Source organism: Lampris incognitus, chromosome 11, assembly GCF_029633865.1.
Source record: "Lampris incognitus isolate fLamInc1 chromosome 11, fLamInc1.hap2, whole genome shotgun sequence".
In the NCBI taxonomy this organism is placed as follows: domain Eukaryota; kingdom Metazoa; phylum Chordata; class Actinopteri; order Lampriformes; family Lampridae; genus Lampris; species Lampris incognitus.
Genome location: NC_079221.1, coordinates 59,480,997 through 59,549,569, shown reverse-complemented (window position 1 = coordinate 59,549,569; position 68,573 = coordinate 59,480,997). Strand labels below are relative to the sequence as shown.

Genomic DNA, 68,573 nt, shown 5'->3' with positions numbered 1-68,573 from the left:
GCCCGACTCTGTCTGTTATTTATATGCACCTACACCTGCAACATGGTGTCAGAAGCTGTATTGGAACCCAACGTGAGTCTTACGTTGCCTGTTGCTTGAACAGCGTGCGTTTATTTTTTTACTAAGCGTAGCTAGAAGTTTCAGTTAGCCTGCTAGCATTAGCATCGAGCCAAGACGATGGCTTCCAATATTCCGCCGCCGGAGCCCATGAAGATTACTGGGGATCTTCACAGCAACGGGGCTAGCTTTCCATCAGAGTTTGAGGATTATGTGCTTGCGACCGGGATCGACAAGGCAGAGAAGCCGGTGCAGGCAGCGACGCTCCGGAGGCTAATGGGGAAGAAAGCCTCCATGTTTACCTGCACAACCTGGGACTCACAGCGGAAGAGCAGAAAGACGCCGGAGCGATACTCGACAAACTGGGGGAATACTTCACACCTACCAAAAACGTCATCATTGAGAGGTATGTTTTTGGCAACCTTAAACAAGAGGAAGGAGAACCTGTGGATGCTTTTGTCACGAGACTGAGAGAAAAGGCTGCCACATGTGAATATGGAGCTATAAGAGACGAGCTTATAAGGGACAGGCTTGTTCTGGGAACAACTGATGAGGGCGCCAGACGATGCATGCTAAGAGAAAAGGAGCTTAAGTTGGAGGGAGCTATTGACATTTGCCGTGCAGCGGAGGTGTTGGACAATAAGTTAAAATCCATGTCACTTAGCAGCTCTGTGACTGCGGAGAGCATCAATGTAGCACATGGACGGCGACCAGGACGGAGACCTACCAGCAGGCCATCCGAGCCCACCAACACATCTGCACAGCCACACAGAGGCACAGGTGAATGCAAGTACTGTGGCACACCGCACAGACGGGGGCGAGACCTGTGCCCCGCATTTGGAAAGTCATGTCGCTTGTGTGGCACCGCTAATCACTTTGCCAAAGTATGCATGAAAAGAGGCCAGCAAGCACGTCAGTTGAACGCTGTGGATGACCCGCCGCTAGGGGACCCGGAGGACAGCGACCGCGATGAGAGGGATGTGTACACGGCTGAGAGCGTGGGGGCTGTGAACACTCAAAGGAAGAAGTGGTTTGTAAACCTGCCACTGCACAGAGGGGTCCAGAGGTGCCAGCTTGACTCTGGAGCCACCTGCAACGTGATGAGCTTGAAAGACAAGATGAGACTGGCGCCTAGAGTGCCTCTTCAGAAGAGTCTCACCAGGCTGAGACTCTACAACAGTGAGTGGATGAGCTCAATGGGCGTGTACAGCACACAGTGTGTCATCAGGGGCAAGACGCACAGACTGGACTTTGAGGTCGTGCGTACCAGCCAGAAGCCCTTGCTTTCAGGGGAGACATGCGAGAGACTTGGCTTGATACGCTTCACCATTCCCGAAGAGCTGAATAAAGTGGAGCGCTGCAAGACAGGTGAGCTAACCAAAGGCTGTCTCATTAACACTTACAATGATGTGTTCACCAGCCCAGTCGAGTCACTGCCGGGTGATGTTCACTTCGAGTTGGATAGCACTGTGGCCCCTGTCCAGTGCGCACCAAGAAATGTCCCGGTGGCCCTCAAGGCAGCTGTTAAGGCGCAGCTGGACCAATATGAAAAGGATGGACTCTTAACCACAGTCACTCAGCCCACAGACTGGATTAGCAATCTGGTCATAGTGAAGAAGCCAGACAAATTGAGGCTTTGCATCGACCCCAAGCCACTTAACCGAGCCCTGAAAAGGTCCCATTACCTCATGCCCACTTTAGATGACGTGCTGTACAAGCTGCCTAAGGCACGTGTCTTCCCCCTGGTGGATGCGCGCGACGCATTCTTGCAGTGTCGCCTTGATGAGGAGAGCAGCCTGATGACAACGTTCTGGACGCCGTGGGGTAGAAAGCGATGGCTGAAGCTCCCTTTCGGCGTGTCAGTCGCACCAGAGCTGTACCAGAGGAAACAACATGAGCTGCTGGCCGGTTTGAAAGGAATCGAGCCCATAGCCGATGACATCCTCATAGTCGGCTGTGGGGACACGGAGGAGGAGGCCGTTCGCAACCACGACGCAAACCTCATTGCTCTGATGGACAGATGCAGGGAAGTGAAGCTGAGGCTGAGCATAAAAAAGCTACAGTTTCGTGTGAGGGAGGTCCGCTTCCACGGCCACATACTGTCGGCGGAGGGCCTCAAAGCTGATCCCGAGAAGGTCCTGGACATGCCAAACCCCACGGATGCAAAAGGCGTTCAGCGGTGTGTCGGCTTCATTAACTGTTTATCGAGGTTCATGCCCCACTTGTCAGAGGTGTGTGAACCGCTGAGAAGGTTGCTGGACAAAGGTGTGCCATGGCACTGGTTGCCCAAACATGATGCTGCTATGAAGGAAATCAAGACGCTGGTCACGGCGGTGCCAGTACTACGTTACTATGATGTCAGCAAGCCAGTCACCATACAGAGCGACTCCAGTCAGACCGGTTTGGGCTGCTGCCTGCTTCAGGGGGGACAGCCGGTCACGTTCGCCTCCCGCGCGCTGAACCAGACGGAGCAAAACTATGCACAGATTGAGAAGGAGTGCCTGAGCATCGTATTCGCTTGTCAACGCTTCCACTACTACCTATATGGGAGGGTGATGTGACTGCAGAGACCGACCACCACCCGCTGGTGTCAATCTTCACCAAGCCCCTTCTCAGTGCACCAAAGCGCCTTCAAAGCATGCTCCTCACACTTCAGAACTACTGCCTCACGGTGATGTACAAGCCAGGCCCTGAAATGTACATCAGTGACACGCTCAGCAGAGCCACCACCCCGCCACAGAGAACGGACACTCAGTACAGACGTGAAATGGTCTGCAGCATGCAGCAGGTGCAGTACGACACGGCAGCCATTCAGCAAGCAGACTATCTAAACGTCACCAGCCAACGCCTCGCACAGATTCGAAAACACACAGAGGAGGATGTTTGTCTTCAAACACTCAAGTCGGTCGTGCTGGAGGGATGGCCAGAACACAAAGAGGAGAGCCCCATAGCCGTCAGAGAATACTGGGCCATCAGAGATGAAATAAGCCCACAGGACGGTGTGCTTTTTAGGAGCCAGCGTGTCATCATTCCGAAAGCTATGCGTCCTGAGATGCTGAGACGGATCCACTACAACCACGTGGGGGGGTGAGGCTTGTTATAGACAGGCCCGGGATACTCTCTACTGGCCAAATATGCAGGGGGAAATCAAAGACTATGTGCAGCAGTGCTCAGTGTGTAACGAGTATGCACACGAGCAACAGAAAGAGACTATGATGTCACACCCGCTCCCCACACGTCCCTGGCAGCTTGTGAGCATGGACTTGTTCAGCTACGCAAGGCAGGACTTCCTGCTCATGGTGGATCACTATTCAGACTTCTGGGAGATTGATCTACTCCCAGACCTGTCGGCAGAAACGACCATCCGAAGGTGCAAGGCGCAGTTTGTACGGTACGGTATCCCTGACCGGGTCATTTCCGACTGCGGAGGTCGGTTTGATTGTGGAGAATTTCGGGCGTTTGCGAGGGAGTGGGGCTTCGAACATGTCATGTCCTCCCCGAGACACCCAAAAGCTAACGGCAAAGCAGAGTCTGCAGTGAAGATTGTGAAAGGCCTATGCAGAAAAGCAGACCGGGCCGACGAAGACCCCTGGAAGGCTTTTCTACGCTGGAGAAACACGCCCACTGAGGACATGCGCGGCAGCCCAGCACAACGGCTGATGTCACGGAGGCTGAGAACTCTTCTCCCTGTGGCCGACCAGCTGCTAGCACCTCAGATCATCACTGGGGTCACAGACAAGCTGAGGGTGAAGCATCAGGCAGCGAAGTTGACATATGACAGAACTGCGAGGGATCTGCCAGAGCTAAACGTCGGCCAGCCTGTCAGGATGAAACCACTCCCAGGTGACAGGACAGGCCGATGGAGGAGAGGAGTATGCCTGCAGCAGGTGGGACCGCGGTCCTATCTCGTCAACGTGGAGGGAACCACGTACCGTCGCAACAGGGTTGATCTCTGACCAGCAGAGGGCGCCCCTCCACAGCCGTCAGCCCACACAGAACGGCCACCGGAGCAGTGCGCAGCTGAAGGGGGCCATGTGGGCGGGGGCAGCATGGAGGAAGTCGTCAGCAGCCCTGTAATGTCTCCAAGGTCGTCAGCCCCGAGGTCGCCGCCATCTCCCCCACAGGCTGTGACCACACCATGCCGTGAGTTACAGGGCCGGGCCTTCTCCCGGAGCGGGAGGCAGATTAAGCCTCCAGAAAGACTTGACCTCTAGGTCATACACTGTACTGAGATTGACACACACACACTCACACGCACACACACACACACACACACTGGACTGTGGACATTAAAAAAAAAAACGAAACAAAAACTGTGATGTTCACTTCTAATGTTCTTATTCAGTGGTCTTGTGGATGTTCTGATGCTACCATTTTGTCATTATTGTTCTGCAGAGGTTTTGGTTGATATGGACTTGCTGTTCCTTCTTGATGCACTATTTCCATTGCACTATTTAATATTGGGATATGAGCACTAATGTTCTAATGGCTAATACTATCCATTATGTTATTTGGTAGTGTATTCTATGAAAGGAAGGGAGATGTTGTAGGGCAGGGGTGCCCACAATTTTTTGACTCGTGAGCTACTTTTAAAATGACCAGGTCAAAATGATCTACTCATATTAAAAATAATAATAATAAAAATACCCATTACATGTTTTACATATAGTATATGAACATTTATATACAGTGTGTGTATTTATATACATGTTGTGTTACATATACAGTATTGCAATGGATTTGCATTTATATTGAACCTTAATAATCATACCAAGCACTTGCTACTACACTATGTTGAAATTGCATCACTGCATGAACCTTTACAGCTGTGGTAAATAGATTTGTGATCTCTACCTCTCTACTCTGAGGATGACCTGCACTGGAGGGAGTCAGACAGGGTTGCATAGTTCGGACAGTAGCTGCTGGTAGCCAGCCTCAAGCAGGCCTCCAAATGATCATCTGTCATGGTGGAACGGTATTTGGACTTGATAATCTTCATGTGAGAAAAGGCTGACTCACACAAATAAGTAGAGCCGAATAATGCCGTCAAGGAGGTTGGGCATTTCCTCATGTTTGGGTACTTGTCCTCTGTAAGTAAGTTCCAAAACTCTCCATGCGCCCTGGACTTAAGCTGAATGTCAGCCTGTACCGTCAGCATCTCATCCTCCACTGCAGACGAGTTCAGGTGAAACAGTGTTGCCCTTTTTGAGGCGAGGGAATCCACCTCTGTATCTTCCCCAAATGGGTAGCACATAAATGTAGCGATTGGCTCGAGCAAAGCAAAGTCTTGAAACCGTTTGTCAAAGTCTGACCGGACATTTTCAATCTGCTCTGTGTAGCGTGCACTGTCAAGTTGCGCACACGCCCTCCCTTGCTTCTCCAGCTCTGCTGCGAGGTTTCCAAGTTTCCCAAATCACGGCGCTGCAACTTTGAGGACAGAAGTTGCATTTTCCATTTGAAAGCGTTAACTGAGCTGATCATGTTTACCACGCTGTTGTCTTTTCCTTGCAGCTCTAAATTAAGCTCGTTCAACATGTTGGTTAAATCAGTTAAAAAGGCCAAGTCTAGCAGCCACTGATTGTCATTAAGTTGCTTGTGTTCCGCATGTTTAGTGATAAGGAGAAACTCCTTAATCTCCGGACGGAGCTCTCGACATCTCTGCAAGAATCTCCCTTTACTAAGCCATCTCACGTCAGTGTGTAGCAAGAGGTCAGAGTAGTTACAGTCGGCCTCTTCCAAATGTGTACCAAACAACCGTCTTTGAAGAGACCTCGCTCGAATAGAACAGGCGGGTTTGGTTGCCACATCCATGATCTCTTTCATGTTTAGCATTTTTGCGCATAATGCTTGTTGGTGTATTATGCAATGGGAATTAAGGAAGTCCGGGAAAGCATCGTCCTCCCTGCGCTTGGCAATAAGTCCATTGGAGCGGCCCACCATAGCAGGCGCACCGTCCGTGGTGATTGACACCAGTTTACACACTGGGAGCTGGGTTTTATCCACAAAGTTTTTGAAGATCTGAAAAATGTCCTCTCCCCACGTGTGTTCCTTCATGGGTAGTATTGTTAACAGCTCCTCTTTTGCGGTCATATCTTGAAACACCATCCGAATGAAAATGCACAATTGGGCCGTATCCCTGATGTCCGTAGACTCGTCCAATTGTAGTGAGAAACACTCGCAGTCCACGATGTCCCTCCAAAGCTGCTGTGTCAAATCACCGCCCATCACTTCACAGTGCCTTGTGACGGAATCTCTTGATAACTGGAGAGCTTTGATTGAAGATATTATTTCTGATTTGTTTTTAAAGTCCCGAAACAACGAATCTGCTGCCTGAAGGAAGGCCTCTTTCATCATCTCTCCATCTTGGAAGGCCTTCTTATGCTTAATGATGGAGTGACTCACTCGTAAAGATGCTTCGGTGGCTGCCTTTGCCTTTGAATGCGGCTGCGTGAAAAGTGACTGCTGGGCGATTAACTGCGATTTTAGTTCCCTCACCTTTCTCTTTCTCAGCTCGCTTTTCGGAGGGAAGTCACTGTCGTAGCTTTTATGAACAGTTCGAAAGTGCCTCTCCCCATTTCCTTTCTTTGGGATAGCAATGCTAGACGGACAGATGAGACAAACGCATTTGGAATAAGACATGGTGAAAAAAAAGTCCGCCTCCCATTCCACATGGGAATGGTACTGTAAAATGACACGCTGGTCGCCGGATCGCGGGTCTGACCCCTTAGTCGAGCGGTTAGCGATGTCTCCTGCGGTGCGGGCGATACAGGTTCGCTTCTCGGCCGCGGCATTTCCTGTGGTTGCGTTGTCTCCCGAATTCGCAATAGTGCGTTTCTTGCTAGGTCCGGCTCCCCCACTCATTTTTGTTTTGTTTCACTTTTTTGTAGAGTTTTTTTTAGAGACTTGAACTAGCTAGTTCGATGCAGTTCTGCGTTAGCTCACGTTGTGGGCATGTGAACTTCAAGGTACGTTAGAGAAGGGCTCTGGTTGTTATGGTAACCTAATGTAACAAAGTTTTAGGTTCCGCTCTAGAATCTTTGGTTTTAGGCAACAGCAGACTGGCCGTCCTTTACGTCAATCAAAAGGCAAATGCCAAATGGGGGACAGATGATAGGCTAATGTCTTGAAAAAAAAAGTTTTTCGAATGTCATGGAGATCTACCAGCGCTGCCTTCGCGATCTACTGGTCGATCGCGATCGACGTAGTGGGCACCCCTGTAGGGTGATGTTATGCAGCCAACAGCTCCCCCTGGGGGCACTGATTGATGTATACTTGCCCTGTGTAACATGCCTCAGTTGCGTTATGGGCACAGCCGGTGAATACATGTTACTAAGCGACACAGCCCGACTCTGTCTGTTATTTATATGCACCTACACTTGCAACAAGAGGGACCTGATTTTTTTCCTTCATTGACTAATTGACAACAATTTGTACACGTGTCAACAAGTCATACATGTTGTAAAAACATGTTTGCAACATGGACGAATACAGTGCAAACAAACATGCCAGGGGATTAGGCCAAATAAAACATAAATGATAATAAAAAGGAAAAGAAAAGAAAAACATTTAAGTCACAACAGCTAAGATCACAATTCATTTACATCCATATTTTACGGCTAACACATGCCATTACAGTTTTTGGGCCTTTTTATTGGTATTAGGATTAATAGTTTTTATATACTGTTCAAAACCTTTATAAAAACAATAAAAAAGGGTCTTTGGTTTCTAAACTTGCACTTATGTGTATAGAATTTAGCTAGAATAATCAATGCATTTATGATATATGCTCTTTCCTCAAATTTATTGTCATAGGCAAAGAATCCGAAAATAATATACTCATAGAACAATGCAAATCCATGTATAAGGAGTCACTAACTAATTTTGAAACGTCTTTCCATAGAGTCCTGGAATATTGACAATGCCAAAAAAAGATGGGGCACCGTTTCTGGATGAGCTGAGGAAAAACAACAATTTATATTGATATCGGCCTTACATTTCTTGAGAAAACGCTTTGCAGGGTAAAATGTATGTACAATTTTAAAGGAATCTCTGGCTTCCAAGCTATTACAAACGCATCTTTGTAGAAACGCTGAATGAGTGCGACGGAAGTCATGTGACTTTGCTCGTCTTCCGCAGCAGTAGATGGCGGTAGTATACCTTAGAGCTGAATAGCAATCGCCGTTGAGCCACATGGTGAAGCGAAAAAAAGAACAAGAAGAAGACGACAGGAAGAAGGAAGACATGTGTCCCTTGAAAAGAACAGGGCATTGTATGGTTTCCGCACCACCGATTTATACGCTATACTACTATAACGTTTCCTTTGCTCTGTTTTGTGTCTGCGTCTGGAAATGCCGATGTCCTGTTGGGCCAGAGAGGTCATCGTAACATCCAGTGAAGTCACGGAGTAAACTAGCAGCTAGCGTGCGCTCGCTCTTCCTCGCGTCACTTCCGACACAGTTTAAAACTTGCAGCCTGCCCGCCCTGCTCTGGGTCAGATATGAGAGAATACTTCATAGCTATATAGCTGTCACAGGACATCTCACAGAGGTTTATTTCTTACATCATTTAAAACTGCGGTTTGCCATCTGGCTTCACAGAGGGGGGTTTCTGCCTGGGTTGGTATCTGGTGTGGCTACAGCAATGGACTTTCAAGGTAAGATTCTTTTCCCTCAGTAAACATGTTTGCTCTTCATCTGATACGTTTTAAGAGTTGCCATTTATCTAACCCCCCTATCTAAATGAGTATTTGCTGGCTGTGAACTTACTCGCCTTTGTTAGCGACATAATATTGACCATAAAACCATTTTTGGCCACGAATGTTAATTGTCATCCAAAGGTACACTTGAACGCTAGTAGACTGGCATTGCTTCTAGCCGGTTCCTGAAATCAGGGTCAAACGATTTTCTGGAAGCTTCCAAAGTATATTTACTATGTAAGCTTCCTAAGCATATATACCACGCAAGATTCCCAAGCATATATAATAATAAATTAGTCTTATATAGCACTTTTCTAACACTCAAAGTGGCTTTACAATAAACGGGGTGAAACAAGAACAGATAAACACAACACAGACATACAGGGGTGGATGGGAAGGGGGGCAGACATACAGGGGTGGTGGGTGGGAAGGGGGGCAGACATACAGGGGGGTGGATGGGAAGGGGGGCAGACATACAGGGGTGGTGGGTGGGAAGGGGGGATACGAGAGGGAGAAGCAGCAGCCACACACGTCGCCAGCAGGACTCTCCCACTTAAACACACACAAAAGGGCAAGAAAAACACAAAACAACAGCACTGTGGACGTTGATGTTATGTAGGGATTTACTACCATAGCCTATTCCTCTCCCGAGGCATCCACTAGGTGGCACTATTTAACCCATAGCTGGGGGTGGTTTGTGGGCATCAGGGAATATCCACACACCGGTGGGCCTGCATACCGCACGTCTAGGGGTCAGACCTCCTCTGACTCCCTTGTACTTCAGCCAGGGTCCAAGGTGTACCCAGTTACCGTGTGTCGCCACGGGGAGGCACTACATAGGGTTTGCCGATAGAGAGGCTATGTACTGGCAGGGAGAGACTTACATGATCGGCTCTCCTGTTCACATTTCTGCTAGCCAGCGGTGAAGGTTGAGAGTGAGACGTTACAGGCACACAACACTACACCAACACACTAGACGCTTCACAACAACCCCACTTCTTACACAAGAATGTCAGATACATGTACTACATAAGTTTCCTAAACACACACTTCATAAGATACCTAAACATTTGTACTACGTAAGATTCCTAAGCATATATGCTACGTAAGATTCCTAAGCATATATACTACGTAAGATTCCCATGCATATATACTATGTAAGATACCTAAACATTTATACAGCGTAAGATTCCTAAGCATATATACTACATAAGATTCCTAAGCATATATACTACGTAAGATTCATAAGCATATATACTACGTAAGATTCCAAAGCATATGTACTATGTAAGATACCTAAGCATTTATACAATGTATGATACCTAAGCATATATGCTATGTAAGATTTGTTCTCAGGCCAGGAAAACTACCACCTCTAATCAACACAATTTCAATATAAAACTGATGAGTCGGAGTCTGTGTTCAGTGCTTTTTCCAACTTTTTCTTTTCTTCATGAATTTTAGTGACAGTATTAGCTGAATAATTTGGAAGACCCAATGTGACCAAAATAAATAAGTAAATGATAAGATAAATGAACAGGTATTTAAATAAATATCCAATGGATATTATTTTAAAACTCTTATTTGATCAATGTAGCATTTGATTATTATTGTACATTTAACCTTTTATTAATTCACAATTTTTTTTTAACTTATTTTCCATTTATATGTATTTTTCAGCAAATCCTGTTGTATAAGTGCAAAAAACAAACAAAAACGGAGGATTAACCAGATATTCTTTAAGTAACTTGAGTATTGCAGTGCGCGCGCGCGCGTGCGCGCGCGCGTGTGTGTGTGTGTGTGTGTGTGTGTGTGTGTGACAGTTAGCTATTAAAGCCAAACTATAATTGCAAGTATTAATGAGTATGAGTATGGCTTATCCAACTTCCAAGAGTAGTTTCTCCTCAGTTAAACAATAACTGTCTTTCCTCCCCTTGTAGCAGGTGCAGAACCGATGACTCTAGGCTCCCCCACATCTCCTAAGCCAGGGTCTGGAGCCCAGTTCCTGCCAGGATTTCTGATGGGAGATCTTCCAGCTCCTGCCAGCCCTCAGCCCCGTTCTTTCAGCCTCTCCACTCCAGGTCAAGATCACAGAACCACACTTGTGGCAGCAGGTATGGACCCTAGCGTTTGGACACAGCTGGGGAAGCTGATATGTTAAGTCAGACTTATTTATAAAGCATATTAAAAAACAACCAGTATTGACAAAAGTGCTGATTAACATAAACAATAAAAGTATGGACAGAAAGAACAGTGCACGTTATTATGACAAACCCCCTTCACACATGACAAGTAGAATACAGGGTGGGAAAAATGATCAACCCAGTCACATTAATGGTTGCCATTGGCAACCATTCTGAGAAATTAGCAAACAGTTCTTGGCCTTTGATTATCATCAGTGGCAACCACTTGTTAACATATAGAAAATAGGGGCAGCACAACGTCTCATCTCATCTTCAGACACTTTTCCGGGGTCGGGTTGCGGTGGCAGCAAGCTAAGTAGGGCCCTCCATACGTCCCTCTCCCTAGCAATGCCCTCCAGCTCCTCCTGGGGGATCCCAAGGCGTTCCCAGGCCAGATTGGACATGTAGTCCTTCCAGCGAGTTCTGGGTCTACCCCGGGGTCTCCTCCCAGTTGGCCGTGCCCGGTTAGCCTCCAAAGGAAGGTGCCCAGGAGGCATCCTAATCAGATGCCCGAACCATCTCAACAGGCTCCTTTCGATGTGAAGGATGTCCGAGCTCCTCACCCTATCTTTTAAGGCTGAGCCCAGACACCTTACTGAGGAAACTCATTTCAGCCGCTTGTATCCACAATCTCACCCTTTCGGTTACTACCCAAAGCTCATGACCATAGGTGAGGATTGGAACGAAGATTGACTGGTAAATTGAGAGCTTGCCTTCCGGCTCAGCTCCTTCTTCGCTACAACGGTCCGGTACAATGTCCACATTACTGCTGATGCTGCACCAATCCGCCTGTCAATCTCCCGCTCCATCCTACCCTCGTGAACAAGACCCCGAGATACTTGAACTCCTTCACTTGAGGCAACAACTCATCCCCAACTCGGAGGGAGCAATCCACCATTTTCCGGTAGAGAACCATGGCCTCAGACTTGGAGGTGCTGACTCTCAACCCAGCCATTTCACATTCGGCTGCAAACCGCCCCAGGGCGCACCGGAGGTCGCGTTCTGATGAAGCCAACAAAACCACATCATTTGCGAAGAACAGGGATGCAATTCTGAGGTTCCTTAAACGGACACACTCCTCACCTCGGCTGTGCCTTGAGATCCTGTCCATGAATATCACAAACAGAATCAGAGACAAGGGACAACCTTGGCAGAGTCCGACACCCACCAAAAACGTGCAGCCCCAACATTTTTTTTCCAAATCTCTTTATTAGTTTTGCACAGATATTAATAACATACACAACTGACAGTAGCATTAACAGAGTTCGGTGGTTATCTATTGCAAGCCCCACTCCAGCCCGATCCCACCCCCTTGTCAACCCCACTCCTATCCACACAAGTTCTTGGAAGGTCCCCCACAACCATTTCAGGGAAGCAGCTCAGAGGGGAGCACATAATATTTAATAATTTTCTCCAAGTTTGAGCTGAAATGCCTATTTAGAATGAAACTCGGTCTGGAGATATGATCTGAGACAAAATCTTCTCTAATCTGGCTGCTAGAATTTTAGATAGTATCTTATATAATGACGAATTGGTCCATTTCCTCACAGTTTTAACCACAGGCTTTGCAGATTTTAGTTTCCTGTAGGTTGGGATAAGTTGAATCCAACAGGGATCAGAGAGTCCCAGGGCTGCACGGTTGACAGAGCAATAGGCCTCCTGTAATATTGTGTAGCAATGATCCAGAGTGTTTTTTGTCCCGGAGTTAAGACAGGCACTGGGTGGTAGTGAAGAGTTGTCGGATGGCTGGGCAATCGTTGCAGAAATAGTGAGGGAGACAGCTAGGAAGGTACCTGGTGTGTCATCAGCACAGAGGAAGGAAGACAAGGAGACTTGGTGGTGGAATGAGGAAGTACAGCAAAGTATACAGAGGAAGCAAAGGAAAAGGCGTATGGTGAGTTGTATGACAGGTTAGACATTAAGGAAGACGAAAAGGACTTGTACCGATTGGCTAGACAGAGGGACCAAGCTGGGAAGGATGTGCAGCAAGTTAGGGCGATCAAGGATAGAGATGGAAGTGTGCTGACAAGCGAGGAGAGTGTGCTCAGAAGGTGGAAGGAGTACTTTGAGGGGCTGATGAATGAAGAAAATGAGGGAGAGAGAGGTTGGATGATGTAGGGATAGTGAATCAGGAAGTGCAGTGGATTAGCAAGGAGGAAGTGAGGGCAGCTATGAAAAGGATGAAGAGTGGAAAGGCAGTTGGTCCTGATGACATACCTGTGGAGGTATGGAGATGTTTAGGAGAGATGACAGTGGGGTTTTTAACTCCATTGTTTAACACAATCTTGGAAAGTGAGAGGATGCCTGAGGAGTGGAGAAGACGCATACTGGTACCGATTTTCAAGAACAAGGGCGATGTGCAGAACTGTAGCAACTAGAGAGATATCAAGTTGATCAGCCACAGCATGAAGATTTGGGAAAGAGTAATAGAAGCTAGGTTAAGAGGAGGATAGGTGATGATCAGCGAGCAGCAGTATGGTTTCATGCCACGAAAGAGCACCACAGATGTGATGTTTGCTTTGAGAATGTTGATTGAGAAGTATAGAGAAGGCCAGAAAGAGTTGCATTGTGTCTTTGTAGATTTAGAGAAAGCATATGACAGGGTGCTGAGAGAGGAGGTGTGGTATTGTATGAGGAATTCAGGAGTTGCAGAGAAGTATGTAGGAGTGGTGCAGGATATGTATGAGGGAAGTGTGACAATGGTGAGGTGCGCGGTTGGAATGACAGATGGGTTAGGGCTGGAGGTAGGATTACATCAAGGATCGGCTCTGAGCCGTTTCTTGTTTGCAATGGTGATGGACAGGTTGACGGACAAGATCAGGCAGGCAGGAGTCTCCATGGTAGATGATGTTCATGGATGACATTGTGATCCGTAGCGAGAGTAGGGTGCAGGTTGAGGGGAGCCTGGAGAGGTGGAGGTATGCACTGGAGAGAAGAGCAGTGAAGGTCAGTAGGAGCAAGACGGACTACCTTTGCATGAATGAGAGGGAGGACAGTGGAATGGTCAGGATGCAAGGAGTGGAGGTGACAAAAGCGTATGAGTTTAAATACTTGGGGTCAACTGTCATAAGCAATGGGGGAGTGCAGGAGAGAGGTGAAGAAGAGAGTGCAGGCAGGATGGAGTGGGTGGAGAAGAGTGTCAGGAGAGTACCAGCAAGAGTTAAAGGGAAGGTTTACAAGATGGTTGTGAGACCAGCTATGTTTTATGGTTTGGAGACAGTGGCACTGATGAAAAGACAGGAGGCAGAGCTGGAGTTGGCAGAGTTGAAGATAAGATTTTCACTGGGAGTGACAAAGAAGAACAGGATTAGGAGTGATTATATTAGAGGGACCGCTCAAGTTGGACAGTTTGGAGACAAAGCATGAGAGACAAGATTGAGATGGTTTGGACATGTGTGGCGGAGAGATGCTGGGTATATTGGGAGAAGGATGCTGAATATGGAGCTGCCAGGGAAGAGGAAAAGAGGAAGGCCAAAGAGGAGGTTTGTGGATGTGGTGAGGGAAGACATGCAGGTGGCTGGTGTGACAAAGGGAGATGCAGAAGACAGGAAGAAATGGAAACGGATGATCTGCTGTGGCGACCCCTAACGGGAGCAGCTGAAAGTAGTAGTAGAGATTTTGGCAGTTCATTGCTAAGGTTTGCTCTGTTAAAATCCCCAAGGACAATGAGTAGGGAGTCTGAGTATTTGCGCTTCATGTTCGTAATTTGATCAGCCAGGTGTTTTAATGCCTCTTTAACAGAGGCCTGGGGTGGGATATAGACACCGACCAGAATCATCTTCTTCTTTCGGCTTGTTCCCTGTTTCCCAGGGGTCGCCACAGCAGACTCGACAGTTTCCATCGGTACCCTGTGAGGGCACAGCACTGATGGCGGTCTTGTTAATCCGCATAATAATCTGACAAAATTTTACGTTGGATGCCCTTCCTGACACAACCACTAACCCTATGGATGGGGGCACAGGTAAAGGCCTGGATGCCATCCCAGTATTCATGTATTTGTGCCCATGCCTGTTGCCAAGTATAGACACTGACCAGAATAAATGATGAAAATTCCTGCGATGCGTCCGTGATGGTGTAGCGGTCTAAGCATTGGCTTTGTGTCGATGCAGTTACCCACTGGGGACCGGGGTTCGCGCCCCGGTCTTGTCAAATCCGACTATGGCCAGACTCGATGAAGCGGCAATAATTGGCAGTGCTGTCTTTGGGAAGGCGGCGGAGTCAGCTGGTGTTAGTCACATGAATGCTGTGTGTGTGGGGAAAAAGCAGTGGTTCTGCCTGGATTCGCCTCGTCACGAAAGTGGGGAGGCGTCTCCTTCGAGACTGCCAGCCGGAGAGATGCAGTTGGCGAATGCATGCAGTTCGAGGGTGGGTGTTTGAACTAAAATAGGGGTCGATTGGCCACTAAATTGGGAGAAAAAGGGAAAAATCAGAAATAAATTTATAAAAGAAAAAAATTCTGCGATCAATAGAGTGGTTTACAGTCAATGAAAGAGGTCTCTAAGTGAGGGCTGCATGATTTTTCAACACTGTGACATCTGTACACCAACTTTCATTTATGTATTACTTAACATTACATTATAGTAATTTAGCCGACGCTTTTATCCAAAGCGACTTACAATAAGTGCATTTAACGTAGGAAATCAGGAGAACTACTAGTCATCAGAGGTCATAAGTGCATCTAAACAAGCATCTAAGAGCAAAACCAGTTCTAAAGTAAAAGCGCAAGAAAGATATTTTTTTTATAAATGAGTGAATACAATAAGTGCTAAGAACAAGTAACAGGGTAGTAGTTCTTAAAGAGGTGAGTTTTCAACCTTCACCGAAAGATGGGCAGCGACTCCGCTGTCCTGACATCAGTGGGGAGTTCATTCCACCACTGTGGGGCCAGGACAGAAAAGAGCCATGACCGGATCGATCGGCAGCAAGGGCCTCTGAGCGACGGCGCAACCAGGCGTCCCGAGGAGACAGAGCGAAGTGGTTGGGTGGGGGTGTAGGGCTTGACCATGGCGTGGAGATAGGAAGGAGCTGCTCCTTTCACTGCCCTGTAGGATAGCACCAGAGTCTTAAGCTGGATGCGAGCAGCTACTGGGAGCCAGTGTATGGACATGAGAAGTGGAGTTGTGTGGGAGAACTTAGGGCGGTTGAAAACCAGACGAGCTGCAGCTTTCTGAACATGCTCCAGAGGTCTGATGGCCGACGCCGGGGCACCAGCAAGGAGGGAGCTGCCGTAGTCCAGCCGGGATATGACCAGAACCTGGATGAGCACCTGTGCCATCTCGTCGGTGAGGAATGGGCGAATCCTCCTGATGTTATAGAGGAAAAATCTGCAGGAGCAAGCAACCGATGCAACGTTTGCAGGAAACGGCAGTTGGTCGTCCAGGATCACACCCAGATTCCTCACAGTCTGAGTTGGGGTCACCACCGTGTTGTCAGTGGTGATGGCCAGGTCTCGCTGTGGGCAATCTTTCCCCGGGGAGGAACATTAGCTCTGTCTTGTCCAGATTGAGCTTGAGGTGGTGTGTCGCCATCCACTCCGAGATGTCAGTCAAGCACGCAGCAGTCATGCGAGCGAATAACAGAACCCAGGGATGTCGTGTACAGGGAGAAAAGGAGAGGACCCAGAACCGAACCCTGTGGACCGCCTGTAGTCAGTCTGTGAGGCTCCGACACAGATCCCCTCCATGTCACCTGGTAGGAGTGACCCATCAAGTAGGTTGCAAACATTGAGAGTGCAGAGCCTGTGACACCCAGCCCCTCGAGGGTAGAGAGGAGGATCTGGTGGTTCACTGTGTCGAACGCAGCTGACAGGTCCAGGAGTATCAGGTCAGAGGAGAAAGTTTGCTCTCACAGAGTGCAACGATTCTTTCACTGCAAGGAGGGCCGTCTCTGTCGAGTGACCCACCCTGAACCCAGACTGGTTGGGGTCCTGGAGGTTGTCCTGGTGGAGATACAAAGAAAGTAGGTTAAAGACAGCACATTTGAAAGTTTTGGATAGAAAGGGTAGAAGGGAAACCGGTCTGTAGTTTTTGACGTCAGAGGGGTTAAGTGATGGTTTCTTGAGAAGGGGGGTGACTCTAGCAGTCTTGAAGGCAGATGGAAAGCATCCTGCCTGGAGGAAGGTGTTGATGAGGTGGGTTAGATAGGGAAGGAGTTCAGGGGCTATAGACTGAAGAAGAGGGGAGGGGACCGGGTCAAGGGAGCATGTGGTGGGGCGACTGGATGTGATGAGGTTTAGAACCTCGTCGGGGGAGAGGGGAGCGAGGTGGGATAGGGTGGGATGTGGAGAGGTGAGGGAGGGTGCAGAGGGTGGGATAGTGCAAGCAGCACTAACCGCGTGGTGAGAAAAGGAGGATCTGATGTCATCTACCTTCTTGTCAAAGAAGTTAGCGAAGTCATCAGGGAGAAGGGAGGAAGTAGGAGGAGGAGGTGGGGGTTGAAGAAGTGTAGAGAAGGTTTCAAAGAGTTTCTGAGGATTAGAGACAGGATAAGATTTTAGGGCGATAGAAGGCAGCCTTAGCAGCAGAAAGGGAGGATGAGGAAATGGAAAGAAGAGATTGGAAGTTGAGAAGGTCCTCTGGGAGTTTGCCTTTTCTCCATTTGCGCTCTGCCTCTCTCAGGCTCCGTCTGTCAGTATGTACTGAGTCGGTCAGCCAAGGGGCAGGTGGAGTTGGACATGCAGGCCTGGAGGTGAGGGGACAGGGATTGTCCAGAGAAGAGGAGAGGGTAGAGAGAAGAAGATCAGTAGCAGCGTCAGGGGGTAGGAGAGAGAAAGATTCAGGTGTAGGGAGGATAGAGGTAACAGAGGAAGAAAGATCAGTGGTGGAGAGAGAGCGGAGGTGTCTACGGGTGGAAACCATGTGGGTAGGGGAAGGGGCTGGGGGGGGGGTGAAGAGAGAGAGAGTAGGACATGAAATAGTGGTCAGAGAGCTGGAGGGGAGTAACAGAGAGATTGGAAATAGGACAGTGTCTAGTAAAGATAAGGTCTAGCTGGTTGCTGGCCTTGTGGGTAGGAGGAGAGGGTGAGAGGTGAAGGTCAAAGGAGGAGAGGAAAGACAGAAGAGGATCTAGCTTGTTAGTGTGGATGTTGAAGCCACTGAGAAGGATACGTGCAGAGTCATCAACAGGGAAGTGCGAGACAAGTGTATCAAGCTCCTTTAGAAACTCACCAAGGGGGCCTGGTGGGCGGTACACAACCATGATGGTGAGTTTGACTGGATCAGAGACAGTTACAGCATGAAATTCAAAAGAGGGCAGAGAAAATTGTGGAATGGAAACAAGAGAGTATTTACATTTCAGGGACATTAGCAGGCCAGTACCACCACCTGCCTCCCAGCTCTGGGAGTGTGAGAAAAAGAGTACACATCAGACAGAGCTGTGGGTGTGGTAGTGTTTTCTGGCATGATCCAGGTCTCAATTAGAGCAAGAAAGTTGAGGGAGAGCAAGGATGCGTAGCTTGAGATAAATTCAGCTTTCGGCACCGCAGACTGACAATTCCAGAGCCCTCCTGTCACCACTTGCTCAACGTGAGAGGAGAGAGTGGGATAGATGATATTGGTAGGGTCACAGCACCTAGGAGTGACCCAACGTCTATGCCAGCCCCGGGAAGAGGAAAGGACAGGTATGCGAAGGAAACACATAGTCTATACTAGGTACATAAAATACGTATAGATGACTGACCAGATCTAAAAAGAGCAGTCCATGCTTGACGAAGTCTTTGCTTGAAGAAGTCGCGCTTGCCTTTGTTCACTCTAGCCTTCATTCAACCTAGACCTGTTTAACCTCGGCTTGTTTGCCTGATGCTTGGAAGCTGATGCAGCAGCAGTGATTTAAGGAACACTGATTGCTAATTGTCTGCCAGGAGTGCAGACCACACCCTGGTCACTTAACACCCAATTGGCCAAAGAGGTACACTGAAAATAGGCTTATTGCCCAGAAACTGGACACTTATGTAAAACTCTATCAAACCTCACACAATATTATTAAAGCTGCAAACAGCAAGTTACCAAGGAATACATTTATAAGCTAAAAGGATAACTAAGTCAAAACAGCTAGGCAACAAGAAATATTTAAGGGCACACTAGGTGAAAAACAGCTACAGCTAGAATAAGTAAATAAGACAAGTAAGTAAATAGAATAAGACAGCTACAGCTAGAATAAGATCCCACTAGGAACCAGCAGCAGATGTATAAAGAAAAGGACTAATACCCAAGCAGCTGGAATAAGACTAATAGCAACTTGTTAAGCAAGAAAGATGATACTTAATCTATTCTAGATGAACCAGCAATTCAGAATCACTGCAGAAGTTAAAATGCACACTGGATTGAAACTGAATCAGGCCAGACTTATAAATCCCTGTGATGTTCTGGCCACACCCTGGCCACTTAACACCCAATTGCCCAAAGAGGTACACCGAATATAGGCCTATTGCCAAGAAACTAGTCACTTATGTAAAACTCTATCAAACCTCACACCATACTATTAAAACTGCAAAAAGCAAGTTACCAATGAATATATTTATAAGCTAAAAGGATAACTAAGTCTAAACAGCTAGGCAACAAGAAATATTTAAGGACACACTAGGTGAAAAACAGCTACAGCTAGAACAAGTAAATAAGACAAGTAAGTGAATACTAGAATAAGACAGCTAGAACTAGAGTAAGATCCCGCTAAGAACCAGCACTAGATGTATAGAGAAAGGGACTAATACTCAAGCAGCTGGAATAAGACTAATAGCAACTATGTAGAAGCATATTACAATGTTGAAGCATATTACATCACATTACAATGTTACAGTTTCATTTAGCAGATGCTTTTATCCAAACTGATGTATATCTGAGAGGTAATACAAAAATGCAAGGATCTAGTCAGGAGACAAAAACAAAAGTGCCAAAAAATAGGTTCAAGACCGATAGGACATAGGTGTCAACAGGCAGAGCACAAAGGTAATGCAAAGGGTGCATAGAAGCGTTTTTTGTTTTTGTTTGTATTAATACCATCAGGTGTGGAGGTGTTTGTGAAAGAGCTGGGTCTTTAGCTTCCTCTTAAAGATGGAGAGGGACTCAGCAGATCAAATGGAGTTTGGTAACTTGTTCCACCACTTGGGAACTACAGAAGAGATGAGTCTGGCTAGTGACTTAGGGCCCCGTTGTGGCGGAAGTGCCAGGCACCTTTCATTGGCTTAGTGTAGTGAGTGGGACTGAGTGTAGACCTTGATGAGGGAGTTCAAGTAGGCGGGAGTCGTTTTAGTTGCTGTTTTGTAAGCGAGCATTAAGGTGTTGAATTTGATGCGTGCAGCAACTGGATGTTAGTGGAGATAAATGAACAATGGAGTGATGTGCTGTTTTGGGTTGGTTGAAAATCAGACGCTCTGCCGCGTTCTGGATTATTTGCAGAGGCTTGAAAGTGCATGCAGGGAGACCTGCCAGTAAGTAATTGTAGTAGTCAATGCGTGATATTACAAGAGTCTGTACCAGGAGTTGTGCTGCATGCTCAGGTAGGGTCTAATTTTCCTGAGGTTGTATAGGGCAAATTGGCATGACCAAGCAATCGAGGCCACGTGAACCTTAATGGTTAGTTGGTCATCAATCATGACACCCAGGTTTCGTGTAGACTTTGTGGGCATGACTTGGGTTGATCCGAGCTGGATATTGATCTGTTGTTGTATGATTGGACTGGCTGGGATGATAAGGAGCTCAGTCATAGATAGGTTAAGCTGAAGGTGGCGTTCTTTCATCCATACAGAGATATCAGTAAGGCATGACAATATACGTGCCGAGAATGTGAGGTCATCTGGCAGGAATGATAGGAAGAGCTGGGTATCATCAGCATAGCATAGTATGAGACACGACAGGAGTGGTTGATTGCACCAAGTGAGGTGGGTTATTTATATCGAGAAGAGAAGAGGACCAAGCCCCGAGGCACCTCTTTGGATAAGCTGTGCAGTTTGTACACTTTTCTCCTCCAAGACAGTCTAAAAGATCTCCCTGAGAGGTAGGACATGAACCATCGGAGGGCAGATTCAAAGATACCAAGCTCATGGGGTGTGGAGAGAAGGATTTGGTGGTTAACCGTGTAAAAGGCAGCTGACAGATCTATCAGCAGTAAACCTGAGGACTGACCAGCAGCTCTAGCCAAACACAGTGATTCCATTGCCGACAGGAGTGCAGTCTTGGTAGAGGGACCCCGCTTAAAGCCATGTTGGTTCAGAACGTACAGATTGTTCTCAAAAAGGAATTCAAAGACTTGGTTAAAGACCGTGCACTTAAGTATTTTTGATAGAAAGAGTAGGAGTGAAATCGGTCTTTAATTTTCAACCTGGGCTGGGTTGCGTGTAGGTTTTTTGAGCAGCAGGGTGACTCGGGCTTGCTTAAATGCAGTGGGGAACACACCTGTTGTAAGCGAGCAGTTGATGATATGTGTGACTGCGTGATTAAGTGTGGAGGAAATGGTCTATAGGAGGTTGGATGGCATCGGGTTCAGTGGACAGGTAGTGGGACGAGAGTCCAGCAGAAGATTGGAGACTTCCTCCTTGGTCCCGTGGGGAGAATAAGGTGAGTGAGGCTCTGTTAGTTGGCAGCAGCAGACACCATTGGTCATGCTCAAGGAACTGGTTGCTGATTGCAGAAACCTTATCAGTAAAGTATGAGGTGAACATGTCGAGTGAGCAGAGTGGAGGTCAGAATATGAGGTGAATGGAGGAGTTAAAAGCAGAAATTTTTTTTCAAGCGTCAGTGGTGCCACAGATCTTGTTCTGATAATAAGTGATCTTAGCTGGATTAGAATAATGCTAGGAGGCACTGATAATCGCTATGGTCAGTGGACTCTCTGTTTTTATGCCATTTTATCTCTGCTGCTCTGAGCCCTGCCCTTTGCTCTCTGATGATCTCAGTGAGCCATGGACTGGGGGGGGGGGTTACGAGCAGGTTTGGATGCTAGAGGGCAGAGACTGTTAAGAGAGGAGGCTAGTGAGGAACAGAGTGTGTCTGTACCCTCGTTGACAGGGAGTGAAGAGAATTCATTATAAGGAGGCATGGAAGTCAAGTCCTCATATGAAAGCTGGGTCGGTGTAAGAGACCGGATGTTTTTGTGGAAGGAGACCATTTGTGGAGGAACGCGAGGATGTTCCAATAAGGAGGCCATGAATTGAATAAAGAAGTGGTCTGACAGATGTAGGGGGGTGACAGTCAGATTTGCTGTGGAGTAGTTCTGAGTCAAAATCAGATCAAGAGTATTGCCCACTTTGTGTGTGGGAGGGGTGGGGACCTGTTTGAGGTCAAAAGAGGACAGAAGAGACAGGTAGTCAGTTAGGTGGGTTTTGTCAGTATGGATATTCATGTCTACCATGACAATCAGTGGTGTGTCATCAGTAGGAATGGCTGAGAGTAACATGTCTAGTTCGACTACAAAGTTCCCCAGTTGACACCCTGGTGGGCAGTATATAACAACCACAAATAGCTTACTACGAGCAGTAACCATGATTGCATGATATTCAAAGGAGGAGTTGTTGCTTAGCGGAGAAAGCTTAATGAATTTCCAGTCTGTGGAAACGAGGACACCCTACCGCCTCCACGCCCAACAGAAATCAAAATCACAAACAATTTGTCATCTCATTCATGTACTGTCATCCACAAAGAGACGGAATTTTGTTTCTCCCAGCCCACAGCAATGCAACACAAAAGACAAAAAAACACAAATCCAAAAGAAAATGACACCACCAAAACGGAGAGAACAAAGCAAAAAAAAAAAACAAAAAAAAAACTCAACAACACAGTCCATTAAGTAAATTTGCAACACAGTCCAAAAATGTCACTGTCCAGAGAACAAACACCAGCCAGGATGACTGTCGGAACTGCTGGTCTGCATGGGCTAGCAGTTAGCTTAGCCTGCCCGACTTCCACATCCAGTCAGACCACCCTTGGTGTTTCCTCTTCGGGCGCAGCTCCAGGTGGGGGGCCGTGGTCCCTGGGCCCACCGGATGCAGCAGACCAGGCTCCCTCAGGTGATATAACGCTAGCTCTCCCAGCCAGACATCTTTGATACACCTCCCCCGTACCCCACACGACGACGAAAATGGAGACGTAGACAAAAACACTGCACAGTTGACACTAGGCGAAGCCGCCGCCAGACCAGAAAAGGGTGTGTGTGAGAAAGCAGAGTCAACAGACAGTGCGGTCGGTGTGGCAGTGTTTTCTGGATGTATCCAGGTTTCGATCAGGGCTAGTACTTGAATTTCCGACAGATTAGCAAGTGCTTGGATAAATTCTGTTTTATTTACAGCCGATTGGCAGTTCCATAAGCCAAAAGTAAAGGAGGGGTGAGTAGAGGAGACTTTCCTGAGTGAAGAGAGGTTCTCAGGGTTGCATTGTATGCGACAGATGTGATTTTTTTGATAACTTTGAATGACAGGGATGTCTTTGTAGCACATGGTGGATGAGGCAGGCAACGAGAGTAAATAATAGAAAAGGGAATTATCAGTCAGTTTCCTTGCTCGGTGGACTCGCACCCAATTCGGTCTTAGCACACAAGGGCTGACGCTTCTGCTGACGCAACAGCGCAGCTGTGTGTTTAAATACCAGGAAGTACCACAGCTGAACCCGCCCCCATCCTATTTCACAACAAAGGAAGCAATAGAGGGTGCAACCCATGTCAGCTGACCCACCTATTGAAGCTGAGAATGAAACTAGCAAGTGCTCAGCCCAACAAGGGAAGCAATAGAGGATGCGACCCATGTCAGCTGACCCACCTATTGAAGCTGAGAAAGAAACTAGCAAGTGCTCACCCCAACAAGGGAAGCAATAGAGGGTGCGACCTATGTCAGCTGACCCACCTATTGAAGCTGAGAATGAAACTAGCAAGTGTTCAGCCCAACAAAGGATGCCATAGAGGGCCCGATCCACGTCAGCTGACCCACCTATTGAAGCTCAGAGTGAAACTAGCAAGTGTTTCAGCCCAACAAATCCTGATAACGGCTTAAATCCGAATCAGAACTCAAAACAAGCTTCAAACCACTTACCAACTGACTGCGATCTCATATTTTCAAGATCAGTGCTTGTTCTACTGGGCTTATTTCAGTCTCATAAGCTTTTAGTGAAAATCCTGCCCCCATCTGATTTTCACAACAAAGGAAGCAATAGAAGGCGTGACGCACACCAGCTGACCCACCTATTGAAGCTCAGAGAGTGAAACTAGCAAGTTCTCAGCCCAATAAAGCCTAATAACAACCTACATCCGAATCAAAACTCATAACAAGTTTTAAATCACTTTCCAACCGACTGCAATCTGCTGTGTTCAAGGTCAGAGCTTGTTCATATGCCTCCACCCCATTTTTTCCCCGATAACTCTGTTTTGCGGTCCGCTTGGAGGAGTTAGAACTGCGTTAGATGAAGTGTACTGTCTGATGTGCTTACTAAGCCAGGATTCAGTGAGGCACAGGTTGGCAGATCTAGAAAAGCGTTTATTTTCCATTTAGGAGTAGGATTTTGTCCATCTTGTTGGCCAGAGAATGGGCATTTGGCAGGTAAATTCATGGAATTGCGGTTTGGAATCCCCACTGTCGCAGTTTAACGAGCACGCCAGCTCGCTTACCCCATCGGCATCTCCGCCGGAGTCTGCACAGAGCTGCACAAGGTAAAAACTCAGCAACACTTTTGTTAAAATGTTCAGTTAAAGTCTGTAAAAAAAGTGTGTTCAGTTTGTCCAGAGGACAGTTGGAGGCTTAAAAATACTTCCCTGCAGTATCTGATCAGTGAGTGGTCGCTGTAAACTAAACAAACAGAAAAAGTACAAAAGCGCGCAGAGCCACATGGCTGTTGTAACTCTATTTAATGGTCACAGCAATTTGCATATGAAACCGATCATTGTTTTTACAGTCGTTATGCCACTGTTCTGTTTATAAGGGTGGGGATACCTGCAATCAGTTGAGAATGAAGAAGTCACTTAGATCAGTGATGATATTTCTCTGAATAAACAGTGTGTCCTGATTCAATAATTTAACTTTCTGTGATGAGAGGCCTTGGTATCTCGCCCTGCTGTGGTTTTGCAGTCAGCAACCTGTGGGCTCAGTCCAGTTCAGGGGGTGGGGGGTGGGTAGGGTTTTTTTTTTTTTGCCCAAAAGCTGTGGTAGTAGGTCAGAGAAGAAGGTGGTTGGCTGTGGGCCTTCAATCAACTCTGGGAGTCCTATGATGGGGTTGTTGCTACGACAGCTTCGGGCCTCGAGGTCTGTGGCGTTTGTCTTTAGCTTAACATTGCTAGTGGCTAGCTCTGTGCACATAGCTTCCAAAGTAAACAGGCGTTCAATGGTCGAGTCTGCATTAGACTCCAAAGAAGTAATTCGCTGCCCATGGTTGGACACAGTCGCTTGCACCAGATCAATTTTACACTTGAGGGCGGAGATGACTGTCTTGAATTCTGAAAGAGCCACCTTGTGTTTCTCTAGCAAGCTGGCTAATGCAGCCATGCTAATGCCACTGACGGCTGCATCATCCTTAGGCATTGAGTCTTTCTTAGTCTGCTTTGTGGGTTTAGATGTCATTTGTTTGTGAGGCCTTGAGTTATTGTTTTGTGATGAGGTTGCAAAAAGTTAGGAAAATAATTATGGGGTTTAAATTTTAAAAGTGGGAACTTGAGGTAAACACGTCTACTCCTCAGCTGCCATACATTTTTAACATTTGTTGCACTGGTGATATTTAACCCCCCCCCCCATCTCCCCAATTATAACCGGCCAATTACCCCACTCTTCTGAGCCGTCCTGATCTCTGCTCCACCCCATCTGCTGATCCGGGGAGGGCTGCAGACTACCATGTGTCTCCTCCCATACATATGGAGTTGCCAGCCGCTTCTTTTCACCTGACAGTGAGGAGTTTCACCAGGGGGACGTAGAGTGTGGGAGAATCACGCCCTCCCCCCCAAACAGGTACCCCGACTGACCAGAGGCGGCGACCAGGACACATACCCACATCTGGCTTCCCATCCGCAGACACAGCCAATTGTGTCTGTAGGGATGCCCAACCAAGCCGGAGGTAACACGGGGATTTGAACCGGCGATCCCCGTGTTAGTAGGCAATGGAATAGACCGCCACGCCACCCGGACACCCCAAGTGATATTTCAGTATTGTTGTTACAGTTGGAACCGTCTGAAGTGAACCAAATGAGTCAGATGTGTGGCAACGCTGCACGTGCGTTGGTGCATTTACTCACGTGCGCACAGCCATTTTTTAGAGACACTGGAGAAGCAACTTGAGTTGTTTGTAGGGTTCCAGACTAACTTTTTACATTGGCTGCATTGGGCACCTAACTTTTTCATTTAGGTGCACCAGCACATAATTTAGGTACACCCAAAATTTGTCATCGGGGACAGGGGAGACGGCTGGAACGGTTACCTCTGCCGATTATGTCGGGTCTGTGCTTGGTCTTTCAGGGTCGGAGACAGCTGTAACAGGCACCCCACCATTTTTCTTGATGAAAAAATAATCTGTAGTTCCCTTCATTTTGAATTACCGGTACGTTTTAAGGTTGTGATGTCATTCAAGGAGGAGTACAGGGCGCAGTCTCACACATGTCTTTTTTTTGTTTCCCACCCACATTCTGTGACTCTGCCTCTGATTGGCTAATACTCGCTGCCTTCATTATTTAGGTTTAGTCATGAGGAGTGAGATGGTTAGGGTAAGAATATCAGGGTCAGAGCCAACCATAGGCAGAGCAGGATGTAGTAGGACGTCTTCGCAGAATACTGGTGGGGAAAAAACAACACTACACACACACACACACACACACACACACACAGACACACACAGACCTGCTAAATTTCAGGTGGACTAGTGCGACTAAATAAAAGTTTTAGTTTTAGTTGCACTTGACAGATTTTTGGTTGCACGTTGCAGCTTGGAGCCCTGGTTTGACTGTGGGGTGAAAACTTAAGCTAACCCGTCAACATCACAAACAAATTTGCAAATTGATTCAACCGGCAAAGAGCCAGATGAACCTGAACAAACAACAAAAATGAAATGTGTGAAGTCTTGGGAGGCAAAGTATGCTGGCATCTGTGAGCAGGACAGAAAATGATACTGTAAAGCGTGTACAACATACACCTCGATAAGTGACACATCACGTTCTCTAGTTCAAGGTAGCACTGGTCTTTGGGTTTGACTGTGAGATGGAGCTAGTATCATCAGTATAACGGTGCAGCGAGATGTTCTGTTTATACTGGGGACACCTGCAGTCAGGTGAGACTGAATAGGTCACTTAGTTGAGTGATGAAACGTTTCTGTCAGTAAACATTGTGTCCAGATGACCTGATTAAACCTTCTGTGATTTTCTTCGCTGGATTATTGAGCAGCATCAAGACAATACAACAATAGGGAGTCATATACAACAAAGAGGGACCCCTAAAACCATTCCATTTTGCACTCTATAGTAGATGTAGTAGTAGTAGTAGTAGTAGTATTTATGCTAAACAAGAAAGCTCTATGTAGCTGGAGGCAAACTACTCAAGAGCTATGCCCTGAATGTACAGCTGATGATTAAGAGTAACCGAACCCTCGAACATTTTGGGGTGTTTGCTGACAGCCACAGGTTAAAAACCATGTAAAGGTCACAAATATGCCAGGCTGGTCTTGGTACTGTGATGTTAGCATAGAAGAATAAACACAGATGCACCTGTTAACATTAATACTGGGTTTGTTTGATTTTGGTGTGCCAGCAAATCTATCAGCACGACAGACAACACCAACAGTTGTCAGTGGTACTGTCAATGCTGGTTCTTTGGTTGACCTACATCCAATAGACAGACAGATTGTTTTGTCTGTGGGTGGAACACAGGCTCTTTTGGTGGTGCTGATGTATAATTATAGTGTGTTGATTCAACCTGAGGTTCTTGTCCAGTGTGATGCCCCGGTACGGTACCTCATGGCCTCTCTTTCTCCGTCTGTCCAAGTGTACTGTAGGACTGTTGTTTCTTGTCCAGTGTGATGCTCCGGTACCTCATGGCCTCACTGTCTCCGTCTGTCCAAGTGTACTGAAGGACTGTTATTTGTTGTCCAGTGTGATGCCCCGATACCTCGTGGCCTCACTATCTCTGTCTGTCCATGTGTACTGTAGGAATATTGTTTGTTGTCCAGTGTGATGCCCCGGTCCCTCGTGGCCTCACTATCTCCATCTGTCCAAGTGTACTGAAGGACTGTTATTTGATGTCCAGTGTGATGCCTCGGTACCTCATGGCATCACTATCTCCGTCTGTCCATGTATACTGCAGGACTGTTGTTTGTTGTCCAGTGTGATGCCCCGGTACCTCATAGCCTCCCTGTCTCTGTCTGTCCATGTGTACTGTAGGACTGTTGTTTGTTGTCCGGTGTGATGCCCCGGTACCTCATGGCCTCACTGTCTCCGTCTGTCCAAGTGTACTGAAGGACTGTTATTTGTTGTCCAGTGTGATGCCCCGGTACCTCATGGCCTCACTATCTCTGTCTGTCCATGTGTACTGTAGGACTATTGTTTGTTGTCCAGTGTGATGCCCCGGTACCTCATGGCCTCACTGTCTCCGTCTGTCCATGTGTACTGTAAGACTTTTTTTCGTTGTCTAGGTTAGTAGCATTTGTTGGTTGTTTTCTGGTACATACATGCTATCCTAACTGTGTATTTTGTAGGTGGGTCTCAACCCCAGCCTGTAGTTCCAACCCCCAAGGATAAGAGTGGAGCGCCCCCTGTCCGCAGTATCTATGACGACCTGGCTTCATCTACAGCCGGCATAATATCGACTCCTCTCAACATACACAGACAGGTTGGTATACAGACTGAGCCTAGCAGACAGACAGGTTACGAAGAGACACAGACACACACACACACACACACACACACACACACACACACACACACCGGCCTTTATCGTTCCTCTGACTTCAATACATACACTATTTTCAAACGTGGACTCTGAGACGTGCACTACTTTCTGGCATCCCAAAACGTTCAGACCACCAGTAAACTTGTTTAAACTGGTTCAGAATGCAGCCGCTAACATGCGTGATGGAGCGACTTTAAGGGAGCACGCACTTCACCTTAAGCCTACCTGTGATTTTAAAGAGCAGGTTACCTTTTCAGAGAAATTCACCATGAGAATGACCTGAGCATATCCATTTGAAAAGAAATGCAGGATTTCATGTTTTACAAGACATCAGGGCACAGATTCACAGTTGATAGTGGCTGTCTCAGCTCAGTACGCAGCAGTAGCGGGTAGTGAGTCTGAGCAGAGCTTATATACTGAGCTGGGCTTTTTTCAATAGTTTTCTATTGCATCTCAGCATTTATCATCATGGTAAATTATTGTGTTTGTGCAGGTTGCACAAACTCCAGCCTGTCAGGACACCGATTCCGTAATTTTCCTAACAGGAAAAGGAACGACGTTCGCGTCTATGTGTGTATTTTGATGTAGAGCCAGATGCAAATTAAAACATTTCCTATAAATAAAATGTCTAATTGAGGAGTGAGACAGCCTCAGTTGGAAGTATGCACCCTGACTGCTTTGTCATTTTAAGTGAGTCACATGGTATATTTTTCTATGATCATATGTGCACATCAGTTTGTGTATCAATACTCTGACAGGTGTGAGCCCTTGACCGCTCCAAAGCTTGTAGCGCCCTAAGTTGAGGTCAGATTGCTTTGACCCTGGTACCTTTCAGTTCAGCAGAACACGTTGAGTGGTTTTGATGCATAACGTGTACGTGTGCTTCAGAATCAGAGTACTTTATTCATACTCGAGGGGAAACTGGGTCCTATTACAGACACTCACACTCTAGTTAAAAACTAACAAGATAACAAGAAAATGGAAACAAGAAAAACAGAAACAAATAGAAATAAAAGATAAAATAAGGAATGGAAATAAGAACAAAATATATCAACAAGCATGGTGCACATAGAACAAGTGGAAGGGCCAGTCCAATGAGCATGAACTCCGAGTGTCTGACCCTCTGAGGGAGGAGGTGTAAAGTGTCTGGCCCTCTGAGGGAGGAGGTGTAAAGTGTCTGACCCTCTGAGGGAGGAGTTGTAAAGTGTGATGGCCACAGGCAGGAATGACCTCCAGTTCCACCCCCACAACGTCACCGGCCTTGCGGATCAGTTTATTGAGCCTGTTTGCAACTGCGACCCTCAACCTGCTGCCCCAACACGTAACAGCAAACAGGAGAGAACTGGCCACCACAGACTCGTACCACATCGTGAACATTGTCTGGCAGATGGTGAGGGACCTCAGCCTCCTCAAAAAGTAGAAACGGCTCTCTCCCTTCTTGTAGAGGACATCAGTGTTCTTAGCCCAGCCCAGTTTATTGTCGATAAACACCCCCAGCAATGTCTAGTACTACACGGTGTCCACACTGACCCCCTGGATGGAAACGGGTCATGTCCCTCCTCAGATCAACAACCACCTCCTTTGTCTTAGCCATGTTGAGCTGCAGATGGTTCTGCTCACACCATGTGACAAAGTTTCCCACCACAGCCCTGTACTCAGCCTCCTCGCCATACTGATGCATCCAACTATAGCAGAGTCATCAGGGAACTTCTGAAGATGGCAGGGCTCTGTGTGGTAGTTGAAGTCCGTGGTGTAGAGGGTGAAAAGGAAGGGAGACAGGACTGTCCCCTGCAGAGCCCTAGTGTTCCTGACCACTCTGTCTGACACACTGGTCTACCAGTAAGGTAGTCAACAATCCAGAGGGGGGCATCTACCTGCATTGTTGTCATCTTCTCACCCAGTAGAGTTGGTCAGATGGTGTTGAAGGCACTAGAGAAGTCAAAGAATATGACCCTCACAGAGCTCGCTGGCATATCCAGGTGGGCATAGGCGCAGTTAAGCAGGTAAATGATGGCATCCTCAACTCCCAGTCAGGGTTGGTAGGCGAACTGGAGGGGGTCTAAGTGTGGCTTGACCGTGGGCCGAAGCTGCTCCAGGATGAGTCTTTACAGGGTCTTCATAATGTGGGAGGTCAATGCTACCGGTCTGTAGTCCTTGGAGTCACCTGGATGCAGCACTTTAGGCACAGGAACAACGCAGGACGTCTTCCACAGCACGGGGACCCTTTGAGGTCTAATGCTACGTTCAGACCAAAGGCGGCGAGAGAGTTCGCGCCGCTTTGTTTGCCCGTGTTTGGCCGCCAGCTCCGCCAGGTGTGTTCGAACAGAACGCGAATTCGCTGTGTTGATGTCACAACAAGCAGTCTAGTTACACCAACGCTGCTAGCAAGTTTGCTAGACCGCACACAACAAATACCACACACGAGCAGTTTGTGTTTACTTGTGATCATCATGGATGAGGACAGAGATCAGTTGCGGTGGCTCTGCTTTATAGCAACTTGCGCCGCCCAAACCGGCGTCAGCGTTCGGTTTGGGTTCATAGCGTAAACCGGAGACGTGCCCAGCTTGGCGAATTTCACCGGCTCGTTCAGGAGTTGCGTTTGGACGGCGTCCGAAAAGAATTCTGGGTAGGGGGCGTGTGTTCTAACCCTACTTGAAGGTGATTGGCTGTCGCCGGGCGAAATCTTCGCCCGAGTTGGACATTTTTGAACTCCCACGAAGGCGCGTTTGTCGCTCGATTCGCCCAATTCGCGCCGCCCGTAATTTCTCCGCGAATTATTCCCGCCCATTCGCCTCCTCCCATTGACTTTGCATGCATTCGCGCCGCCCAAACAATTTGCGCCGCCTTTGGTCTGAACGTAGCATAAGGCTCGTGTTAAAGACATGGTGAAGCACTCCACATAACTGGGGGGCAGAGGCTTTGAGCATCGGGGGGGGGGTTACACCATCCAGGCCTGCCACCTTGCTTGCGTGAAGTCTCGTCAACTGTCTTCTGACATGGTCAACTGTGAAGCACACTGTAGGTGTTACAGGTGGGGGGGGGGGGGGTCCTCAGATTGGAGAGGGCCATTAGTCTGGGAACCCAGGGAGAGGGGGAGAGAGTAGGGCCCCCACTGGAGGATGGGGGGCTGTAAGGAGAAGGAGTACAATTGATGAAGGCAGGCAACAGATGAGACCGGGGGGGGGGGTCATTGTCTCAAATCTATTAAGTTTGTTGGCCCTGTCCAAGCTGCCCTCAAACTCCTCCGCTGCCAGTCGGCCTGAAACCAGTGATGGTCTTCCAGACCTTTCTCATGTTGTTCTGTTGGGAGTTTTTGCTCTAACTTCCTCCTGTAGTTATCTTTAGCCTCCCTGATTCTCAATTTAAGGTCCCCTTGGATTTTTCTCACCTCCTCCTTATTGCCAGCTCTAAAGGCCCTCTTCTTTGCATTCAGGATGGCTTTGATGTCCTTCGTTACCCATGGCTTGTTATTTGAATAACAATGGACAGTCTTTTCAGGGACTTTAGCAGGTGGTACTTCCCCTCGCTTAACAATAACATAGGTATAAAATAAGGCTCCCCAATTTCATCATCACTCTTCTAAGTTGCAGCAGAAATGCTCTCAATTCTTACCAAAAATTAAGATATTGAGCAATTGAATGTCTTTGAGAACCAAATAGTCCTAAGTTAGCTGGCAGACTACACAACTTTGTTTTTTGAAAAAATGTTGAGCAGGTCCCAAACGCTATTCAGATGATTGATTTATTTTCCAAAGCATCTGGTTTACACCTGAACTTCCATCCATCCATTATCTTAACCGCTTATCCTGCTCTCAGGGTCCCGGGATGCTGGAGCCTATTCTAGCAGTCATTGGGCGGCAGGTGGGGAGACACCCTGGACAGGCCGCCAGGCCATCACAGGGCCCGCACACACACACACACACACACCCATTCATTTCTAGGGACAATTTAGCACGGCCAATTCACCTGACCTACATGTCTTTGGACTGGGAGGAAACCGGAGCCCCCGGAGGAAACCCACGCAGACAGGGGGTGAACATGCAAACTCCATACAGAAGACGACCCGGGATGACCCACCAAGGTTGGACTATCCCGGGGCTCGAACCCAGGACCTTCCTGCCGTGAGGTGACCACGCTAACCACCGTGCTGCTGTGCCACCACACCTGACCTTGAAAGTGTTAATTATTAGCTATACATAACTGCCATCTTGTGGCAGCATGTGGTATCCCCATTAAAACTATGGTCAAATACTTATACTGTGTGTATATTACAAAGGAGACTAATTTAAGTGAAACTTTGAATATATGGAAAAAAATTGATAAATGCAAATTGTTGGCAGCATGGTGGCCCAGTGATTAGCATTGTTGCCTCACAGCAAGAAGGTCCTGGGTTCAAACCCCAGGCCGTCCCAGGTCCTTTCTGTGTGGAGTTTGCATGTTCTCCCTGTATCTGCGTAGGTTTCCTCCGGGTGCTCCGGTTTCCTCCCACCATCAAAAAGACATGCATGTTAGGGTTAATACTCCTATCTGTGGCCTTGAGCAAGGCAATGGAATGAAGAACTGGAGTTGGTCCCCAGGTACTGCAGCTGCCCACTGTTCCTATACAATAGGATGGTTACATGCAGAACACATTCATTGTAAAAATAAAATTTGTTGTTAGAACACAATGTCGACTAAAGTGGCTTTTTTAAAAAGATTAGACAGATGGTTAAATAGAGATCTTTCTCTTTTTGGTCGCTTTATATAACAAAGATGAAAAGTCTTTCAAGTTATATTTATCCAACTTATTCTCTTTCCATATCTAACAAAGCGTTAACGGCCATCAACAAGTCCAGCTGTGAGTATATTTGGACAAGAATATCATTATTTAAAGAAAGCAGCCATGGTAAAAGATGATGAAGATGGTGGTCTTCAGGCCATTGACCTTGACTGTATACAAGGAACTTTAAAGATCAAATGATTAAGATCCTTTCTAGTAAATAACAACAGATTTTTGGGTTTAATTGTCCCTAACCAATCACCTGTGACTGATGTATCCAGACACTATGATGTCATTTTCACTTGACGTAACCTGTGTTAGGTTAAGCAAGTTTATCAAGAATGTCAATTAATATTGATAAAACCTGTAATTTATGCAAAGACAATTTGTAGGTTAAGCAGTTACTAACAAATTCAAGAATTCTGTTCAGCCAAAATGTCAAAGTAAAACCTTTACAAACGGTTCTGACGCATCAGAGTAACTATCCCAGATAGACATGCCCGCTGAGACACTGACTGGCTCAGTTGTTTCTCCAGTGTTGATGAGGGCAACGGTTAGATCCCAGAATTACTCAACAACGTTTTAAAAGTGGGTGGGAAGATTGAAAATAAGTTGGGCATGGTGATTTGGGGGTTTGGAAAAATGTTAAGGCTGGTCAGCTGTTTTGAACCGATAAACAAATCAAACTGTGTTCCAAAAATCCAGGAATGCACACTATGACTTCAGTTAACCCAGTGTTAATTGTGACAGGAACCTTAAATTTAGTTTTAGTCTTAGTCTTTTTCCATTACTTAGTTTTGGTCTTATTTCAGTCATTTATTTTGCCTTAGTTTTTGATACATTTTGGTCAATGGAACTTTCTTTTAGTTTAATCTAGGTTTAGTCAGGTGCGGTGGTCAGTTTAGTCAGAAGGCTTTCTGCCATCATTTTGATACTGTTTAAGGTGTTTTCGCCTGACTAATTAACTGTTATCATCAGCAGTTGATTTGAGCTTGAATTGAGCTTAATTTGATTTTGATCATGAGCGAAAGGCATGTCAGCACAATGGGCCTCATTCATCAGTCGTTCATACATAGAAATTTGTTCTTGCACACCCATGGAATTGTTTCAGCTCTACAAATGGTATGACAGTCAGAAGCAAAACCTGATGGTTATGTGTAATCCTTTCCCCCTAACATCTGTTGTCTACCTCTTGCAACAGGCCATCGCTAAGACTTGCAAAGACATCAGTGTTGGCCAGTTGGTGTTTCCATTCAGGGGTTACTCAGGTTCTACGCTGGTCTCTGAGACAAACTTCAGGGGTTACTCAGGTTCTACGCTGGTCTCTGAGGCAAAATCCAGGGGTTACTCAGGTTCTGTGCTGGTCTCTGAGACAAACTTCAGGGCTTACTACTCAGGTTCTACACTGGTCTCTGAGACAAACTCCAGGGGTTACTCGGGTTCTATACTGGTCTCTTAGAAAACTTCAGGGCTAAGGCATGCCACAGGTGTGTAAGAACAAAGCTAAATGTACCAACGATTGATGAAGGAGGCTTAATGTGAGCAACTTATGTTATAATATGGCTCTACTGAATACTGGATTCTGGTTCATCAGTTAAATAATTCTGTGGTCAGTTACTTCTGAATAGCAGACTGTCAAAATTGTTGTCAAGCTGCAGCCTCATCACCGCTCCTGTAAAGTTTTTGTTAAATTTTAATTATCAACATAATATAAATGGTGAGAGGACTAGCTAGACACTTAGCATATAGTTCTCTTTCTCTCTCTTTATCCGTCTCTCTGTCTGTCTGTTGTCATGGAACTTTACCTGCAGCACTGTGGACTCCGAAATAGTGACATGAAACAATGACGGTTGATGATAAAATCAATTAGTATTTTACAACAGGCCAAGACAAGGCAAATAGTATTATAAATAGTATCTTTCGGCGCAGGTTGAAAACTCACCTCTTCAAGAACTATTACCCTGCTGCTTGTTCTTAGCACTTATTGTATGCACTCATTTAAAAAAAAAATCGCTTTCTTGCACTTTCACTTTAGCACTGGTTTTGCTCTTAGATGCTTGTTTAGATGCACTTATGACCTCTGATGACTAGTAGTTCTCCTGATCTCCTACGTTAAATGGTGCACTTATTGTAAGTCGCTTTGGATAAAAGCGTCGGCTAAATGACTGTAACGTAATGTAATGTCATGTAATATACAGTAGGAGAACACCTTTCTGCATTCTGCCACTGTACCATAGGGAGAACCATAAGTCACACCCCATGGGCCCATCCCTGTATTCTCACAGACCGAAGGAGTCGCCTCCCTTATATTCCTTTTTCCTAACACAAAGACATGTCTACCCATTGGTCAACTTAAACCCATACATTTTCCCTATACAATGTATCATAGGTTGGTTTAAACATCTGATCATTTAAACATCTGGGCCATATAGCATTACAAGACGCTGCAAAACGCATCCATATATGGCTTGAGATCGACTTCTAGAGGGCTTTCTGTATGATTTATCCCATGACAGGCCCCAGTACCACAGTAAAAGGACATTCCTCACCCATTTCCTCTGTGGCGGGAGGTCAGAGCCTAGTACCACATGAAACACACCTCCTCTGTAGCGGGAGGTCAGAACCTAGCTCCACATGAAACACACCTCCTCTGTAGGGGGAGGTCAGAGCCTAGCACCACATGAGACACACCTCCTCTGTGGGGGGAGGTCAGAGCCTAGCACCACATGAGACACACCTCCTCTGTGGGGGGAGGTCAGAGCCTAGCACCACATGAGACACACCTCCTCCGTGGGGGGAGGTCAGAGCCTAGCACCACATGAAACACACCTCCTCTGTGGCGGGAGGTCAGAGCCTAGCACCACATGAAACACACCTCCTCTGTGGCGGGCGCTCAGAGCCTAGCACCACATGAAACACACCTCCTTTGTGGGGAGAGTTCAAAGCCTAGCTCCACGTGAAACACGTTTCCTCTGTGGGGGGAAGCCCGAGTGTAGCACCACATGAAACACACCTCCTGAGTTCAGCAGATTTGACCTACATGCTATAGAGAGACAGTTACACATTCATAATGCACACTGAATGAAGAAATGATAACTCTTACTGTGTCATGTTAATTTTCCTTCTCTCTCTCTCTCTCTCTCTCTCTCTCTCTCTCTCTCTCTCTCTCTCTCTCTCTCTCTCTCTCGCTCTCTCTCTCTCGCTCTCTCTCTCTCTCTCTCTCGCTCTATACAGCAGTTCCCACTTAAACAGTCCCCTCTGTCTGGACAGCAAGCTGCTGCTGCAGGAACAGGTACCAGCAACTCCAGTAACATTAACCCTGCATACCACCCAACACATATCAGCCTAATACTGCCACCTAACACGTGTGCTAGCCTAGACCACTCACTTACGCAATGCAATACTTCTGCTTATGGAGTGCCATAAGATAACGCTTTCACTTGAATTACTGGAGAGGCTACAACAGTCACGTTAGCCGCATGCACCTGCACGGGCTGCCAGCAGCTGATTTATATTTTCATGCAAACGGTATTTGTTTTTCTTTATGCACGGCCCTTTGAACAAAGACACAACAGGTAAAACTACATAGCAAATATTATGTAAAAAACACGTTCCATTCACACATTTAAAATTAATACTACTACTACTTCTTTTGGCTGCTCCCGTTAGGGGTTGCCACAGTGGATCATCCGTTTCCATCTCTTCCTGTCCTCTGCATCTTCCTCTGTCACACCAGCCACCTGCACGTCTTCCCTCACCACATACATAAACCTCCTCTTAGGCCTTCGTCTTCTCCTCTTCCCTGGCAGCTCCATATTCAGCATCCTTCTCCCAGTATACCCAGCATCTCTCCTCCACACATGTCCAAACCATCTCAATCTTGCCTCTCTTGCTTTGTCTCCACACTGTCCAACTTGAGCTGTGCCTCTAATATACTTGTTCCTAATCCTGTCCTTCTTCATCACTCCCAATGAAAATCTTATCATCTTCAACTCTGCCACCGCCAGCTCCACCTCCTGTCTTTTCATCAGTGCCACTGTCTCCAAACCATATAACATAGCTGGTCTCACAACCATCTTGTTAACCTTCCCTTTAACTCTTGTTGGTACCCTTCTGTCACAAATCACTCCTGACACTCTTCTCCACCCACTCCACCCTGCCTGCACTCTCTTCTTCACCTCTCTCCTGCACTCCCCATTGCTTATGACAGTTGACCCCAAGTATTTAAACTCATATGCCTTCATCACCTCTACTCCTTGCATCCTGACCATTCCACTGTCCTCCTTCATATTCACGCATAGGTATTCCGTCTTGCTCCTACTGGCTTTCATTCCTCTTCTCTCCGGTGCATATCTCCACCATTCCAGAGTCTCCTCAACCTGCACCCTACTCTCACTACAGATCACAGTCATCTGCAAACATCATAGTCCACGGAGACTCCTGCCTGATCTCTTCCGTCAACCTGTCCATCACCATTGCAAACAAGAAAGGGCTCAGAGCTGACCCTTGATGTTGTCCCACCTCCACCTTTAACCCATCTGTCATTCCAACCACACACCTCACCACTGTCACACTTCCCTCATACATATCCTGCACCACTCCTACATACTTCCCTGCAACTCCCGACTTCCTCATACAATACCACACCTCCTCTCTCAGCACCCTGTCATATGCTTTCTCTAAGTCCAGAGACACAATGTAACTCCTTCTGACCTTCTCTATACTTCTCCATCAACATTCTCAAAGCAAACATCGCATCTGTGGTGCTCTTTCATTGCATGAAACCATACTGCTGCTCGCTGATCATCACCTCTCCTCTTAACCTAGCTTCTATTACTCTTTCCCAAATCTTCATGCTGTGACTGATCAACTTTATACCTCTGTAGTTGCTACAGTTCTGCACATTGCCATACACCTTTTCCTTTGCCATCTCGGGCTTTGCTTTACACTATGTCTCCTTGTACTCCTGTTTACTTACTTCATCTCTCTGACTATCCCACTTCTTCTTTGCCAACCTCTGCCTTTGTATACTTTGCTGTACTTCCTCATTCCACCACCAAGTCTCCTGGTCTTCCCTCCTCTGTCCTGATGACACACCAAATACCTTTCTAGCTGTCTCCCTCACTATTTCTGCAGTGGTTGCCCAGCCATCCAGCAACTCTTCACTACCACCCAGTGCCTGTCTTAACTCCTCCCTGAACTCCACACAACAGTCTTCCTTCTTCAACTCCCACCATTTGATCTTTGACTCTGCCTTCACTCTCTTCCTCTTCTTGGTCTCCAAAGTCATCCTACAGACCACCATCTGATGCTGCCTAGCTACATTCTCCCGTGTCACCACCTTGCAGTCTCCAGTCCATTTAAGATCGCACCTTCTCCATAAGATATAGTCCACCTGTGTGCACTTTCCTCCACTCTTATACGTCACCCTGTATTCCTCCCTCTTCTTGAAATATGTATTCACCACAGCCATTTCCATCCTTTTCACAAAATCCACCACCATCTGTTCTTCCACATTTCTCTCCTTGACACCATACCTCCTCATCACCTCTGTTCCTTTCACCAACGTGTCCATTGAAGTCCGCTCCAATCACCACTCTCTCCTCCTTGGGTACCCTCTCCACCACATCATCCAACTCACTCCAGAATTCTTTCTCTTCCATCTCACACTTAACTTGCGGGGCATATGCGCTGATAACATTCATCAATACACCTTCGATTTCCAGCCTCATACTCATCACTCTGTCCGACATTCTCTTCACCTCCAGCACACTCTTGACATACTCTTCCTTCAGAATTACCCCTACCCTATTTCTCCTCCCATTTGCACCGTGGTAGAAGAGTTTCAACCCACCTCTGATGCTCCTGGCCTTACTCCCTTTCCACCTGATCTCTTGCACACACAGTATGCCTACCTTTCTTCTCTCCATCATATCAGCCAGCTCTCTCCCTTTACCAGTCATAGTGCCAACATTCAAAGTTCCAACTCTCACCTCCACACTCCTACCCTTCCTCCTCTCTCGCTGCCTCTGGACATGCCTTCCCCCTCTCCTTCTCCTTCACCCATAGTAGCATAGTTTCCACTTGCACCCTGCTGGCCAACAGCGCCAGCGGTCGTTGGTAACCCGGGCCTCGACCGATCCAGTATGGAAATCTGATTTATGATCTGCATATGTGATTTGGCAAAGATTTTACGCTGGATGCCCTTCCTGACGCAACCCTCCCCATTTATCCGGGCTTGGGACCGGCACTAAGAATGCACTGGCTTGTGTATCCTCAGTGGCTGGGTTATTTAAAGTTAATACAGTGTACCAATGTAGTATTAATTTATTAATAGTAATTAGTTGTAATGGTACAATTAATTAATTAGTTGTAATAGTACAATTGTGTACAATTAATATTAATTAATTGTACACAATGTAGTAATTTAAAATTAATACTACATTGTACCAAAGGCAATGAAGGCAGCTTATTATGCACGCTATTATTTTTTCACATTTATCCTAGTCAGGACTAAGTGTCAACAATGAAAACTATTATGTCCTTGTAAAACAAAGTGTCTTGATGCATGCTCAGTAATCCAGGTAAGTAAATCAAAGAGAGTTGAATTAGTTCATCTGGACATGCTTATTGACAGATAGGTTTCATCACTCATCTAAGTGACCTCTTCAGTCTCACCTGACTGCAGGTGTCTCACCCTTATAAACAATACAGTGGCAGAATGACCCAAACCAACGACCAGTTTCATGATCAAATATGGGTGTGACCATTAACTTGAGTTACAATGGCCATGTGTACTATTCATAGAGGACTGGGGAATAGTTGCAATCAGCATTGTAAGATGGTGACAGATGTACTGTTAGACCCCCCCCCCCCCCCCAGTTCAGGGATGGTTGTTCCCTTGTCACATCGATGGCCTCTTTGATTCCCCATTCAAATCAGCGTCTGTGGAGTACTGGCCTGTAGATGGTGTAGACTGTGGAATCCTGACCTGTAGATGGGTGTAGACTAGGGGTCACTAACAGGCGGACCGCGGTCTGGGTCCGGACCCAGAAACTGTCCTATCTGGACCACGTCCAAAACGAGAAATTATTGAGAATTACTACTGTAACGAGAGATTTACTATTTTAACCTGCTCAGCTTTTCTAGCATTTAAGGTACTGGTTTATCATCTCACGTGATGCTATTAGCCAATCAAATCTGTGCATTCTGAGTCAGTCAGTGAATCAGACAGGAGAAACGAGACGAGAAAATCGGAGAGAACAGAGAAGTGAGTCAGGTAAAAGAAGAATAATTTCACATGGTGTGCTCGAAAATAAGAAAAGTAGACAGCGATAATAGGGCTTTCAATCAAGAATGGACAGACTTGTACATGTTCTTTCTTCCCACGGGCAGTTCAAAACCTGTGTGTCTCATACGCTCCGAGACCATGGCGATTATTAAAAGTGGGAACGTGAAGCGCCACTATGAGACAAAGCACAAAGCTTTTGAGCAAAAATAAAATCAGAAATACAAATACAGGCAAATACACAATCTAAGAGCTCAATATGATCAATCCACAAGGATCCTAACCCATTCGTTTACTGCCCAACAACATGCTAACGAATATTCCCTGAGAGTTGCTTGGATTTTGGGTCAACATAAGAAACCATTTACTGACGGAGTCATTGTGAAGGAGCGTATGAATGCGGTAACTGAAACCTTACTCGAGGGAAAACAAAAAGAAGAGTTGTGTGTAAAAATCAAGCAAATACCTATGTCAGCATCATCAGCCACAAAGAAAAGTGAAATATTAACAGAGGATGCGGTAGCACAGCTGGATGAAGCAATTCATGAGGCACCACGTGTAGGCTTAGCTGTAGATGAGTCTACTGATGTATCCGATAATGCTCAGCTGTTAGTCTATGTAAGATTCTTCAACAAGGAGAAGAGAGAGTTCTGTGAAGACCTGTTAGGTGTAACACCCCTTCAGACCAGTACAAGAGGAGAGGACATCTACCTGCCATAAAGGAGATGTTAATGAAGAGGGGAATAGAGCCTAAACAAGTGGTTTCAATAACCACAGATGGAGCCCCTGCCATGGTAGGGAGAGAAAAAGGAGCCATGGCAAGAATGAAAGAGGACAATCCTGAGCTCATCTCTTACCATTGCATAATTCATCATTCGGTCCTGTGCTCCACCCTGTCAGACGAGTATGCTAAGGTGATCAAATCAAATCAAATCAAATCAAATCAAATCAATTTTATTTGTATAGCCCAGTATCACAGATTACAAATTTGCCTCAGTGGGCTTAACAGCAACACAACATCCTGTCCTTAGACCATCTCATCGGATAAGGAACAACCCCTAAAAAAAACACTTTAACAGGGAGAAAAAATAGGAAGAAACCTCAGGGAGAGCAACAGAGGAGGGATCTCTCTCCCAAGACGGACAGTGTGCAATGGATGTTGTGTTCACGCAATTTACATAATACAACATTGAAAGAGGATAACAGAATTATAATAGACATAAAATCTATGAAGATCATGATGCACAGGATGCCAAGCAGTGTCCAGGTGCCAACGGAACAGTCCAGGACCCAAGCCACGTGACCAGCATCATGTAAAAAAAAAAACTTATGTGAGGAGAGGAAGGGCAGGCAGCATCCAAATGGCGACCACCATCACCACAGAGACCTGGGGAGAGAACCGACTGCACATGCATGCAAGAGAGACTCACATGACACCATTCAAACACAGAAACAGAAAGGAGAAGACATCATTCAGAGAGAGAGAAAAGACATGTTAGAGAAGAGAACAGTTTGTAATAGTCATTAGTCATCAATTAAATCATCAACTAGTCATAATCTATACTCTGTAATCTATACTCGATAATCTCATCAGCAGAACAGTGGTTGGTAAATTCATTGAGACAGAAAACCAACCCGCCATCGAGTACAGGTTGTGAAGCACTCAACTTAAAGGGAACTAATTGTAAGCTAAGGCAAAAAGATGAGTTTTAAGTTTGGATTTAAAGGACTCAACAGACTGATTGTCTGATGGCAGCAATAGAGTCCGATAGGAAAAGGCCCTACCACCAGCTGACTTCTTTTTAACTTTGGGTACACACAGGAGCCCTGTATTTTGAGAACGAAGAGCTCGAGATGGCATGTAAGGTTTAAGGAGATCAGACAGGTAGGATGGGGCAAGCCCATTTAGGATTTTATAAGTCAGCAGAAGCAACTTGTATTCTGATCTAACATGGATAGGAAGCCAATGAAGGGAGGCAAGAATTGGTGTAATATGGTCAAATTTCCTAGTTTTAGTTAGGATTCTAGCTGCAGCATTCTGAACCATCTGAAGACTTTTTGTACTAGAACGTGGCAGACCTGAGAACAGAACATTACAGTAATCAAGTCTGGATGAAACAAATGCATGTATTAGAGTCTCTGCGTCAGCCATGGAGCGAAAAGACCGAATTTTAGCTGTGTTACGTAAGTGAAAAAAGGCAGTCTTGGTGATTTCTTTAATGTGCTTATCAAAGGAAAGGCTGGGATCAAACGTAACACCAAGATTTTTGGCTGCCACACTTTGTGAAACCACAGAATTGTTGATTGTTATCGTTACTTGATCAAATTGGTGTCTGTGTCTAGCAGGGCCAATGACCAGCATCTCGGTTTTATCCGAATTTAAAAGCAGAAAGTTAAGTGACATCCAGTTTTTCACAGTAGCCAAGCAGGCCTCTTAAGTTCGTGATTTGAGTATGATCATCAGCCCTTACAGGCACATACAGCTGAGTATCATCAGCATAGCAATGGAAATTTATTCCATAACTGCGTATAATTTGGCGAAGAGGTGTAATGTAAAGAGAGAAAAGTAGAGGGCCAAGAACTGAGCCCTGAGGCACACCATATTTAACATCAGAAATTTTTGATATAATATTATTATAGTAGACACAGGGTGTTCTTCCAGATAAGTAGGACTTAAGCCAAGAGAGAGCTAAGCCAGAGACACCAAAATTACAATTTAATCTATCTAAAAGTATACAGTGATCAGTGGTGTCAAAGGCTGCACTGAGGTCATGTAGTAGAAGCACAGAAGTGGAATCAGAGTCGATAGCCAGTAAAAGATCATTCACCACTCTGGTCAGAGCAGTTTCAGTGGAGTGACAGGGCCTGAAAGCCGACTGAAAAGGTTCATATAGATCGTTTTCTTTTATATGGGTCGAAAGTTGTTGATACACAATTCTCTCTAGTACTTTAGAGAAGAATGGAAGATTAGAGACGAGTCGATAGTTATTAAGAGACCCTGGATCAAGGTGCGGTTTTTTAAGTAGAGGTTTAACCACAGCTGTCTTAAAACTGCTGGGAACAATGCCAGTAGTAAGAGATAAATTAACGATGTCTAGCATTGTAGGTCCAACAAAAGGCCAGAGGTCTTTAAAAAGTTTTGCTGATAAGGGATCAAGTAGGCAAGCAGTTGGTTTAGAAGCTGACACGAACTTAGTCAAAGTATCAAGTGAGATAGTCTTAAAAGCTGTAATAACTGGGACTGACAGTGACTCATTGTGTAGATATGAATTTAGTAAGACAGGATCTGCAGGAGTTGATGGAGTTGAAGAACTAATTCTATCTAAGATCTCATCAACCTTATTGCAGAAAAAATCTAGAAATTCATGGGCTGTGAATGGTGAGCAGCTAATAGACAACTGCTTTTTAGTAAGTTTAGATACAGTGTCAAAGAGAAATCTGGGGTTATGTTTATTAATATTTATTAAGTGAGAGAGATGCGATGTTTTTGCAGTAGATAAAGCACGTTTGTATTTCTATAAACACTCGTGCCACGACAGGTAAAAAAATTCCAATTTTGATTTTCGCCATTTACGTTCCAGTCTCCTGCAGGCCCGCTTAAGAGCACGTGTCTCATCATTAAACCAGGGTGTAGGCCTGTTTAGTCGCCTAGCTCTGGTGGTAAGAGGTGCAACTGAATTGAGGAGACTAGAGAGAGCCACATTTAAGTCACTAGTGAAATTTTCAACAGTGTCATTTACCACAGTGAAAGGAGCCAAGACTTCAGGCAGCTGCTGGCCAAATGCAGCCACAGTGGAGGGACCAATACGGCGAGTGGCAATTACATATGTGCTGACATTAACTGGACAGGCCAATAATGCTTCAAATTTGATGAGAAAATGATCTGACACAGCAGATGTGGTTAGCAAGACATTCAGATCAGAAACAGCTATTCCTTTAGATAAAACCAAATCAAGGGTGTTACCACTGCAATGAGTCGACTCTTGAACAAACTGAGTCAACCCAAAAGTATCAACTAGTGCCAGAAAGGCTTTACTTAGAGGATCAGCAGCCTTATTCAGATGGATATTGAAATCACCTAGAATTAGAATCTCATCAGAGTGAGTAACAAGGCCTGAGACAAATTCTCCAAATTATTCAAGCAATAACGAGGAGGCCGATAGAGTATCACAATTTGGACTGAGCCGAGTCTATTCATGGCTGAGGGAGATGGACCAAGAACAAGAGCCTCAAAAGACTGGAATTTAGATTCAAGTCTAGAAGTCAGATTGAAAATAGATTTATATATTAAGGCAACACCCCCACCTTGTTGATTTGCCCGAGCTAAATGGGCATAAGTATAGTCAGGTGGGGAAGCTTCATTTAATGGAAGGAAAACATTTGGTTTCAGCCATGTTTCACATAACCCGGTCATATCAAAACTATGTTCAAGAATCACATCATTTATTAGTAAGGCTTTGGTAGACAGTGATCAGATATTTACGAAACCAAATTTAAGCATCTTGTGGAAGTGATCAGTAGTAGGCAGAGCTTTAGAGCTACCAATAGGTGAAAGATCAATTGGAATTAGACACCTTGTTGAGAGTTTTGGCCACCGACGCTTTGGGCGATATCACATTCGTCACATTCTTGATAACATTAGCTGTTCGGTTTTGTAGATTATTAGGTACTTTGTCGCACATCTCACCACTACCAGTGGTAAGAAGACAGGCCGCCAGACTATCACACAGGGCCGACATACACACACACACACACCCACACACATTCATACCTAGGGACAATTTAGTAAGGCCGATTCACCTGACCTACATGTCTTTGGACTGTGGGAGGAAACCGGAGCCCCTGGAGGAAACCCACGCAGACATGGGGAGAACATGCAAACTCCACAGACAACCCGGGACGACCCTCAAGGTTGGACTACCCTGGGGCTCGAACCCAGGACCTTCTTACTGTGAGGCGACCGCGCTAACCACTGCACCACCGTGCTGCCCACTTTTTATTTAATTTTTCTAAATTAAGCACTTTATTTTAAGATGCACATTTTTTAAAAGCTCTTTGATATGTATTTTATTTTTAAATGCAGCCTGATTTTACTTGAAATGAGAAAATTACATTTGTTTATAGTAGCCTACTTATTATTTAGAATCCCTCCAGTTAAATGTGAAAACTGACAATAAATATTGTTGAAGTATTATTGAAATGTACTTGATTTATTTGATTTGAAAGTCAGTTGTTGATCATAGAGCCGAAGGGAATGATAGCATACTCAATTTCATATGAGGATCGCACAGTAACACGGCAAAGGCAATCATTGATAGGAATACGCAAGGAAACACATATCTGTGAAATCGAGGGCACAAAAAACACACATGCATCACCACTGGACCTTGGCTTGAGGCCATTTTATCTAACTGGACCTCTTTGAATTCTACTTGAATACCTCTGGTGTAGACTGTGGAGTCCTGGCCTGTAGATGGGGTGTAGACTGTGGAGTCTTGGCCTGATGTGTTAGCTCCCCTGTGTTGTGCCATCCTCTTGGCCAGAAGCGTTATTGAGCATAAAGATACATGAAAAGTTATCTGCTTGGAGCATCCCCTACACACTCTCGCATTTTTTTTGATAATCCTCTCACTGTCTACCAAGGTAGTTGGGAAAGGTAACTGGGAGAAATTACCACACTGTTGACTTGTAAGAGGATGGAGACTCTACTTTAATTTAGGATCTTAATCTCTGTCATTAATATAAAGTAGAATTAATTTTTCTAAGTTAGGACCTGATTGACATTCAACAAATCTGTGTGATAAATCTCACCCTAAAAATAATGTACAAGCTGTTTTTGTTCTTTTTCGGGGTTGGGCGTTATGTCCCCTTAAACATTACGACCCTAAAAATGTATTTTGTTCTGTGAAGATACTGCTGGCTACATAAAGACCAGTAGTCTCACTGTGTGTAAAGTTACTCAACATTAAACATAGATCACTGTGTTTACTGGATAGAGGTGCATGATGTGAGACCTGTTGGACAAGGAGGTTTTAGAGGTTATTCCATTTCCTGCAGACAGCCTAAATGCTGTCTGAAATCATCTACAGGCCACAGTTTCTCACAAACATGACGTTTATTCACACAAACACGTCTTCGAATCCGTGGTCCGTTGAAGGCGCGCCATGTTCGGTGAACCAAGGCATGTACCAATGTAGCAAAGAGTTACCGGGCAAATACAACGAGTTGTACACTCTTCATTTCTCTTACTTTCTTTCTATCCATCTCTATTGGTAGGGTGTAGTTCCACAAGCAAACAGCAGATGGTGCTGTCTCCTGCTCAAGTAGATCCCTTCTACAGCCAGGGGGAGGCACTGTCCTCAGGAGACCAGCTGGACCAGACATGGGTGACTGTGTTCGGGTAAGAAGTTGCTGTGGCTTATTGACCCTGAGGAGAGAGTACGTGGTGGAGAAGTTTCCAGAGACTTTCTAGCCAGTTTTCATACACAGAGGAAGTGCTTTTATACACAGAGGAAGTATTTTTATACATAGAGGAAGTATTTTTATACACAGAGGGAGTGTTTTCATACACAGAGGAAGTACGGAGTTCTCAGTCAGCATGCACTGGCTTTGACCAGTGATGTTATACCAGCTCATATTAAACAAATGATGTTATACCAGCTCATATTAGACAAGTGATGTTATACCAGCTCATATTAGACAGGTGATGTTATACCAGTTCATATGAAAGTTGTTCTAGTTCTGTTCTGGATATTGGTGTAACACCAGGGTTCTTCCCACTTTCTGTTTCCTTGGTAAATACATTTCAATCAGAACAATATTATTTGTCTTGTTGTGTGTGTATATGCCTAGCACTTTTCTAGTTTTATTAGATATCAGTGAATAATCATAACATTAACGATAGCTTTATTTGTAAAGCACTTTTTAATTAATTACAAGCAGCTGAAATGAAACAGCACTGCATCATTAGTTCATTAAACCCACAAAATAGGCGGTAGAGGGGCTCAGTGGCACCCTTATGAGTTGCATACAGTATCATTGTGCGAACACGTGTAGCGGAGGCCTGTACACAAGACCATACTGGTCCTGTATGGCACTGAGTACAGCTAGTGTTGGAACCTCTCTGCTGAAGAAGAATGTTATCATTCTGTTGTTATTGGAATAAACAGATGGGTGAAAAATGGAAGGAAAAACCTAAATGCTGGACCCCTACAGTGAGGGGGTCTGGGGGCTCTGTTGTGCTGTGGGTGGCATTTTCCTTGCATGGGTTGGGTCCACTTCTCTCCTTAGAGGGAAGGGTCACTGCAAATTAATACAAAGTTAGTCTGAGTGATCACCTTCATCCTATGATGAAACTAGGGATGCACCATATTTTAATTTTGCTGATATCCGATATGCTGATATTTTCCAACTCATTTTGGTCGATTGCCAACATTTCATTTTAAAGCCTTTATCAGCTGATACCAATGATGTGCCAACACAATTGTGCATCCCTAGATGAATCATGTCTATCTTGATGGCAGTGAAAAATGACATAAATCACATGCTGTGGCCTTCAGTCACCAGATCTCCACCCAACTGAACACCTCTAGGCAGCAGCTGTTGGACTGATGTGTTAGACCAGCGGTCGGGAACCTATGGCTCGCGAGCCATATATGGCTCTTCCGGTGACGGCATATGGCTCCCAGACAATTTTGAGTTGAAAAAAAAAAATCAGTTTGGAACTGATTTTAAAATACTTGTGATATTTCTTAATAATACTGTATCATTTTAAAGTAAACAGAAATTAGTTTTGAAGATAAATTTCACAGGTCACCCGTGGGTTGGGTCGGGAACCAATGGCTCGCGAGCATGTCCGGGTCATTGTAAAGGTGAAGAAATCAATTTTATCAAATAGCCAACTAGTTTATCCGCTTCAACCCTTGTAACGGAAAAGATGGCGAAAAGAAAAAAAGACGATGATTACCGTGCATTCCAGGCTGCGTGGACAGAGGAATTTGCATTTGTGGAGAGAGCAGGATCTGCGGTATGTCTAATATGCAATGATAAAATTGCATCGATGAAACGGTCAAATATAAAGCGGCACTTCGATACGCACCATGCTTCATTTGCATGGAAATCTCCAGCGGGGGATAGTAGGAAAAGGGCATGCGAGGAGCTACAGCGGAGAGTGCAGACGAGTCAGCAGCAACTACGTGTGTGGACCAAGCGAGGTGACGGGAATTCCGCTAGCTTTGCGGGGGCTTTGGCAATAGCAAGGAATGGAAAGTCATTCACAGATGGCGAGTATGCCAAAACATTCATGCTTGATGTGGCCAATGAACTGTTTGATGACTTCCCAAATAAAGACAAGATAATCAAACGAATAAAAGACATGCCCCTGTCAGCAAGAACTGTGCACGATCGTAGCATCATGATGACAAATCAAGTCGAGGAAACACAAATTAAGGACATAAACGCCGGGATATACTTTTCTCTCGCGTTAGATGAGTCAACAGACGTTAGCCATCTTTCTCAGTGCAGTATAATTGCCAGGTATGCTGCAGGTGACACACTGCGTGAGGAAAGCTTGGCTGTTTTGCCAATGAAAGGGACAACAAGAGGAGAGGATTTATTCACGTCTTTCATGGAGTTTGCTAAAGAAAAAAACTACCGATGGATAAACTTATTTCTGTCTGTACTGATGGTGCACCCTGTATGTTGGGGAAGAACAAAGGATTTGTAGCGCTTCTCCGTGAACATGAAAAGAGAGCCATCCTAAGTTTTCATTGCATCCTGCACCAGGAGGCATTTTGCGCTCAGACGTGTGGCCAGGAGCTTGGTGAGGTGATGTCGCTGGTCATTCGAGTGGTCAACTTTATTGTTGCCCGAGCTTTAAATGATCGCCAGTTTAAAGCTCTGTTAGAAGAAGTTGGGAATCATTATCCCGGTCTGCTTTTACACAGCAACATGCGTTGGTTGTCAAGGGGGAAGGTGCTCAGCCGTTTTGCAGCTTGCCTGAGTGAAATCCGGACTTTTCTTGAAATGAAAGGCGTCAAGCATCCTGAGCTAGACAACACTGACTGGCTCCTGCAGTTTCACTATCTCGTGGACATAACTGGCCATCTGAACCAGCTCAATGTGAAAATGCAAGGTATTGGAAATACAATCTCATCCCTTCAACAAGCAGTGTTTGCATTTGAAAGCAAGCTGGAAGTCTTTCTCAGGGACATTGAAACAAGTCGTCTTCTGCACTTTGAAAGACTGCAACAATTTAGAGATGCATGCTTAGCAAGTGACTCCACTCAACATCTGGATCTCCAGCAGCTAGCTGGCTTTACGTCCAATCTCCTGCAGTCATTCAAAGCACGTTTTGGAGAATTTCGTGCGCACTGGTCTTTTCAAGTTCATCACTCATCCACATGAGCGTACAGTGGACAAAATCGACCTGACATGCATCCCCGGGGTCTCTATCGGAGACTTTGAGCTGGAAGTTGCTGACCTGAAGGCATCAGACATGTGGATGAGTAAGTTCAAGTCACTTAATGGAGAGTTGGAAAGTCTTGCGCGACAGCGAGCAGAGCTGGCGAGGGAACACAAGTGGACAGAAATGAAAAATCTTCAACCTGAAGACCAGCTGATTCTTAAAACTTGGAACGAGCTTCCTGTGACATACCACACAATGCAGCGTGTGAGTATTGCCGTATTGACCATGTTTGGCTCTACATATGCATGTGAGCAGTCATTCTCGCATATGAGGAACATTAAGACCAACCTACGCTCACGTTTAACTGATGGAAGCCTCAACGCCTGCATGAAGCTCAACCTCACCACGTATGAACCAGACTACAAGGCCATCAGCAAAACCATGCAGCACCAGAAGTCGCATTAAAAGTAAGACATATTTAATTTATTATACGTTAAAAATACTATATGGCTCTCAATGAAATATATTTAGAAATATTTGGCTTTTATGGCTCTCCCAGTCAAAAAGGTTCCTGACCCCTGTGTTAGACAGCTCTTCATCACCATCATCAAAACACCAAATGAGGGAATATCTGTAGGAAGAATGGTGTCCATCCCTCCACTAGAGTTCAGACACTTGTAGCATTTATGATGAGGAGCACTGAAGATGTTCTGGAGGCCCAACACCTTACTGAAGATGTTCTGGAGGCCCAACACCTTACTGAAGATGTTCTGAAGGCCCAACACCTTACTGAAGCTTTTCTGGAAGCCTGACACCTTACTGAAGATGTTCTAGAGGCCCAACACTTTACTGAAGATGTTCTGGAGGCCTAACACCTTACTGAAGATGTTCCGGAGGTCCAATACCTGACTAAGCACTTCATGTTGGTTTTCCTTTCATTTGTCAGCTGTCTGTACGCGCGTGCATGCGTGCGTGATTGCATGCGAGTGTCTGTAATACAGTACCTAACTGGATTTACAGTTAAGTGTAAAATATGTCATCAACCTGTCTGACTGTCTGTTCTGCTTGTCTGTCTCTTGGTCTGTCTGCCTGTTTCTCTGTGCATGTGTGTATCTGTCCATCTCTCAGGTTTCCTCCAGCTTCAGCCTCCTACATCCTGCTGCAGTTTGCCCAGTACGGAAACATTCTCAAACACACGGTAAGAAACATAACACAGACCTGACCAGTACCAGTCAGTTTGGATACCTGATTGAATGTGTGTTTTTACAAATCTTCAATTGAAAGAAAAAGAAAAACTCTGAGTAGATGTGTCCTAACTTTTGACTGCTACTGTATATATGCAATTAATTCATCATCAGCCGCTTCTCCGGGGACGGGTCGCGGTGGCAGCAAGCTAAGTAGGGCACTCCGGACATCCCTCTCCCCAGCAATGCCCTTCAGCTTCTCCTGGGGGATCCCAAGGCATTCCCAGGTCAGCGAGTTCTGGGTCTACCCCTGGGTCTCCTCTGAGTTGGCCGTGCCTGGTAAACCTCCAAAGGAAGGCGCCCAGGAGGCATCCTAATCAGATGCCAGAACCACCTCAACTGGCTCCTTTCGACGCGAAGGAGCAGCGGCTGTACTCCGAGCTCCCTTTGCATGTCCGAGCTCCTCATCCTATCTCTAAGGCTGAGCCCAGACACTCTACAGAGGAAACTAATTTCAGCTGCTTTTATCTGCAGTCTCACACTTTGGGTCACTACCCAAAGCTCATGACCATAGGTGAGGGTTGGAACGAAGATTGACTGGTAAATTGAGAGCTTTGCCTTCTGGCTCAGCTCCCTCTTCACCACAACGGTTTGGTACAACATCCGCATTATAGCTGATGCTGCACCAATCCACCTGTCAATCTCCCGCTCCATCCTACCCTTACTCATCAACAAGACCCCGAGATACTTGAACTCCTTCACTTGAGGCAACAACTCATCCCCAACCCAGAGGGAGCAATCCACCATTTTCCAGTAGAGAGAACCATGGCCTTGGAGGTGCTGACTCTCATTCCAGCCATTTCACATTCAGCTGAAAACTACCCCAGTGTGCGCTGGAGGTCACATTCTGATGAAGCCAACAAAACCACATCATCTGCAGAGATGCAATTCTGAGGTTCCCAAAACGGACACACTCCTCACCTTGGCTGTGCCTTGGGATCCTGTCCATGAATATCACAAACCGAATCAGAGACAAGGGACAACCTTGGCGGAGTCCGACACCCACCGAAAACATGTTTGACTTTGTGTCGAGAATGCGGACACAGCTCTCACTTTGGTTATACAAGGACCTGATGGCTTGTACCAACTGCCCTGGTACCCCATACTCCCCCAGTGCCCCTCACAGAGAGCCTTGGAGTACACTGTCGTAACCCTTCTCCAAGTCCACAAAACACATGTAGACTGGCTGGTCAAACTCCCATGTCCCCTTCAGCACTTTGGTAAGGATAAAGAGCTGGTCCGTTGTTCCACGGCCAGGACGGAATCCGCATTGTTCCTCCTGGATCCGAAGTTCGACAATCGGTCTGAGCCTCCATTCCAGCACCCTCAATTAGACTTTCTCAGGGAGGCTGAGCAATGTGATGCCCTGATAATTGGAGCACACCTTCCGGTCCCCCTTTTTAAATATGGGAACCACTACCCCAGTCTGCCACTCCACAGGTACTGTCCCCTGATCTCCATGCGACACTGAAGAGGCATGTCAATGAAGACAGCCCAACAATGTCCAGAGCCTTCAGCATCTCAGGGCAAATCTCATCCACACCCGGTGCCTTGCCACTGAGGAGCTTTTTAACGACCTCAGATACCTCTGCCAGGGATACGGATGGGGCTTCCCGAGTCTTCAGATTCTACCTCCTCCACTGAGGACGTGTTAGCCGGGTTCAGGAGCTCCTCGGTGTGTTCTTTCCATCACTCAACAACATCCCCAGTCCAGGTCAACAGTTCCCCTCCCCAGCTGAACACAGCCTGAGTCAAGCCCTGCTTCCCCTTCCTGAGTTGCCGGATGGTTTGCCAGAACTTCCTTGAGGCCAACTGAAAGTGCTCTTCCATAGCCTCGCCGAACTCCTCCCAACCCGAGTTTTTGCTTCCGCGACCGCCGAAGCGGCAGCTCTTCTGGCCTCCTGGTACCTGTCTGTCAACTCAGGAGACCCCTGGGCCAACCAAGTCTGAAAGGCCTCCTTCTTCAGCCTGATGGCTTCCCTCACCACCGGTGTCCACCAGCGGGTTTCTTGGGTTGCCGCCTCGATAGGCACGATGACCTTTTGACCACAGCTCCTGCCTGCCGCATCTACAGTAGAGGCTTTGAACATGGCCCACTCAGACTCCATGTCCCCAGCCTCCCTCAGGATACACGAGAACTTCTTCCGGAGGTGGGAGTTGAAGACCTCATGGACAGGGGCCTCTGCCAGACGTTCCCAGTTCACCCTCACTACACGTTTGGGTTTGCCAGGTCTGTCTGACAGCCTTCCCCGCCATCTGATCCAACTCACCACCAGGTGGTGATCAGTTGACAGCTCTGCTCCTCTCTTCACCCGAGTGTCCAAAACATACGGCTGCAGATCTGAAGATACGACCACAAAGTCTATCATCGAGTTTCAGCCTAAGGTGTTCTGGCACCATGTACACTTATGAACTACCTTGTGTTCGAACATGGTGTTTGTTATGGCCAAACCATGACTCGCACAGAAGTCTAACAAGGCGCACCGCTTGGGTTCAGACTGGGGAGGCTGTTCCTCCCAATCACGCCCCTCCAGGTTTCGCCATCATTGCCCACGTGAGCGTTGAAGTCCCCCAGCAGAACTATAGAGTCCCAAGGCGGAGCCCTATCCAGGACTCCACCCAGAGACTCCAAGAAGGCCGGATACTCCAAACTGCTATTCGGTGCATAAGCACAACCAATAGTCAGAGCCTTCCCCCCAGCGACTCCCAGTCATATAGAGGCGACCCTCTCATTCCCGGGGAGAACTCCAGCACGGCGGCACTCAACCGGGGACTTGTGAGTATCACCACACTTAGCTGGCGCCTGTCACCTTGGCCAACTCCAGAAAAGTGATGAGTCCAGCCCCTCTCCAGATGTTTGGTACCAGAGCCCATGCTATGTATGGAGTTGAGCCCAACTATATCTAGTTGGTACCGCTCCACCTCCTGCACCAGCTCAGACTCCTTCCCTGCCAGAGAGGTGACATTCCACATCCCGAGGACCAATCTATGATGCTGGAAGTCAGCACACCTCGGTCCCTGCCATTGCCTGCCGCCCGGCCTACATTGCACCCTACCCCAATGCTCATCCTTGCATGTGGTGAGTCCACAGGGTGATGGCTCCATGTGTTTTTTCGGGCTGGGCCCAACCAGGCCCCATGGACCAAGGCCCGGCCATCAGACGCTTGTCGGTGAGCTCCCTTCCCAGGTCTGGCCCCAGGAGGGGGCCCTGGTTTCCCTTTTCCAGGCGAGGTGCTGTAACTCTACTGATGTAAATTCATTGGGTTTTTTTTTTTAGGAATCTTTCTTAGTCTGACCCCTCCCCTGGGACCAATTTGCCTTGGGGGACCCTGCCAGGGGCTATTGCCCCTGACAACACAACTCCCAGGATAAAAGGGACACACAAACCCTTCCACCACGCTAAGGTGATGATTCTCAGAGGGGTAAGCAATTAATATGCAATCATATTATCTAACCAATGTAAACCCTGGTGTGTGTGTGTGTGTGTGTGTGTGTGTGTGTGTGTGTGTGTGTGTGTGTGTGTGTGTGTGTGTGTGTGTGTGTGTGTGTGTGTGTGTGTGTGTGTAGATGTCCTCTCCAGGTAACTGGATGCATCTCCAGTATCAGTCGAAGCTGCAGGCGAGGAAAGCTCTGTCTAAAGATGGCAAAGTGTTTGGCGACTGCATCATGGTGGGAGTCAAACCCTGTATTGACAAGGTGGGACTGCAGGCGTGAAGTCACAACCCAACACAACTGTAGTCACAACCCAACACAACTCAAGTCCAGTTAGTAGCAGTGTCATTAAGTCACCCTACACTGTGTGACATCGGTCATCGTAAGGCCAAATTTAATAAACATGTCAGCCTCTGAGTCGACTTCACATGCACAAGTCATGGCAAAGAAACGTCTGCCGGAACACAAAACCAGCTGATAAACCAGGTCTGCATCTGCCGGAACACAAAACCAGCTGGTAAACCAGGTCTGCATTTGAAAAATGGAGACAACTGCAAGCCTCAATAGGATTTTCAAGCATGTCAACTGCTGATGGATTATAACATCCCTGTCCATACAGGCCAGGTGGTTGTGATGGATTATAATTTACCTGTTATGGCTGGGCAGTACAGCGACTTCTTATGTTATATCAATATATTTTCAAACAAGATATAGGATGAGACAATACCGTTTTTATTGGTATAGTTTGATGTTGCGTTAAAATCCATGACGCGTTTCTTAACACTAGAACGACCTGGATTTCACTCCTACCTAAAACAAGCATGACGGCAGGTTTTAAACTCTATATTCTGTCAAGATAAATACCCACCTGAGATATTAATGCATTACATATGTTACTATGTCTGTTAAGAAACTGACACCAAAATTAACATTTTAAAAACTTTAATACTATTTTTCAAACAATTTAAAATGGCCACTGTCCAACACCTGTGAATACTGCAACGCCTCGGTGGTAGTCACGGTGCGTCTGTAACCAGACGTGTTGGAAATAATCACAAATCAAGTTTAGACTATTTGTCTGCACTGGAGGACGCTAGTGTGTTCTAGGACAGAGCAACGAACTTCACGAAGGAAATGATGTGACCAACACGTCATAAATACTGGCATGGCGCACACCATCATGCGCAAATTATGAGTGGCCATTTGACAACTCATGGTCGTTTTAGGTAGATCTTACCGTAACTTTTTTTTTTCTGCAATTGATCTAAAACTCATTTTAATGCAAATATAGGCAATTTTAGGAGAATCCAGGGAACGGCAGGTCTGTATCTTTTTTTTTCTCACAAAGTTATTAAACTTTGAAAATCCAAAATGGTGATAATGACCATTTAGGAATGCAGTTTGCATTCTCAGGGATAATACTACTGCTTTCAGCTGCTCCCGTTAGGGGGCGCCACAGCAGATCATCCGTTTCCATCTCTTCCTGTCCTCTGCATCTTCCTCTGTCACACCAGCCACCTGCATGTCCTCCCTCACCACATCCATAAACCTCCTCTTTGGCCTTCGTCTTTTCCTCTTCCCTGGCAGCTCCATATTAAGCATCCTTGCATCTCTCCTCCACACATGTCCAAACCATCTCAATCTTGCCTGTCTTGCTTTGTCTCCACACTGTCCAACCTGAGCTGTCCCTCTAATATACTCATTCCTAATCCTGTCCTTCTTCATCACTCCCAATGAAAATCTTAGCATCTTCAACTCTGCCACCTCCAGCTCCTGTCTTTTCATCAGTGCCACTGTCTCCAAATCATATAACATAGCTGGTCTCACTACCATCTTGTCAACCATTCTCAGAGATAGGCCTATTTTTATTTAATATAGGCTATTTATTTTAGATAACGTTTCATTTACATGTTGATATATTGTGTAGCTGTATATTTTAAAACAGGGAAGGAAACCCCTATCTTTGCATTTTGTTTCGATCTGGTTTAATAAAAGTGCTTGTGACATCTCACATGTGGCTGTGACTTACAACTGAACATTTAGCCCACTTCGTAGAAAATACCAAGATATATATTGTGTATCACCATTAAGCCTAAAAATACCAAGATACAATTTTTGGTCCATATCACCCAGCCCTATTACCTGTGAGTTAGTGTACGCAGTTAGTGTAGGGAGTTAGCGTAGGGCGTTAGGTAGTGTTGGGAGTTAGTGTAGGGACTAAGGTAGTGTAAGGAGTTAGCTTAAGAGCTAGTGTAGGGAGTTAGGTAGTGTAGGGAGTTAGTGAGTGTAGTGAGTTAGTGTAGGGTGTTAGCTTAAGAGTTAGTGTAGGGTGTTAGCTTAAGAGTTAGTGTAGGGAGTTAGTGTAGGGTGTTAGCTTAAGAGTTAGTGTAGGGAGTTAGTGTAGGGAGTTAGCGTAGGGTGTTAGCTTAAGAGTTAGTGTAGGGAGTTAGTGTAGGGAGTTAGCGTAGGGAGTTAGGTAGTGTAGGGAGTTAGTGAGTGTAGGGAGTTAGTGTAGGGTGTTAGCTTAAGAGTTAGTGTAGGGAGTTAGCGTAGGGAGTTAGGTAGTGTAGGGAGTTAGTGAGTGTGGGGAGTTAGTGTAGGGAGTTTGCATAGGGAGTTAATGCAGGGAGTTAGTGTAGGGACGGCAGGGGACTCGCCCCCAGACGTTCATATTGCATGTTTCAGCAAATGTACAACATCAGCTTCTGGATTGTTTCCACCTTACATTGTTTACAAAGAATCTTGTTAGCTTTGGCCGAAGGAGGGATGTGTTTGAAAATGAAACGACTGTTTTAGCAGTGAGTATAAAATAGGGATATGCTTAAAACATTCTGAACTATTTGTTTGACAAGGAACTTAGGGAAATATGTGGGGCTTCATTGACAAGACTACATTGAGTGAGTCAAAGTGCACAAGTGATGTACAGTTATTTTCACATTGAGTGTGAAAAGAAAATCTGATCGTAAGTGGTCGCTTGAGATGCATGTTGAGAATCATGTTGATACCACGTTAATTGAATCACACCCAGTTTGGATACAAGAACCCAAGTCCAAACAGGGCCTCTGTCATTTTGTCTCCTTATCTATTCCCCCCCCCCTTTTTTTCTCCCCAATTGTACTTGGCCAATTACCCCACTCTTCTGAGCCGTCCCAGTCTCTGCTGCTCCCCCTCTGCCGATCTGGGGAGAGCTGCAGACTAACACGTCTCCTCCGATACATGTGGAGTCACCAGCTGCTTCTTTTCACCTGACAGTGAGGAGTTTCACCAGGGGGACGTAGCGCGTGGGAGGATCACGCTATTCCCCCTCCCCCAGTTCCCCCTCCCCCCTGAACAGTCCGACCAGAGGAGGTGCTAGTGCAGTGACCAGGACACATAACCACATCCGGGTCCCCACCCACAGACACGGCCAATTGTGTCTGTAGGGATGCCTGACTTAGCCGGAGGTAACACGGGGATTCGAACTGGCGATCCCCGTGTTGGTAGGCAACGGAATAGACTGCTACACTACCCGGACGCTCTCCTTATTTATTTTTAACTGTATTTTATCGCTATGCATGTTTTTATTCTGTGTTAGTATGTTTTGCATGTATTGTAGTTTGTGTTTTTGTCTTTGTGTATATTGTGTAATGTGTGTGTATACGTATTTAATGTTTGTATTGTGTGTTTGTGTGCTCCCCTCAGAGTGTGATGGAGAGCTCGAATCGTGTCTTGTCCTGCAGCTCTGTCTTCAGCCCTCCTTCCAAAGGAACCCCTTCATCCAGCAGCTCTCGGCTCTCTTCAACTCCTCTACTCTCCTCCACCCCTCACTCCTCCATCAGACCCCTGATTGCAGCCTACAAGGCTTCCAGCAGTGACTACCAGGTAACCAGAATCTGACTACCTGCTTATGTCTGTCCAGTCTATTTCATTGGCTTATTTAATCCATGTCTAAGGCTGCAGTTAATTTTATATATTTCTGAAGGGTTAGGACTGTCTGTTTCTACAGTGCTGTCAGAAAATATTCACCCCCCCCTACCCCAAGAGCGTTTTCACTTTTTTTCCTGTTACAATTTCCAATTTTATTGTATTGAAATATTTTTCTCCCATCTCTAAGACAATGTCACTACATTTATGAAGCCAAAAATGCCCTTTCTTTTTTATTCCCAAAATTAAAGCTTACATTTCTAACGGGTTAAAGTGTTCATCACCTCAGGTTGAACACTGTGTAGAGCAGCTTTTGGCTGCAGTCACAGCTGTTATCCATTTTGTCCATATGCCTTAATGAGCTTTGCAAGGTAGATTTTGAAAATTTAGCTCATACCCCTATGAATTTTCATTCAAATTGACTGAAGGTATCTGAATACTGTTTTTGATCATCACTGCTAAAAGAGCTGGACATATTCCCATTTAAATATGTTTTAATATTTGCTTCACAGAAAACAACATAATTACTGGGAGGTGAAAATTTCTGCAGCTAGTGTGTGAATGGTTAGGTTATACCTGGGTGTGTGTATATAATTCTGACACAGCATCTCTGTTCCTTTTCTGTAGGTGGTGACAGATAATCTGACTCCACGGAAAGACGAGAGCTTTGTTTCCAAGGCAATGGAATATATGTTTGGTTGGTGATGCCACACAATACATTGTGGCTTATATTGTGGCCTGGGATGCAAACCATCATCCCTCTTTCCAAGAGAGGAAGAGGCGGTGTGAGTGACTGTTGGTCCATCACTCTTTAAAGTTTTTTTACTTGCTCACTGTCATGCTGTGTGTGTGTTGGTTTCAACAATCACTTTACCTCTATTCCCCTTTCAGTGTCTCCTTTTTTAATCTGCTGGGCTCTCCAGTCCTTCTGTTGACTCAATAAATTGTGAATGATTTGAACCCCTGGCTGTGTTGTGGATTGGACAGGATGTAGAGGAATGATGGGGAATTGTACAGAGGAGTTGCTGGTCATTGGTGCCGGTTGGCATGAGCCCTGAATATATTTTAATTTTTCTTTCTCCAAGAGGGGGACGATCACAAGTGAAACGAGGAAACTTAGAAATGAAAAATGACAACATGTATCTGACAAGACACTGAAACAGACGCTGATGTGTGTTCAACAAAACACAATTAAATCAGTCTCATCAATATCAGTTTAGGGTAGGAGTTCTAGCGATAAAGGAGAAGACAGAAAAAAGGGGGAGAAAGGACCAAGAAGGATGTAATCCAGGGAGTGTGTGAGGCAGATGCTAGCAGTGTGTATGTGTATGTGACGACTTCACCTATTTGTGTGTGACCTGTCCACCAATGAGTGCACAGGATTAATCCCAATAAATTTTGGTGTCTCAGATTCGCGACTTATCGTAGTGCCTCTGAGTAGTAGACAGGCTCTGTTGCCACCTGCGGGCCCCACAGTAGTACAGACACCCTACAACCAAGAGAATAGCCGGAGCGCAAAGCACCAGAACTCCAGAGGAACTCTGTACGCCCCTGAGGAACAAGGCTGGGCCCGCACCCTCACCACCAAGCCCCAGCCACAGGAAGAGGGCGCACCCGCAAGCGTGGGACCTGAGCCGCAGACAGCAAGCACAGACCGCCGGCTCGGAACTAGACCCTGCAACCAACAGAGCGACGCACCGCTGGGACCACCCACCCAGCGGGCATGCAGGATGGGTGGGTGGACGGAAAGCCCATTTGTCCGACAGCCCATTATCCTGAAAACAAAAGCCCACTGCGCCGAAGGCCCATTACGAAAATTCACTCTCCATGCAGTTTTTTGCCCTTAATATCGTAGTGTATTTTGACATACAAACGTGAAGCATTTATTATGTTAAACTTTTAAACATTTACTACTAATTCGCATGAATAGGAGGAGTAATGACAAAAGCGCTTGTGAGAATGTCATCTCTACTTCACCAGAAATATGTGCTGGATTCGGCAAAGTTGCGAATTTGGAAATACCAAAACGGATCAGAATGTTCAAGTTTGAAGGTGGAATGTAATTGTGTATATAGCTAGCAAACAGGCCATCGGCGTAAAGGTCACCTAGGCAGGAAAGGCCTTGTCTGCACCAGATGGCAAATCTCGAATCAATCTTGGCTAGTTGAAAGAGTTGATTGTTGTAGCTAGGGGCAGAGAGGTCCAGCTAAACTGTTGCCTAATTTGTTGCCAAATTTTCAAAGTGGTTATTACTATGGGGTTAGAGGAGTCCTGTCTAGGCTTAAATCGAAGACTGCTACACAGCAGTGCTTTAAGGGAAGAAGAATGACAACAGTTAGTTTCTAATTGAACCCAGTTATCATCAGTGTCTTGAGATCCAAAGTGCAATTTTATGCACATTAGTGGCCCAGTAATATAATTGAAAATTTGGTAGACCAAGTCCCCCCTGTAACCTTCCCCTCTGGAGCAGAGATTTATGAATTCTTGGGATTTTACCCCCCCCCCCCCCATATAAAATTTGAAATGATTGAATCCAGTTGATGAAAGAAGTGTTTAAAAAAAGTTGTAAAAAAATAGGCAGGCATTGAAATCTGGGGAGCATGTTCATTTTAATGGCTCGTACTCTACCTGCTAGGGAGAGGGGAAGGCTGTTCTATCTCTGCAGATGAGTTTTCACCTTTGCTGTTAGAGCCATGAGATTTTCCTCACATACAGAGTGTCTGTGAATATTCTCATTCATCCAGGTCATGGTTATCCAAAGGAGTTGAATCAAGTGCAACTGGACTTGGTATATATCCGTGAAGACATTTCGCCTCTCATCCAAGAGGCTTCCTCAGTTCGTGCCTTTCTGACTAGACCAAGCTAGTCTGACTGGCTGCTGATGAGACTCAGCATTTATCCTCTAGGAGTCGTTGTCAGAGCTGTAGATGTCCATGGCTCTTTGTGATCCGATATTTACCAACGCCCGTCGCTAACAGAGCCATAGATAAGAGTGGCTCTTTTGTGTACCGATGTTTGGCCGCGCCCGTCGCCATCGGGGCTATTGATTTGCATTTGTTTAGCAGCGACGGTGGTTGGGGGTGTTAGTTTCGACGTCATTGTTCAGTGGTCATGAGAGTGGTTGGAGCCGTTAGTGAGCGACTGTTGTTCTTGGAGGCTAGGCTTCTTGAGTCTCCTGGGTAGAGATGAAAGGACGGCATTGTAAGTGGGAGATAGGTGGTGTCGCAGACCTCCTCCTCTGTTGAAGGAGGGTTTTTCCAGTTTCGCATAGATGGCTTCCTTCACCCCTCTTTCAAACCATCTATCTTCTCTGTCCAAAATGTGTACGTTGCTGTCCTCGAAGGAGTGTGTCTTCTCCTTTAGATGTAGGTAGACTGCTGAGTCTTGTCCTGAGGACTTTGGCCTTTATGCAATCGCGTAGTGGTTGTTTGGTTTCTCCTATGTATAGGTCAGTGCAATCCTCATTGCATTGTACAGCATACCCCAGATTGCTTTTCCAGGTGTGTGGTACACGGTCTTTGGGATGAACCAGTCTTTGTGGGAGTGTGTTGCTGGGTTTGAAGTATACCGGGATGCGGTGTTTGTTGAAAATTCTCCTGAGTTTCTCGGAGACCCCAGAAACATACGGGATGACTGTGCTCTTCCTTCTGTTCCTTTTCTCCTCGTCGCTCACCTGGTTGGTCTTTTTGGAACGTGTTGCAGTTTTCACAAAGGTCCAACTGGGGTAGCCGCAGGTTTTTAAAGCTCCCCTCCCCAATTCAGGGGCCAGTTTTACAGACAGAAACACGGCTGTGCAATGGGCTCACCAGTATCGCCCATTGTGGCCAACTTATATATGGAAGAGGTAGAACACAGGGCCCTGAACTCCTTCAGAGGAACACCTCCGAGCCACTGGTTCAGATATGTGGACGACACATGGGTCAAAATCCAAACACAAGAGGTGCAAGCATTTACCAAACACATCAACTCAGTGGACAAGAACATTAAGTTCACAAGGGAAGACGTAAAGAACAACAGTTTGCCCTTCTTGGACTGTGACGTCCACATTGGGGAAGACAGGAGCCTCGCCATTGGGGTTTACAGGAAACCTACACACACAGACCAATATCTACTTTTCGACTCACACCACCCTCTGGAACACAAACTGGGTGTCATCAGAACTCTGCAACACAGAGCTGACAATGTTCCCAGCAGCACTCAGGCCCAATGAGAAGAACACAAACACCTGAGGGGAGCTTTAACAACCTGCAGCTACCCCAGTTGGACCTTTGTGAAAACTGCAACATGTTCCAAAAAGACCAACCAGAGGAGCGACGAGGAGAAAAGGAACAGAAGGAATAGCACAGTCATCCCGTATGTTTCTGGGGTCTCTGAGAAACTCAGGAGAATTTTCAACAAACACCGCATCCCGGTATTCTTCAAAACCAGCAACACACTCTGACAAAGACTGATTCATCCCAAAGACCGTGTACCACACGCCTGGAAAAGCAATCTGGGGTATGCTGTACAATGCAATGAGGATTGCACTGACCTATACATAGGAGAAACCAAACAACCACTACACAAATGCATGAAGGCCAAACTCCTCAGGACAAGACTCAGCAGTCTATCTACACCTAAAGGAGAAGACACACTCCTTCGAGGACAGCAACGTACACATTTTGGACAGAGAAGATAGATGGTTTGAAAGAGGGGTGGAGGAAGCCATCTATGTGAAACTGGAAAAACCATCCCTCAACAGAGGAGGAGGTCTGCTACACCACCTATCTCCCACTTACAATGCCGTCCTTTCATCTCTACCCAGGAGACTCAAGAAGCCTAGCCTCCAAGAACAACAGTCGCTCACTAACGGCTCCAACGCCTCTCGTGATCACTGAACAATGAAGTGGAGACTAACACCCCCAACCACCGTCGCTACTAAACAAATGCAAATCAATAGCTCCGATGGCGACGGGCCCGGCTGGACATCGGTACACAAAAGAGCCACTCATATCTATGGCTCTGTTAGCGACGGGCGTTGGTAAACATCGGAACACAAAGAGCCATGGACATCTACAGCTCTGATAACGACTCCTAGAGGATAAATGCTGAGTCTCATCAGCAGGCAGTCAGACCAGCTTGGTCTAGTCAGAAAGGCACGAACTGAGGAAGCCTCTTGCATGAGAGGAGAAACGTCTTCACGGATATATACCAAGTCCAGTCGCACTTGATTCAACTCCTTTGGATACACATACAGAGTGAATGGAATTAGTAATATTTATTTCTTATTTTTTTTTTACATTTCTGATTTTTCCCTGTTTCTCCCAATTTAGTGGCCAATCGATCCCTGTTTTAGTTCAAACACCCACCCTCGTACTGCATGCGTTCGCCAACTGCGTCTCTCCGGCCTGCAGTCTCGAAGGAGACGCCTCGCCACTTTCGTGACAAGGCGACTCCAGGCCGAACCACTGCTTTTTCCCCACACACACAGACGCAGTCATGTGACGAACACAAGCCGACTCCGCCCCCCCCCCCTTAAGACAGCGCTGCCAATTATTGCTGCTTCATCGAGTCCGGCCATAGTCGGATCTGACGAGACCGGGGCGCGAACCCCAGTCCCCAGTGGCAACTGCATCGACACAAAGCCGATGCTTAGACCGCTACATATTTAGTTCTTCTTTCTATATTTTTATAATTTTATATATAAGAATGTATAATAAATATATATTCTTATATTTATTTCTGTTACTTAAGTATTTAAGCCTGGTGCTAGATAATTTGAACGGAATACTAGACTTGGGTATTAACTGGGCAAATTGATTAATAGGAAAGCATTCACTTTTTGTATATTTAGTTTTTACCCAGAGAAATTACTAAAGGATTGGAGAGTGGCTAAAATATGTGGTATGGAACTTATTGGATCGGAAACGTAAACGATTAGGTCATTTGCGTACAAAGATACACTTACAGGGACAAAAAGTGTTGGGACACCCCTCTTAATCGTTGAATTCAGGTGTTTCATTCAGACCCATTGCCACAGGTGTATAAAATCAAGCAGCTAGCCATGCAGTCTGCATTTACAAACATTTGTGAAAGAATGGGTCGTTCTGAAGAGCTCAGTGAATTCAAGTGTGGTACTGTCATAGGATGCCACCTTGCAATGAGTCGGTTGGTGAAATTTCGTCCCTGCTGGATGTTCCACGGTCAACTGTAAGTGGTATTATTGAAAAGTGGAAGCGTTTAGGAACAACAGAAACTCAGCCGCGAAGTGGCATACCATGTAAAGTCCAGACCGGTCGCCTCCTCTTTACGTGTGTATGGACACGCTTCTGCAAGTCACTTATACGTGTTCATTGACACGTATCTCACAGATGCCGCTAGGGGGCGCCCTGTAGCCTACTAGGTCTGTCATGACCATGGTCATGACGCAATAGAATGTCAAAAATATTGAACAAAGATGGCGGAGCGAATGTTCCTGGCTGCTGTCTTTGCCAACTTCTCCCAGAAAGTACAGCTGTTTAACCTCTTCAGTGACGTCTCTCACCGCTTTAGAGTGACATACACGCTCACATGGCTGCCCAGCGTCACCGAGCCTCCACTGCCCAGCGTCCCCGAGGTGCCTCCGAGGTCCGTAGGTCCCGCGGCTGCCACGCCGCCTCCGAGTCCAGCTGGCCCCGCGGCCTGCGAGCTCTTCAGTTTGCGCCGCCGCCCCGCCGCCTCCGAAGCCTGATCGTCCTCCCGATCGGCCCCAGCCCACGGGGTAGCCAGCAGCCAACAGGTGTGACATCTCCCTGTCGGCCAGTGTGAGTGGCACCTGCCCTTGATTGGCCTGTGATTAGGTGCACCTGTGCTGGGCACTATTTGACCGGCTGCTTTGCAGACATTCCTCGTCGAGTCTTGGAAAAGCTTAGCGTCGGTCTGCGGATGCCCGTGTCTCCTGAGCTCTCGCCTGCCTCCTCTGTGTGAGAGAGTGTTTCCCGTGTTTGGTATTTTGTGTTAATTCGTGTTTGCATTTTTGCCTGCCCTGTTTGGCAGTGGTTTTTGGTTATTGTATGTTTTCCGGGGTCCAGTAAAGCGACTCATTACTTGACATCTGCCTCTTCTCTGCGATTGTCCCAACGCACGGCGTTACACCAGCTTTTTTTAATTATCGGTGGTTTGTTTAAAATCCTCCAGACTGGCTTCACATTCTCTCCCAAGCCCAGCTGGGCTCTCCAGGTTGTATCAGTCCGACCACTCAGTTTTTAATTATTCAGGATTTTTACCAGCATACTGTACGTGGCCATACCTTTTAAGTACATTCAGACTCACATTAGGAGCATTTCCCAAATCTAAAAAGGCCCCGTGCAATTCTCAGATCAGGAACAGTTTTTAAACCAGGAAACGGACCTTCAAAATTGGGATCTAAAGGAGTTGAATCAAGTGCAACTGGACTTGGTGTCTCTCTCTCTCTCTCTCTCTCTCTCTCTCTCTCTCTCTCTTTATATATATATATATACACCAAGTCCAGTTGCACTTGATTCAACTCCTTTGGATAACCATGACCTGGATGAATGAGAACATTCACAGACATCAAAATTGAGATGAATAAAACCACTGCAGTATTATGCCAAAAGGTACTGTTCTTTTGCTGTGAACTGACCGTTCCACTTAAATAATACCTGACTAATGAGTAGGGATGGGTATCGTTAGGATTTTATCGATACTAGTACTCTTATCGGTACTGCTTATCGGTTCGGTACTTTATCGATACTATTATCGGTTCTTTTTTATTATTAGGCAAGAAAAAAAGACAAGAACAGAATCGACATTGCTTTATTATTCTATTATATAACTTTATATAAATATAAACAAATATTATTTATTCAGCAGCAACAGCAGCAGCAATGTTTTAAATGCGTCTGAATTATAGACTTTATAATCAACATTCAACAACAACAAATAAGATAAAAAATAAAAGTAGATAAAGATAAAGATAAAGAAAAAAAATATTGAAAATAAATTTTTACAGCAAAAGGCTAACGGAAGTTCAAACAAACAAGAACCTAGAACATTATCCTAACAGTTCTTCTGCAGAAAAATCAACATATCTGCCTTCTCCAGCAGGAGTCGTGATCTCTCCTGACTAATGTGTCCCCGGCTATTAGCCTAGCTAACTCCGTATCTATGGCTTATATATTTGTAGCTAAACAATTAGCTAAGCAATTATATTTTATTTATTGGCCTATTCGTAATAATTCGTTATTAGCCTAGCTAACTCCGTATCTATGGCTTATATATTTGTAGCTAAACAATTAGCTAAGCAATTATATTTTATTTATTGGCCTATTCGTAATAATTCGTTATTAGCCTAGCTAACTCCGTATCTATGGCTCATATAGCTTACCTGTAGTGGACGTGGATGGAACACTACGAGCAAAGCAGTGGAAAACTCCGCATTTCTGCAGATTAATACCATGTTTCGACAAAAGATGTTTCGACAGATTGCTTGTATTGCCACCCTTACTGGCAAATGTTGCACTTGTGGCAACGAGCGTTGTTGTCATCGACTTTTGAAAAATATACCCAAACTTTTGAGCATTTAGTTCTCTCCGCCATGATGAGCCCTTGAGCAGAGCTGTCTGTGCGTGCGTGAGCGAGTGTGTGGAGCACAGCACAGCCCCGCCCGTCGCGCTGTAAGAGAGAGAGACAGAGAGATGGAGAAAACGGCGAACAAGATTATGTTGGCGACGTTTCAATTCCTCGAAAAACACAATTGCCACAATATAAATCTCACTCCATGATTTCTCGAGTACCTACCGACTACCGATAGCAGAACCGAAAACGTCGGATCTTAAAAATGCTCCGGTTTTTACTAATTTAGAACCGGTTCCCGTTTAGAACCGGGTTTCGGGGGGCATCCCTACTAATGAGGCGTGTAGATTTCCCTCCCAGGTGAGCTGCTAGTGCAGTAGCGTTGTCAAGATTGGGCCCAGCCAGCTCCACCACCTGACCCAGTGTGACGACATTTGCCCTGCAGAACAGCTTTAATGCAGTGGGTCCGATGTCGCAGAACGTGTCCATATGCCCACCATACACCACCAGCTCTTTTAGAAGCCAGCTCAGAGAGTCAGAACAGGCCGTTCTCTCCTTCTTAAACATATTCCACACTCTCATGAACCCTCAATAAAAACCAGGTATTCGTTGAGGTTTGAGTTAAGATCCATTAAAAACAAAGGCAAGTTTATTCCGAGTCCACAACAATGTTGAAGTATTGCACAGGCTGCTGGTCTCCACACTAAGTCTGTAGGCCCAGTGAGTAATATCTGAATGAACTGGATGCAGAAAGCTGCACCCCTGTTGGCCAGATGGATCAGTCCTTGACCCCCTTCAGCTTTAGGAAGGTACAACACACTCTGAGTCCAGTGCAAATTGTCCCAGAAAAAGTTCACCAGCACAGCCTGAATCTTGGCCAGGAGGTTGGTTTGAGGCTCAATGCATATTAATCGATGCCATATAGTTGATGACACCAGGTTGTTGATTACTAACATGCAACCCCTATATGACATTTTAGGTAGAATCCATTTCCACTTCTTAAGACGCTCTTCTACTTTTTCCAAAACATTTTCCCAATTCTTATTTGAAAATGTTTCATTCCCCGCAAACACTCCCAGATATTTCATCCCTCCCCTTTTCCATGTCAACCCCCCAAGTAACATGAGCTTACCGTTCAGTCTCTCTCCTACCATCAGTGCCTCACGTTTTCCCCAGTTTACCCTAGCTGATGATATCTGACCAAACTTGTTAATTTTTTTT

At 46.0% G+C, this 68,573-nt stretch overlaps 1 protein-coding gene across 3 annotated transcripts; it reads left to right on the top strand.

Annotated features, from left to right (window-relative positions):
* Positions 1-8,291: 8,291 nt before the first annotated feature.
* nup35 (nucleoporin 35) lies at positions 8,292-59,753 on the top strand. Of its 3 annotated transcripts, none has more exons than XM_056289857.1 (9): positions 8,292-8,710; positions 10,696-10,866; positions 28,575-28,708; positions 36,761-36,818; positions 47,091-47,214; positions 51,349-51,418; positions 55,032-55,160; positions 58,578-58,757; positions 59,427-59,753. In XM_056289857.1, the coding sequence occupies exons 1-9, from the start codon at positions 8,698-8,700 to the stop codon at positions 59,502-59,504; spliced, it is 957 nt and encodes a 318-aa protein (XP_056145832.1). In that variant the 5' UTR covers positions 8,292-8,697; the 3' UTR covers positions 59,505-59,753. The 3 variants fall into 3 exon arrangements, with proteins under 3 accessions (XP_056145832.1, XP_056145833.1, XP_056145831.1); XM_056289858.1 differs by having other exon boundaries at positions 10,693-10,866; positions 36,764-36,818; XM_056289856.1 differs by having other exon boundaries at positions 10,693-10,866.
* Positions 59,754-68,573: the final 8,820 nt, after the last annotated feature.

Bases quoted from the DNA above. Each gene is read 5' to 3' on its own strand.
- nup35 (XM_056289856.1), top strand. The intron at 10,867-28,574 runs GTATGGACCCTA...TGTATTTTGTAG, and splicing joins AACCACACTTGTGGCAGCAG to GTGGGTCTCAACCCCAGCCT. The intron at 47,215-51,348 runs GTAAGAAGTTGC...TCCATCTCTCAG, and splicing joins ACATGGGTGACTGTGTTCGG to GTTTCCTCCAGCTTCAGCCT.